At 41.8% G+C, this 71,535-nt stretch overlaps 5 protein-coding genes across 28 annotated transcripts; 1 reads left to right on the top strand and 4 right to left on the bottom strand.

The window, feature by feature from the left end:
- Positions 1-33,528: 33,528 nt before the first annotated feature.
- LOC141043033 (uncharacterized) lies at positions 33,529-34,699 on the bottom strand. The gene is made up of 2 exons (XM_073511950.1): positions 34,268-34,699; positions 33,529-33,930 (listed from the first exon to the last, which is right to left on the bottom strand). Exons 1-2 carry the CDS (start codon positions 34,697-34,699, stop codon positions 33,529-33,531), a joined length of 834 nt encoding a protein of 277 aa, XP_073368051.1.
- A 903-nt stretch (positions 34,700-35,602) lies between these two features.
- On the bottom strand, positions 35,603-36,607 carry LOC141043032 (uncharacterized). Its single transcript, XM_073511949.1, has 3 exons — positions 36,268-36,607; positions 36,027-36,155; positions 35,603-35,940 (listed from the first exon to the last, which is right to left on the bottom strand). The coding sequence occupies exons 1-3, from the start codon at positions 36,605-36,607 to the stop codon at positions 35,603-35,605; spliced, it is 807 nt and encodes a 268-aa protein (XP_073368050.1).
- A 1,381-nt stretch (positions 36,608-37,988) lies between these two features.
- Positions 37,989-53,857, bottom strand: LOC109786054 (SAC3 family protein A). 3 transcript variants are annotated; one of them, XM_073510860.1, is made up of 14 exons: positions 53,436-53,857; positions 44,150-44,962; positions 42,753-43,565; positions 42,289-42,387; positions 41,948-42,051; positions 41,066-41,243; positions 40,458-40,925; positions 40,183-40,323; positions 39,962-40,021; positions 39,374-39,504; positions 39,156-39,289; positions 38,826-39,055; positions 38,624-38,741; positions 37,989-38,531 (listed from the first exon to the last, which is right to left on the bottom strand). In XM_073510860.1, the coding sequence occupies exons 1-13, from the start codon at positions 53,487-53,489 to the stop codon at positions 38,643-38,645; spliced, it is 3,324 nt and encodes a 1,107-aa protein (XP_073366961.1). In that variant the 5' UTR covers positions 53,490-53,857; the 3' UTR covers positions 37,989-38,531; positions 38,624-38,642. The 3 variants fall into 3 exon arrangements, with proteins under 3 accessions (XP_073366961.1, XP_020200218.3, XP_073366962.1); XM_020344629.4 differs by having other exon boundaries at positions 37,989-38,741; XM_073510861.1 differs by having other exon boundaries at positions 37,989-38,741; positions 41,066-41,201.
- LOC109786055 (uncharacterized) lies at positions 48,633-51,655 on the top strand. 22 transcript variants are annotated; one of them, XR_012205331.1, is made up of 8 exons: positions 48,633-49,121; positions 49,243-49,359; positions 49,466-49,573; positions 50,221-50,303; positions 50,375-50,492; positions 50,715-50,773; positions 50,925-51,020; positions 51,157-51,655. XR_012205331.1 is itself a non-coding variant. In XM_073510863.1 (6 exons), the coding sequence occupies exons 1-5, from the start codon at positions 48,758-48,760 to the stop codon at positions 50,940-50,942; spliced, it is 723 nt and encodes a 240-aa protein (XP_073366964.1). In that variant the 5' UTR covers positions 48,633-48,757; the 3' UTR covers positions 50,943-51,020; positions 51,157-51,655. The 22 variants fall into 22 exon arrangements, 6 of the variants coding, with proteins under 6 accessions (XP_073366964.1, XP_040260347.1, XP_040260348.1 ...); XR_012205332.1 differs by lacking the exon at positions 50,221-50,303 and having other exon boundaries at positions 49,466-49,520; XR_012205330.1 differs by lacking the exon at positions 50,221-50,303.
- A 1,241-nt stretch (positions 53,858-55,098) lies between the features above and the next one.
- Positions 55,099-55,410, bottom strand: LOC109786056 (histone H4). Its single transcript, XM_040404412.3, has one exon. It carries the CDS (start codon positions 55,408-55,410, stop codon positions 55,099-55,101), a length of 312 nt encoding a protein of 103 aa, XP_040260346.1.
- Positions 55,411-71,535: the final 16,125 nt, after the last annotated feature.

Raw genomic sequence — 71,535 nt, 5'->3', positions numbered from 1 at the left:
AGCTGTCCTGCTGCAGATTAGAGCAACATGTCGTCCCAGGATTCGGAAGGAGAAAGTTATGTGGCTGATTACCTTGCAAATCCTAAGGTCTATGGAGATGTGGAGCATTGTGGTTGGACTACGGAAGAAGAAGAGGACTATGAACCCAAGAGAAAGGAGGAGACGAGCTCAGATGAAGATGAAGTCCCATTACCTCAACCTGGGGACATGCATGTGGAGTTCAAAAAGTCAAGCCTCCCTGATAGAGCAAAGAAACTTAAGATCGAGTTTATCCCTTTTCGTCTCTTGCAGGAAAACAAGCAGGAACTATGCAAAAAGATATTAAGCCTGGAGCAGGAGATTGATGACTTGAGGGATCAAAATTTTGTCCTCAAGCGCAAATTAAGGAAGAAGCCTACGCCATCAACTAATCCATCATCACCTCCACCTTGTTCACCAGCAAAGGAGACATAATCACATGGGTATGGGCACTCCCCTTGGCAACTGCCAAGCTTGGGGGAGGTGCCCCGGTATCGTATCACCACCACATCTCCTATCTTTACCGTTTTTCTTAGTTCGATCCTTTTAGTAGTATCTTGATCTAGTAGAATAAAGTTTTGGTATGATCTAGTTTTGAGTTTTGCTTTATGATCTCTCTATGTAATCGAGTCTGTAAGCTATATAATAAAGATTAGTGTTGAGTCAAGGGCTTGATTATCTTGCTATGATCTTGAGTGAATAAAAGAATAAAAAAAAGAAACAAAGAGATCATATTGATCTTATGGAAAGTAATGACTTCACATAGAAAGAGTATGATGATTAAAAATTGTTGAGAGTTGATAAACATAGCTTTGGTCATCGTTGCAATTAATAGGAAGTAATAAAGAAAGAGAGGTTTCACATATAAATATACTATCTTGGACATCTTTTATGATTGGGAGCACTCATTAAAATATGACATGCTAAAGAGTTGATGTTGGACAAGGAAGACAACGTAATGGCTTATGTTTTCTTATATTTGAGATAAAGTATATTGTCATGGATTATCCAACATGTTGAGCTTGCCTTTCCCCCTCATGCTAGCCAAATTCTTTGCACCAAGTAGAGATACTACTTGTGCTTCCAAAAACCCTTAAACCAGTTTTGCCATGAGAGTCCACCATACCTACCTATGGATTGAGTAAGATCCTTCAAGTAAGTTGTCATCGGTGCAAGCAATAAAAATTGCTCTCTAAATATGTATGATTGATTGGTGTGGAGGAAATAAGCTTTATACGATCTTGTGATGTGGAAGAAATAAAAGCAACGGACTGCATAATAAAGGTTCATATCACAAGTGGCAATATAAAGTGACATTCTTTCGCATTAAGATTTTTTGCATCCAACCCTGAAAGCGCATGGCAACCTCTGCTTCCCTCTGCGAATGGCCTATCTTTTATTATTATCCTCTACCTTATGCAAGAGTCATGGTGATCTTCACCTTTCCTTTTTATATTTTATCCTTTGGAAAGCACACTGTGTTGGAAAGATCCTGATAGATATATCTAATTGGATGTGGGTTAGCATGAACTATTATTGTTGACATTACCCTTGAGGTAAAAGGTTGGGAGGCGAAACTATACGCCCCTATCTTTCTCTGTGTCCGATTAAAACTCCGTAACCACAAGTATTGCATGAGTGTTAGCAATTATGAAAGACTAAATGATAGTTGAGTATGTGGACTTGCTAGAAAGCTCTGACATAGACTCTTTCTGATGTTATGATAAATTGCAATTGCTTCAATGACTGAGATTATAGTTTGCTAGTTCTCAATAAAGTTTTTGATTCATACTTTGCATTGTGAATAGATTATTACTTGAGCATAAGAAATCATATGACAATATCCATATATGTTGCTGTTATGAGAATAATCATGATGCCCTCATGTCCGTATTTTATTTTATCGACACCTCTACCTCTAAACATGTGGACATATTTATCGTTATCGGCTTCCGCTTGAGGAAAAGCGAGGTCTAAGCTTGGGGGAGTTGATACGTCCATTTTGCATCATGCTTTTATATCGATATTTATTGCATTATGGGATGTTATTACACATTATGTCACAATACTTATGCATATTCTCTCTTATTTTACAAGGTTTACATAAGGAGGGAGAATGCCGGCAGCTGGAATTCTGGGCTGGAAAAGGAGCAAATGTTAGAGACCTATTCTGCACAACTCCAAAAGTCCTGAAACTCCACGAAAGTTATTTTTGGAAATAATAAAAAATACTGGAAGAATAATCTACGTCAGGGGGGCCTCCACCTGTCCACGAGGGTGGGGGCGCGCCCTACCCCTCTGGGCGCGGCCCCCGCCTCGTGGGCCCCCTATTGGCCCTCCGGTGCCCATGTTCTGCTATATGAAGTCTTTCGTCCGAAGAAAAATCATAAGCAAGCTTTCGGGATGAGACTCCGCCGCCACGAGGCGGAACCTTGGCGGAACCAATCTAGGGCTTCGGCAGAGCTGTTCTACCGGGGACACTTCCCTCCGGGAGGGGGAAATCATCGCCATCGTCATCACCAACGCTCCTCTCATCGGGAGAGGGCAATCTCCATCAACATCTTCACCAGCACCATCTCCTCTCAAACCCTAGTTCATCTCTTGTATCCAATTCTTGTCTCTAAGTCTCGGATTGGTACCTGTAGGTTGCTAGTAGTGTTGATTACTCCTTGTAGTTGATGCTAGTTGGTTTATTTGGTGGAAGATCATATGTTCAGATCCTTTATGCATATTAATACTCCTCTGATTATGAACATGAATATGCTTTGTGAGTAGTTACGTTTGTTCCTGAGGACATGGGAGAAGTCTTGCTATTAGTAGTCATGTGAATTTGGTATTCGTTCGATATTTTGATGAGATGTATGTTGTCTATCCTCTAGTGGTGTTATGTGAACGTCGACTACATAACACTTCATCATTATTTGGGCCTAGAGGAAGGCATTGGGAAGTAATAAGTAGATGATGGGTTGCTAGAGTGACAGAAGCTTAAACCCTAGTTTATGTGTTGCTTCGTAAGGGGCTGATTTGGATCCACATGTTCCATGCTATGGTTAGGTTTACCTTAATACTTTTGTTGTAGTTGCGGATGCTTGCAATAGAGGTTAATCATAAGTGGGATGCTTGTCCAAGTAAGGGCAGCACTCAAGCACCGGTCCACCCACATATCAAATTATCAAAGTACCGAACGTGAATCATATGAACGTGATGAAAACTAGCTTGACGATAATTCCCATGTGTCCTCGGGGGCGTTTTTCTCTATAGAAGAGTTTGTCCAGGCTTGTCCTTTGCTACAAAAAGGATTGGGCCACCTTGCTGCACTTTATTGACTTTTGTTACTTGTTGCTCGTTACAAATTATCTTATCACAAAACTATCTGTTACCTATAATTTTAGTGCTTGCAGAGAATACCTTGCTGAAAACCGCTTATCATTTCCTTCTGCTCCTCGTTGGGTTCGACACTCTTACTTATCGAAAGGACTACGATAGATCCTCTATACTTATGGGTCATCAATGTATCAAGCATCCCTAAGCTTAATTCATGCTCGTCCTCGAGTATTTAAATGATAAAAACAGAATTTTTGATGTGGAATGCTACCTAGCATAATTTTTAATGTAATTTTCTTTATTGTGGCATGAATATTCAGATCCGAAAGATTCAAGACAAAAGTTTAATATTGATATAAAAATAATAATACTTCGAGCATACTAATAAAGCAATCATGTCTTCTCAAAATAACATGGCCAAAGAAAGTTATCCCTACAAAATCATATATCTGGCTATGCTCTATCTTCATCACACAAAATATTTAAATCATGCACAACCCCGATGACAAGCCAAGCAATTGTTTCATAATTTGATGTTCTCAAACCTTTTCAACTTTCACGCAATACATGAGCGTGAGCCATGGACATAGCAGTATATGTGGAATAGAATGGTGGTTGTGGAGAAGACAAAAAGGAGAAGATAGTCTCACATTAACTAGGTGTATCAACGGGCTATGCAGATGCCCATTAATAGATATCAATGTGAGTGAGTAGGGATTGCCATGCAACGGATGCACTAGAGCTATAAGTGTATGAAAGCTCAACAAAAGAAACTAAGTGGGTGTGCATCCAACTCGCTTGCTCACGAAGACCTAGGGCATTTTGAGGAAGCCCATCATTGGAATATACAATCCAAGTTCTATAATGTAAAATTCACACTAGTATATGAAAGTGACAACATAGGAGACTCTCTATCATGAGGATCATGGTGCTACTTTGAAGCACAAGTGTGGAAAAAGGATAGTAACATTGTCCCTTCTCTCTTTTTCTCTTATCATTTTTTTGTTGGGCTTCTTTGGCCTCTTTTATTTTTTGCCCGGAGTCTCATCCCGACTTATGGGGGAATCATAGTCTCCATCATCCTTTCCTCACATGGGACAATGCTCTAATAATGAAGATCATCACACTTTTATTTACTTACAACTCAAGAATTACAACTCGATACATAGAACAAATATGACTATATGTGAATGCCTCCGGCGGTGTACCGGGATATGCAATGAATCAAGAGTGACATGCATGAATGATGAACGGTGGCCTTGCCACAAATACAATGTCAACTACATGATCATGCTAAGCAATATGACAATGATGGGGCATGTCATAATAAACGGAACGGTGGAAAGTTGCATGGCAATATATCTCGGAATAGCTATGGAAATGCCATGATAGGTAGGTATGGTGGTTGTTTTGAGGAAGGTATATGGTGGGTGTATGATACCAGCGAAAGGTGCGCGGTATTAGAGAGGCTAGCAATGGTGGAAGGGTGAGAGTGCATATAATCCATGGACTCAACATTAGTCATAAAGAACTCGCATACTTATTGCAAAAATCTATTAGTTATCTAAATGAAGTACTACGCGCATGCTCCTAGGGGGATAGATTGGTAGGAAAAGACCATCGCTCGTCCCCGACCGCCACTCATAAGGAAGACAATCAATAAATAAATCATGATCTGACTTCATCACATAACGGTTCACCATACGTGCATGCTACGGGAATCACAAACTTTAACACAAGTATCTCTCAAATTCATAACTACTCAACTAGCATGACTCTAATATCACCATCTTCATATCTCAAAGCAATCATAAGGATCAAACTTCTCATAGTATTCAATGCACTTTATATGATAGTTTTTATTATACCCATTTTGGATGCTCATCATATTAGTACTAATTTTATAGCCAAAGAAAATTACCATGCTGTTCTAAAAGACTCTAAAAATAATATAAGTGAAGCATGAGAGATCAATAATTTCTATAAAATAAAACCACCACCGTGCTCTAAAAAGATATGAGTGAAGCACTAGAGCAAAATTATCTAGCTCAAAAGATATAAGTGCAGCACATAGAGTATTCTAATAAATTCCGATTCATGTGTGTGTCTCCAAAAGGTGTGTACAGCAAGGATGATTGTGGTAAACTAAAAAGCAAAGACTCAAATCATACAAGACGCTCCAAGCAAAACACATATCATGTGGTGAATAAAATATAGCCTCAAGTAAAGTTACCGATGGACGAAGACGAAAGAGGGGATGCCTTCTGTAACTCCAAAAATTCTGCAAAAATTGGACGACCTAGATAATTTGTTTATTGATCTACTTCAATTGGAACCAGTATTTTATCGCTCTCTGGTGATGTTTAACAATTGTTTTCATGAGCAGAAAGTTTCTGTCTTTTTCAGCAAGATCAAATAATTATCATCCAAGAAGATCCTATAGGTTTTACTTGGCACAAACACTAATTAAAACATAAAACCACATCTAACCAGAGGCTAGATGATTTATTTATTACTAAACAGGAACAAAAATAAAAGAACAAAAATAAAATTGGGTTGCCTCCCAACAAGCGCTATCGTTTAACACCCCTAGCTAGGCATAAAAACAAGAATAGATCTAGGTATTACCAGAATAATGATATGGCAAATCGCGAAAACTCATCTCATATTCCCTACGTTCAGCAGCAAGTTTTCTTTGTGGCAAGCAAAAGTAATCAAAAGGGCTAAATTTAATGGGACAAAAGTCCCCAAGATCAAGCTCGGGAGGTATGGGTTCCTCCTTTGGCCCCTCATATTGCACAACCAATTCATCATTATAAGCATTCTTTTGGCAAAAAGTCATGAGCCTTTGTTCAAGAGAAAAACCTAACCCATTGTTCTAAATAGCAAAATCATCATTAAGTTCAGAGATTCTATCAACTAGAACATCGTTAGGGACCTTCTTTCTAAGGTTTTCATTATAAGCAACATGATCTAAAGATCGTAAATGCATTATGTCTTCTTGATTAAAAAGGATAGCTTCTATGGGAGGACGACCAGCGTCCACCCTATAATGCGCAAAAATTTCATTGGCCTCTTTCATTATAAATCTGAACTCATGTGCCAAAAAGATAGTAGCTGCTCGCTTAACAGAAGAATGCTCAATGTTGGAAAATTCTAGAAAAATCCTTTGTATGCAAGGATGCATATGAATAAACTATCTTTCAAGTTCAACTACGAGCAAAGATATAGCATCCGCAAGACTACTAGTTCTATGAAGAATAGACCCACCCATAGTGGGCAAGGCACCGGCACAAGTAAAGAAATCTTGAATAACTCCTTTTCCAATAATATTACCACTACCAATCCAAAACTTTTTAGTAGGTTTTCCATGAGGATCATCAAAAGCATCAAAGTTTCCCCCGTTATTACTATTATCCTTATCAATGATAACCTCCCCAGTTTTAGATATGATGGCAACAAATCGCACAAAGAGCGAACACACAAAAGGCAAGCAAAAAGAAGCAACAGAAAAGGGCGAATAAAACGGCAAAGGTGAAGTGGGGGAGAGGAAAGCGAGAGGCAAATGGCAAATAATGTAATGCAAGGGAGAAGAGTTTGTGATGGGTACTTGGTATGTCTTGGCTTGAGCGTAGATCTCCTCGGCAACGGCGCCAGAAATCGGCAAGTTGACGGGAGATCAAATCTTGACTTGAGTTGGCGTAAATCTCCCCGGCAACGGCGCCAGAAATCCTTCTTACTACCTCTTGAGCTGCGTTGGTTTTCCCTTGAAGAGGAAAGGGTGATGCAGCAAAGTAGCGTAAGTATTTCCCTCAGTTTTTGAGAACCAAGGTATCAATCCAGTAGGATACTACACGCAAATCGCCTAGTACCTGCACAAACAATCAAGAACCTTGCAACCAACACGATAAAGGGGTTGTCAATCCCTTCACGGCCACTTGCAAAAGTGGGATCTGATAAAGATAATCAGATAAATATTTTTGGTATTTTTGTTGTATAGATTTGAAAATAAAGATTGCAAAATAAACGGTGACAGAAATAGCTAGTTGACGGGAAACTAATATGATGTAAATAGAACCGGGGGCCATAGGTTTCACTAGTGGCTTCTCTCATGATAGCATATATTACGGTGGGTGAACAAATTACTGCCGAGCAATTGATAGAAAAGCGCATAGTTATGAGAATACTTAGGCATGATCATGAACATAGGCATCACGTCCGAGACAAGTAGACCGAAATGATTCTGCATCTACTACTATTACTCCACACATCGACCGCTATCCAGCATGCATCTAGAGTATTAAGTTCATAAGAACAGAGTAACACATTAAGCAAGATGACATGATGTAGAGGGATAAAGTCAAGCAATATGATATAAACCCCATCTTTTTATCCTCGATGGCAACAATACAATACGTGCCTTGCTGCCCCTACTGTCACTGGGAAAGTACACCGCAAGATTGAACCCAAAGCTAAGCACTTCTCCCATTGCAAGAAAGATCAATCTAGTAGGCCAAACTAAACCGATAATTCGAAGAGACTTGCAATGATATCAAATCATGCATATAAGAATTCAGAGAAGAATCAAATATTGTTCATAGATAATCTTGATCATAAACCCACAATTCATCGGATCTCGGCAAACACACCGCAAAAAGTATTACATCTAATAGATCTCCAAGAACATCGAGGAGAACTTTGTATTGAGATCCAAAAAGAGAGAAGAAGCCATCTAGCTAATAACTATGGACCCGAAGGTCTGTGGTAAACTACTCACACATCATCGGAGAGGCTATGGTGTTGATGTAGAAGCCCTCCGTGATCAATTCTCCCTCCGGCGGAGCGCCGGAAAAGGCCCCAAGATGGGATCTCACGGGTACAGAAGGTTGCGGCGGTGGAAAAGTGGTTTCGTGGCTCTCTTGGATGTTTTCAGGGTATAAGAGTATATATATAGGCGAAAAAAATAGGTCGATGGAGCTCCGTGGGGCCCACGAGGGTGGGGGCGCACCTACCCCCGGGCGCGCCCTCCTGCCTCGTGGCCGCCTCGCGGTGCTCCAAACTTCAACTCCAAGTCTTCTGGATTGCGTTTGTTCCAAGAAAGATCCTCGCGAAGGTTTCATTCCGTTTGGATTCCGTTTGATATTCCTTTTCTGCGAAACACTGAAATAGGCAAAAAAACAGCAATTTGCACTGGTCCTTCGGTTAATAGGTTAGTCCCAAAAATAATATAAAATAGCATATTAAAGCCCATTAAACATCCAAAACAGATAATATAATAGCATGGAACAATCAAAAATTATAGATACGTTGGAGACGTATCAGTGAGACCGATCACATGAACTCGGTGAGACCGATTTCAGTAATAGGCAAACCGAGAGTTGGTCAGGCAAACTCGATGGGACCGATCGCTCATTTCGGTGAGACCGAAACGTTACGAAAAGGAAACAGAGAGTTTGCATTGCGAACTCAATGGGACCGATCGCTCATTTCGGTTAAATCGAAACGTTACGAAGGGAAACAGAGAGTTTGCAATCCCATCTCGGTGAGACTGAGATCCCTATCAGTGAGACCGAACTGATTAGGGTTTCTGACTATGGCTATGTCAAATGAACTTGGTGGCGCCGGATAGATCAAATTGGTGGGGCCGAGTTTGACTTTAGGTTTAGGACATATGTGGAATTGAGAAAGTGGTTGAGGGCTTTTGGAGCATATCACTAAGCATTTTGAGCAAGCAAGCCATTAAGCAACACCTCATCCCCTTTTAATAGTATTGTCTTTTCCTATGGACTCAATGTGATCTTGGATCACTAAAATGAAAATGTAGAGTCTTGAGCTTTTGCCAATATGTGTCCTTACATTTTGAGGGGTCCACATCTCTAGTCCATGTCATGCCAATCATTGAACTTTCTGAAATGATCATCTTGAAAGAGTATTAGTTCAATGAGCTATATGTTGTTAAGAATTATCAAAACCACCCGGGGATTAGTTGCACTTTCAATCTCCCCCTTTTTGGTAATTGATGACAACATATAGATCAAAGCTTCGACAAATGATAATAAGAATGAAATACATTGTTGCTTTGTGAAGTATGTGATAAGCAAGAGCTACCCCTAAATTTGTGCATCATTTAAAATTTGATTTTGAATGCAAATGCACAATCGCTTAGGATCATGGGTTACTCTTCCATGTCATGTACATCTTGGTGGAGCGCTCAAAATAATAGAATATGAAATATACGCTCATCACCAAGACAAAGTGAATGATCATACACGAGAGATAGAGAATATCATCATCCAAGCACAAACATTAAAGTATGATATGATAAAGCACATGACCATACAAGTATCTCTCACACACAACCATAGAGTATCATCCAAGAAAGCAAACAAATAAGTAGCAAAAGAGGCAAAAAAAAAAAGCAAAGCTCTCTCCCTCTCGAAGCCTATTATCTATACACTTTCTCCCCCTTTGGCAACAAGTTACCAAAAAGCTTGAAAATGCATAGTGCTATGCGGCTCTCTAAGCTTGAACTTCGGGAGCGCCGGAGTGCGAAGGTGGCGTGGAGAGGAGTCCTGCAATAAATGGATCTGAAGAGGTTGTAGGAGCAGGTGGAGTTGCAACTGGAGGGGCAATTGAAGATGTGACTCCAGGAGCTGAAGTTGTAGCTCTAGTGTCTGTCACTAGCACTGCTGCAGACCTCTGCCTTCTGGGCACCCTTTGATAAGCATCAGTGGTGGTCTTGTCACTCCTATCCTCAAGCTCTTCTTGGATCTTCTCCACAGAAGTCTGAATCTCTGTCACCTTGACATCCAAGTCATGAAGTTTTGTCTCAAAACTTCTCTCAAGGCTCTCTTGATTCTGAGTCAGGGTGGCCAATCCTTCTCAATCCTCAAAGTAGCTTGAATAAGATAGCCAAGTTGGTCTTGTTTAGACTTGAGAAAAACTTGGGATGCCTCTTCAACACTTGGCATCTTGGTTGCCTTCTCTGCTTTTGCTTTTGCTCTCTTCTCCTGAGCCTCTACTGAAGTAGGATCTGTAGCATCCATGACAACTATGTTGTCCTCAAAATCAGGCCTCAAGGGAAGGTGCTCTTTGTCCAACAAATATATGCCTTTTCCCATCTTGAAGTTGATGAGCATCTGAATGTGTGGAGCATACCCACATGATCTCTTTTGGTCTGCTGCAGTTCTCTTGATGGTTTCAACTATCAAGCTCGTCACCTTGATTTTTTGTGGCACATCAAACAGTTGAAGCAAGTTGATGGAATGGCCTCTGATCATCCTGTGATCTCCTGATTTGGGCAACAAGGTGTGCCTAAAAATTGTGTTTATGGTGGCCAGTCCAGAAAACAGATAGTACACTGAGCCTAGCTTGTGTGTCTCCAAGGCCTTGTCAGGTATCTCCTTGTACATGTTGGCCATGGAGTTGTGATCTTTCTTGCGCTTTGCATAGACATCGGTGTCATCATCATGCTCTTCAGGGGCATTAATAAGCTTGGCCCACTCAGCAACAGTTGACTGGTACCTTGTACTCTCAGACATCCAAACAATTCTTCCATCTGGGTAGAAGTGAGCTATTGAATAAAACTGCATGATAAGATCATCATTTCACTTGGTAAATTTTTGACCCACAAAGGTGTCAACTCCATTGAGTCTGAAGATCTCATGTACTCTAGGGAAGTGGTCTTCATTTTCATCAATGTATTCCTAGTCTATCCACTTCATGTCACACACAATAGGCTTGTTATCCAATAGAATTGTCTCATAGAAGTCCTGCTGTTCCTTGGTGTGAAATCTGTAGTCCACGGCAGTTCTTCTCCTTGCAACATAGGGGTCTGATTGTCTCCACAATCCGAGACCTGCATCCTTTCTTTCCTTCATGTTTTTAGCCACTGGATGATTATCATCATGATTAGGGATCTTTGGCTTCAACTTTCTGAGTACTTGGGCTTCCTCTTCTTCTTCCATTTCAGGCATTGGGGCCTTGTTATTTTCTACAGCAGGTATGTTTCTGGTGCTTCTCTTGGGTGCAGTCTTAGGAGCTTGAGCAGTTGCTTTGGGGGCAGTCTTGGGCTTTGATGGAGCAACCCCAGACTTGATGGCATCCCCCATCAGCTTCTGAGCTTTGGGTGCTGGTGCAGCATCCTCTTCTTCATCTTCTTCCTCATCCTCAACTGGGTCTCTCATCATAGAGGATCTGCCAATTACTCTGGCCATGGTCTTCTTGACCCTTTCCTTTCTCTTCTTGCCCTCACCAGCCTCCTTTGGTTCAAGAGTGAACTCAATGGTTTCCTGTGTTGAGGCTCTGGCTTTGGACATTGGCACTTTCTTGGCAGAGGCTTTCTTGTGCAAACCAGGCTTGGTTGAAGCTACAATGCCAAATTCTTTCTTGGCAACTTTCTTCTTTGAGCTGACGTCCTCCTCAACAGCAACATAATCTTCATCCTCAGAATCTGAGTTTCTCTTTCTCCTTGTCCTGGTAGCTACTTTGGGCAAGTTGCTTGGGGTGCTTCCGCTACCCTCATCATAGCTGCCAGAGGGACTAGTGCCCTCACTCATGTTAACTTGCTCCTCAGACTTGTTCTGGCTGTCACTTTGATCTGACATAGCTGACACTGCACACTGAAAGCTGACCATGTGAATAGATGTAGTTGAGATAGAGTGGATGAGCATCACAAAGTGCAGAGATTTTGCAAAACAATTGAGTCAAAAACTTAGTTTTAGTTTTCTACAGAAAGCATTTTGGATCTACCGATTTGTTAAACTAGGTGACACCGAAGCAACATAAGAGTCTAAACTAGGGGAATCAGTCAGACCGAGACACAGTTCGGTGACTCCGAGATTGCTAGGGTTTCACTGAGAGTTGAACTCGGTCACACCGATTTGTAAGTTTTCATCAGACCGAAAATTACAAGTGCAATGGCCTAGGCCAAATCGGTGAGACCGATTTCAACAACTCGGTCGGTCCGAGATGAGTTCGGCAGAAACCTAACCCTAAATTTTCGGATCAAAACTAATCTAAAGGAAGTTCTTGCTAGATAGAGTAATTTCATACGTGGTAAGAATCATGGCATTGACCTAAGTGCAGGAATCAGAGGTAAAGATTGCACATAGGGGTTGAGTTCATACCCTAACTCGGGGGTGAACTCGCTACGGCGACAACGACGGCTGAGATTCCCGTTGACAGTGGCGAAGACCAGCGGCAGGAGGTCGCTGGCGATGAGGAGAGGATCCGGAGACTCGAGTCATGATGACCCACAAGTATAGGGGATCAATTGTAGCTCTTTCCGATAAGTAAGAGTGTCGAACCCAACGAGGAGCAGAACAAAATGACAAGTAGTTTTCAGTAAGGTAATGTCTGCAAGTGCTGAAATTGTAAGTAGTAGAGTAGTTTGATAGCAAGATAATTTGTAACGAGCAAGTAACGATAGTAGTAACAAAAGTGCAGCAAGGTAGACCAATCCTTTTGAGGCAAAGGACAGGCCAAAACGGTCTCTTATGATAAGCAAAGCGTTCTTGAGGGTACACGGGAATTTCATCTAGTCACTTTCATCATGTTGGTTTAATTCGTGTTCGGTACTTTGATAATTTGATATGTGGGTGCACCGGTGCTTAGGTGTTGTTCTTACTTGAACAAACCTCCTACTTATGATTAACCCTCCCGCAAGCATCCGCAACTACGAGAAAAGTATTAAGAATAAATTCTAACCATAGCATTAAACGTTTGGGTCCAATCGGTACCTTACGGAATAGCGCATAAACTGGGGTTTAAGCTTCTGTCACTCTCACAACCCATCATCTAATTGCTACTACACAATGCATTCCCTTAGGCCCAAATATGGTGAAGTGTCATGTAGTCGACGTTCACATGACACCACTAAGGGAATCACAACATACTATCGAACACATATCAAGTTCACATGATTACTTGCAACATGATTTCTCCCGTGACCTCAAGAACAAAAGTAACTACTCACAAATGATAATCATGCTCATGATCAGAGGAGTATTAAATAGCATAATGGATCTGAACATATAATCTTCCACCAAATAAACCATATAGTAATCAACTACAAGATGTAATCAACACTACTAGTCACCCACAAGCACCAATCTATAGTTCCGGTAACAAGATTGAACACAAGAGATGAACTAGGGTTGAGATGAGATTGTGTTGTTGAAGATGTTGATGGAGATTGCCCTCCCCAAGATGGGAGAGTTGTTGGTGATGATGATGACGATGGTTTCCCCCTCCGGGAGGGAAGTTCCCCCGGCGGAATCGCTCCGCCGGAGGGCAAAAGTGCTCCTGCCCAAGTTCCACCTCGAGACGGCGACGCTCCATCCCGAAAATCTTCTCCTTATTTTTTCTAGGTAAAAATGACCTATATACAAGAAAATGGGCACCGGAGGTGGGCCTGGGTGAGCACAACCCACCAGGGCGCCTGGGCTCCCTGGCGCCCAGGTGGGTTGTGCCCACCTGGTGGGCCCCTTCTGGTAGTTATTTGCTCCAATATTCCTCAAATATTCCATAAAAATTCTCCATGAAGTTTCAGCTTGTTTGGAGTTGTGCAGAATAGGTAGCCTGGCGTAGCTTTTCCAGGTCCAGATTTCTAGCTGCCGGAATTCTCCCTCTTTGTGTATACCTTGCAAATTATGAGAGAAAAGGCATTAGAGTTACTCCAAAAAGCATTATTATGGACAAAAACATCATATATAATAGTAAGAAAACATGATGCAAAATGGACGTATCAACTCCCCCAAGCTTAGACCTCGCTTGCCCTCAAGCGAAAACCGAAATCGAAAAACATGTCCACATGCTTTGAGAGAGAGGTGTCGATAAAAACAAAATACGGACATAGAAGCATCATGTAGATTATTATAACAGCAACAAAATTAAACATAATACTTTTATCATAGAGCTTTTATCATATACTTCTCATGAATTAATAACAATTCATCACACAATCGAAGTATAAAGCAAAAAAAACTCTATTAGAAACCAACAAACTCTGTTCTCAGTCAACTTTGCAACTACAATTCATCATCTTTTCAGGAAGGGTCACGTATCGGAGCCTTTAGGCAAGTCCACATACTCAACCATCATATAGTCTTCTATGATTGCTAACACTCACCGCGTACACATGAGAAAAACGTTTCAACCGGACACATAGAAAGATAGGGGCTTATAGTTTCGCCTCCCAATGTGTTCACCACAAGGGTGATGTCAACAATAATAACTCATGCTATCTCTATTCAACTGGACATATGTGCCTAGATCTTTCCTCACCACATGATGCTTGCCAAAGGAGAAAATAAAAAGGGATAGAAGGAAAACTTTGACTCTTTGCATAAAAGTAAATACATAAAAGTAAAAGATAGGCCCTTCGCAGAGGGAAGCAGAGGTTGCCATGCGCTTATTTGTTTGTGTGCTCAACCCCTTAGTGCAAAATAACGTCACGTTGCATTGCCCCTTGTGATAGAGACCTTTATTATGCAATCTGTTGCTTTTATTCTTCACCATCACAAGTTCGTGCAACGCTCAATTTTCTCTTACACTAAATGATCTCACACATTTAGAAGCAATTTTTATTGCCCTTTTGCACGATGACAACTTACTTGAGGGATATTTCTCAATCCCTAGGTAGGAATGGTGGACACCTGAAAGTAAGATTTGGGTTTAAGGGTTTTTGGAAGCACAAGTAGTATCTCTACTTAGTGCGGAATTTTTGGCTGGCAAAGATAGGGGCAAGCACCACATGTTGAAGGATCTATGACAATATGACTTCTATGTGAATATAAACAAACATAAACCATTAAGTTGTCTTCCTTGTCCAACGTCAACAATTTTGGCATATAATATTTTGATGAGGGCTCACAATCACAAAAGATTTCTAGGATAGTATATTTATATGTGAATCTTCTCTTCCCTTATTAATTCTTTCATGAGTTGCATCATTGACTAATGTTATGTTTGTCAATCTCTAATAAAATTTTCTACTTATACTTTTCCTTATGTGGTGTCATCACCTACCATAGGATTAGTATATGATCTTCTTGATTTATTTCCTTTCTCTTTTTTTCTCTTCCTTATTTCTTTTCTTTATTTGCAACATGAAAGTAAAGAAAGCAAAAACTCAAACTAAACTTTATTATATAACTTGCACACGATTACAAGGATAGATTACTAAGCAAACTCTCAAATAAGAAAGGGTCGAACTAAACTTTTATTCATCTAAAGAAAAAGATCGAACTAAAATAAGTAAAGGCAAAAAGATAGTGGGATGATACAATACCGGGGCACCTCCCCCAAGCTTGGCGGAAGCCAAGGGGAGTGCCCATACCCGATACTGAATTCTCCTTTGGTGGTGAAGAAGGTGGTGGTGGTGGTGACAATTGTGCCTTCAACTTTTTCATATTGTAGTCGAGGAGAGCAATTTCCTCCTTTAAATCATCGACTTCCAACTCCAGCTTCAAGATCTTGTCACATAAATCCCCTTTGCTTTTCTGCCGAAAACGAGAAGGAATAGATTGATTTTTAGATCGGTTAACTCTTTTAGGGAGACTTGACCTCTTGACCTCCACGTGCATATCCCCAGGTTGAGGTAGAGGAACATCCTCCTCCTCCGAGCTTGAATCATCGATCCTCATCAAGTGAGCATCCTCCTCGTCATCCGTAGTTCGACCATAAGGAGATAGGTCCCCATAGGTCTTTGGGTCAACAATGATATGTGAGACATAGCTCTCTCCGTCGGAGTCTTGAGACAACATATTTTCAAAATTGCGCAGAAAACAGCAAGAAAAGAGAACAGAGGATTTCTTCGCGATACGGTGGTTAACAGGTTCGGGAAGTATATATAGATTTTTTTATCTTGGAGGACTTGCAAGCTGTAGAAAATGGGAGTCCAGAAGGTGCCCCAGGTGGGCACAAGCCACCTGGGCGCTCCAGGCAGCCTGGCGCGCCCTGGTGTCTTGTGCCCACCAGGGTACGCTTCCTGGAAGTTTCTTTATTTCCTAAAAAATTTAATATTCCAAAACTGATAAAAAATATTTTTGCGGATTTTTCGGAGTCCGTTTACTTACCATATCACTTACCTCCTTATTTTCATGATTCTGGGGTGTTCCGAAAGGACTCTTTTATGTGTTCTTCCGGTGTCAAAGTTTGGATAATATTACTTTCAACATTAATGGGCGTACCTGAGATATAATATTTTATTCATTGTCCATTGACAACCTTCGGGTAACCTTTGGAATTATTTATTTTGATGGCTCCAGACCGATAAACCTCCTCGATAACATAGGGGCCTTCCCATTTTGAGAGGAGTTTTCCTGCAAAGAATCTAAAATGAGAGTTGTACAAAAGAACTTATTCTCCAACTTTAAACTCACGCTTTTGGATTCTTTTGTCATGCCATCTTTTTAACTTATTCTTTGAATAATTTTGCATTTTCATAAGCTTGGGTTCTCCATTCATCTAATGATCTAATATCAAATAACCTCTTTTCACCAGCAAGCTTGAAATCATAGTTGAGTTCTTTGACTGCCCAATATGCTTTATGTTCTAACTCAAGAGGCAAATGACAAGTTTTTCCATAAACCATTTTATAAGGAGACATACCCATAGGATTTTTCTATGTTGTTCTATAAGCCCAAAGTGCATCATCTAATTTCTTAGACCAATTCTTCCTGGACCTATTAATAGTCTTTTGCAAAATTAATTTTATTTCTCTATTGCTAAGCTCAGCTTGACCACTAGACTGAGGATGATAAGGTGATGCAATTCTATGGTTAACATCATACTTGGCAAGCATTTTACAGAAAGCACCATGAATAAAGTGTGAACCACCATCAATCATTAAATATCTAGGGACTCCAAACCTTGGGAAAATAACTTCCTTAAGCATTTTAATAGAGGTGTTGTGATCAGCACTACTGGTTGGAATAGCTTGTACCCATTTAGTAACATAATCAACAGCAACCAAAATATGTGTATACCCATTAGAGGAAGGAAAAGATCCCATGTAATCAAATCCCCAAACATCAACTGGTTCAACAGCAAGTGAATAATTCATAGGCATTTCTTGACGCTTACCGATTTTACCTATTCTTTGACATTCATCACAAGATAAGACGAACTTACGGGCATCCTTGAAGAGAGTAGGCCAATAAAATCCAGACTGCAATACCTTGTGAGCAGTTCTATCTCCAGCATGATGCCCTCCATAAGCTTTGGAGTGACATTTCCATAGGATTTGTCCCTGTTCATGCTCAGGTACACAACGTCTAATAATACCATATACTCCTTCTTTATAAAGATGTGGGTCATCCCAAAAGTAATGTCTTAAATCATAGAAGAATTTTTTATTTTGTTGGTAAGTAAAGCTAGGTGGTAAATATTTAGCAACAATGTAATTAGCATAATCAGCATACCAAGGGGTGCTGTGAGCAACACTTATTGCAGCTAATTGCTCATCGGGAAAACTATCATCAATAGGTAGTGGGTCATCACGCACATTTTCAAGCCTAGATAAATTATCAGCTACGGGGTTCTCAGCTCATTTTCTATCAGTGATATGTAAAATCAAATTCTTGTAACAAGAGAACCCATCGAATAAGTCTAGGTTTAGCATCTTTCTTTTCCATAAGATATTTAATAGCAGCATAGTCTGTGTGAATAGTTACTTTGGAATCAACAATATAAGGTCTAAATTTATCACAAGCAAACACCACTGCTAAGAATTCTTTTTCAATAGTAGCATAATTTCTTTGAGCACTATCTAGAGTTTTACTAGCATAATGAATAACATTCAATTTCTTATCAACTCTTTGTCCTAGAAAAGCACCAACAACATAATCACTAGAATCACACATAATTTTAAAAGGCAGGTTCCAATCAGGTGGTTGAAAAATAGGTGCAGAAATTAAGGATTTCTTGAGAGTTTCAAAGGATTCTAAACAATCATCATAAAAAACAAAAGGAATATCCTTTTGCAAAAGACTGGTAAGAGGCCTAGAAATTTTAGAAAAGTCTTCGATAAATCTCCTACAGAAACCAGCATGACCTAAGAAACTACGAATACCTTTTATATCTTTAGGACATGGCATTTTCTCAATTGCATCAACCTTAGCTTTGTCCATACAATACCTCTTTCAGAAATTTTATGACCCAAGACCATGCCTTCATTAACCATAAAGTGGCACTTCTCCCAATTCAAGACAAGATTTGTTTGTTCACATCTCTGCAAAACTCGATCAAGATTGCTTAAACAATCATCAAAAGACTTCCCATTAGCAGAGAAATCGTCCATGAAAACCTCAACAATCTTTTCACAAAAGTCAGAGAATATAGCAGTCATACATCTTTGAAAGGTAGCAGATGCATTACATAAACCGAAAGGCATACGTCTATAAGCATAGGTTCCAAACGGACAAGTAAAAGTGGTCTTTTCTTGATCAAGTTGAGAAACATGTATTTGTGAAAAAACAAAATATCCATCAAGGAAGCAAAGGTGTGTGTGCTTAGATAATCTTCAAGCATTTGATCAATAAAAGGCAAAGGGTAATGATCTTTTCTAGTTGCTTTATTTAATTTTCTAAAATCAATTACCATTCTATAGCCTGTAACAATTCTTTGTGGAATAAGTGCATTCTTATCATTAGGAACAACAGTTATACCTCCTTTCTTAGGGGCACAATGAACATGACTCACCCATCTACTATCAGCTATAGGATAGATTATACCTGCTTCCAGAAGTTTTAATATTTCCGTTCTTACCACTTCCTTCATTTTCGGATTTAACCGACGTTGGTGATCAACAACGGGTTTAGCATCAGGTTCCATATTAATTTTGTGCTGACATAGAGTGGGACTAATGCCCTTTAAATCATCAAGAGTATATCCAATAGCAGCCCGTTGCTTCCTTAGAACTTTCAATAATCTTTCTTCTTCATGTTCTGAAAGGTTAGCACTAATAATAACAGGATATATCTTCTTTTCATCAAGATAAGCATATTTCAAAGTGTCTGGCAATTGTTTTAATTCAAACACAGGATCACCTTTAGGTGGAGGTGGACCTCCTAGAGTTTCAATAGGCAAATTTTGTTTAAGCAGAGGACGTTGTTCAAAGAAAATCTTATCTATTTCATTTCTTTCATGCATATGAAAATAATTTTCATGGTCTAGCAAATATTGTTCCAAAGGATCAGTAGGTGGTACAGCAATAGAAGCAAGACCAATTAATTCATCCTTACTAGGCAATTCTTTTTCATGAAGCTTTCTACTAAACTTGGAAAATTTAAACTCATGAGGCTCATCACCAAAACTAACACCAACAAGTTGTTTCTCACAATCTATTCTAGCATTAACGGTGTTTAAGAAAGGTCTACCAAAAATAATGGGACAAAAATCATCTTATGGGGAACCAAGAACAAGAAAATCAGTAGGGTATTTTATTTTCCCACACAAGACTTCAACATCTCTAACAATCCCAATTGATGATATAGTGTCTCTATTAGCAAGTTTAATAGTAAGATCTATGTCTTCTATTTCTGCGGGTGCTATGTCATTCATAATTTCTTGGTATAAGGAATAAGGAATAGCACTCACACTAGCACCTATGTCACATAAACCATGATAACAGTGATCTCCTATTTTAACTGAGATGACAGGCATGCCAACAACAGGTCTATGCTTATCATTTTTATCAGGTTTGGCAATTCTAGCAACTTCTTCACAGAAGTAAATAACATGCCCATCCATATCTTCTTCCAAGAGATCTTTAACCATAGCAATACTAGGTTCTACTTTGATTTGTTCATCAGGTTTAGTTGTTCTAATATAGCTTTTGATAACCATAGTTGAAACTTTAGCATGTTCCTTTATCCTAACAGGAAAAGATGGTTTCTCAATATAAGCAGAAGGAACAAATGGATCAACATTATAAAGTATAGTTTCTTCTTTAACTGGTACCGGTTTAATTTCTTCTTTAATAGGTGGGTGATATTTAAACAACTTCTCTTTAGGGAGTTCAACATGAGTAGCAAATGATTCACAAAAGGAGGCTACTATCTCAGAGTCAAGTCCATATTTAGTGCTAAACTTTTGAAAAGCATCGGTATTCATAAAAGATTTAACACAATCATACTTAAGCTTAATACCTGACTCTTTACCTTCATCGAGTTCCCAATCTTCAGATTTTTGTTTAATTCTTTCCAAAAGATCCCACCGGAACTCAATAGTCTTCTTCATAAAAGAACCAGCACAAGAAGTATCAAGCATGGTTTGATCATTACGAGAAAGCCGAGCATAAAAGTTCTGGATAATAATTTCTCTTGAGAGCTCATGATTGGGGCATGAATATAACATTGACTTAAGCCTTCCCCAAGCTAGAGCGATACTTTCTCCTTCACGATGCCAAAATTATATATATACATAATTCCGATCACGATGAACTAGAAGCATATGATAAAATTTTTGATGGAACTCCAATTTCAACCAATTCCAATTCCATGATCCAATATCATCGCATAGCCTATACCATGCCAATGCTTTTCCCTTCAAAGATAAAGGGAAAACCTTTTTCATAACTTCATCTCTGGGTAAACCTGCAAGCTTAAACAATCCACAAATTTGTTCCACATATAACAAGTGCATATCAGGATGTTCGGTTCCATCTCCTGCATAAGGATTAGCTAGCAGTTGTTCTATCATACCCGAAGGAATTTCATATTAAATATTTTCAGTAGGTGCGGTAGGTTGAGGGGTAGCTAATTGTGGTTCCGGACGAGGTGAAGATACCCCGAACAAACCCCTCAAAGGATTGTTTTCCATAGTAACAAGTGACAATAAATTTCAGCACACTATATAAATGTTTCCTTACCAAAGGCGCTTCACTCCCCGGCAACGGCCCCAGAAAATAGCCTTGATGACCCACAAGTATAGGGGATCAATTGTAGCTCTTTTCGATAAGTAAGAGTGTCGAACCCAACGAGGAGCAGAACGAAATGACAAGTAGTTTCAGTAAGGTAATGTCTGCAAGTGCTGAAATTGTAAGTAGCAGAGTAGTTTGATAGCAAGATAATTTGTAACGAGCAAGTAGCAATAGTAGTAACAAAAGTGCAGCAAGGTAGCCCAATCCTTTTGAGGCAAAGGACAGGCCAAAATGGTCTCTTATGATAAGCAAAGCGTTCTTGAGGGTACACGGGAATTTCATCTTGTCACTTTCATCATGTTGGTTTAATTCGTGTTCGGTACTTTGATAATTTGATATGTGGGTGGACCGGTGCTTAGGTGTTGTTCTTACTTGAAAAAACCTCCTACTTATGATTAACCCTCCCGCAAGCATCTGCAACTACGAGAAAAGTATTAAGAATAAATTCTAACCATAGCATTAAACTTTTGGGTCCAATCGGTCCCTTACAGAATAGCGCATAAACTGGGGTTTAAGCTTCTGTCACGCTTGCAACCCATCATCTAATTGCTACTCCACAATGCATTCCCTTAGGCCCAAATATGGTGAAGTGTCATGTAGTCGACGTTCACATGACACCACTAAGGGAATCACAACATACTATCGAACACATATCAAGTTCACATGATTACTTGCAACATGATTTCTCCCGTGACCTCAAGAACAAAAGTAACTACTCACAAATGATAATCATGCTCATGATCAAAGTAGTATTAAATAGCATAATGGATCTGAACATATAATCTTCCACCAAATAAACCATATAGTAATCAACTACAAGATGTAATCAACACTACTAGTCACCCACAAGCACCAATCTATAGTTCCGGTAACAAGATTGAACACAAGAGATGAACTAGGGTTTGAGATGAGATGGTGTTGTTGAAGATTTTGATGGAGATTGCCCTCCCCAAGATGGGAGAGTTGTTGGTGATGATGATGACGATGATTTCCCCCTCCGGGAGGGAAGTTCCCCCGGCGAAATCACTCCGCCGGAGGGCAAAAGTGCTCCTGCCCAAGTTCCGCCTCGATACGGCGGCGCTCTGTCCCGAAAATCTTCTCCTTATTTTTTCTAGGTCAAAATGACCTATATACCAGAAGATGGGCACCGGAGGTGGGCCTGGGTGAGCACAACCCACCAAGGCGCGCCTGGGCTCCCTAGCGCGCCCAGGTTGGTTGTGCCCACCTGGTGGGCCCCCTTTGGTAGTTATTTGCTCCAATATTCCTCAAATATTCCATAAAATATCTCTGTGAAGTTTCATCTTGTTTGGAGTTGTGCAGAATAGGTAGCCTGACGTAGCTTTTCCAGGTCCATATTTCCAGCTGCCGGAATTCTCCCTCTTTGTGTGTACCTTGCAAATTATGAGAGAAAAGGCATTAGAATTACTCCAAAAAGCATTATTATGGATAAAAACATCATAAATAACAGTAAGAAAACATGATGCAAAATGGGCGTATCAAGTCGGCAGAGCAGGATACGCGTGGGCGAAGGGTTTTGGAGGAATTTCCAAAATTCGACCTGTGGGTATATATATCCTGACCCTGTCGGTGTGATCGAGTGGGACGACTCGGTGGCACCGAGATGAAGAATCGCAAGCTGTTACTGCAACTCGGTGTGACCGAATTGTTCAAATTGGTTGCACCGAGATTGAAAACCTAGATCAACTCAAAGTAATTAATCGGTCAGACCGAAATACACAGAGAGGTTTTGGAAGTTTAAGTCTATGACGAATCGGTGGCTCCGAGTGCTCCTCGCGTAGAGGGTTCGAATCTGACTTGATCAAACTTTGTGATGTAGCATGAATAGAGTTTGAGACGAGAAAAGCATAGATAGCTAGAGGAAGTTCTTAGGCATTCTTGTCCATCCATTTGGCAAAAGAAAAAGGATCCAAACAAGCATAGCAACAAATGGATGTCCTCGGATGGGAAAAATATGCAATCAACATGCTCACACAATAAGATGGCAAATGAAATATGTTGCAAAGCATGCACAAACACTCTAGCATCTATCAAGCAATTGGCGATGACTAGGTTATCTATATATGAGTATATTGACTAAGAGTCAAATGAGAACATTTGACCGTAGGTTAGACTCGTCGTTTAAGCACAAGTGGGGTTACCACTTTTACCTAAAGCATTGTTGTGTTCACACCATTAGAGTTGCTTCAGCTTAATTTTTGAGTAAAGCTCCCCCTAGATGTGATATCCCCCCTAAGAGGGATGAACTAACCTTGGGTTTTGTCGATGATGACTTCATGTAGATGTTGAAGATGTGGATGCTCAATGTTGATGTAGATTGTTTGGAGCAATCCGTTGGAGTGAGTTGCACTTTCAATACCTACATGGGTTAGTCCCACAAGGAACAAACAAGGATATCCATAGACATAGAGTGAAGTACATACAAGATGATGTCCATGAAAGCATTAGGTTACCTTGTCCCTTGTCTTACCAACAAGAGGGTTTGTGACTCCTTGAACTAGTGCAAGATGTGGAAGTTGTTTGCACTTGTTCTTGCCAAAATGATATGAGTGAAGTATGTTGGCGGAGTCACCCTCAAGAACTCTCTAGTTCTTCTTCTTCAGGATCCACATCAACTTGATGGGAATCCTTGGAATTGTTGTCGTACTTGATGAAGTAGAACTTGATGTAGTCCTGGGAACCCACTTGACCAAGGCCTTAGGAGCTTCTTCAAATGCATCAATCTCCTCTTGAAGCTTGTCCTTGCCTTTTTGCTTGTACTCTTGTGGTGGAAGATCATTTTGAGCTTGTGTCCCCTTGAAGGAAGTAGGATCATACTTCTCTTGTTGAGGAACAAACTTCGTCTTGGGGTATTGATCTTCTTCCCACTCAACTCCATTGGCATTGAACTTTCGTTCAAAACCAACACCTTGATTCTTCCGGTGCCTTCCTTTCTTGCGTAGAATTTTCTCAAATTGCTTACTTCCAGCAAGGTTCTTGTAAACACCTTTCTCTATAATTCCCTTCAATAAGCTATTTTCTTGCTCAAGTGTAACTTGGCTAAGAGAATCATTGGTGGAATCAAGAGAAATACTAGAAGCAACAATATTGGATTTAGCATGATTATTGTTACTACTAGATGAAGAATCTTTCTTATTCTTGTTGCTAGATTTTACTTGTGGCATGTAAGTAGACAAGAGTAAACACTTGGCAATGTAAGAAGAACTTTTATTACGAACATCATCATTGATTGCTTTTAAGAACCCATGCTCTTGCTCTAGGTTGAGCTTTTCAAAGCGTAGCTTCTCATGAGTCTTTAAAAGCTCTCGATGATCTTCTAAGGTAATTTCATGAGCTAACTTAAGAGTGTTTAGTTCTCTAGTTAGACGCTCAATCTCCTTCTTATCATCGTCATTCGTTTTATCTTGATTAGCATGATTAATAGCAAGTTCATCATAGTTTTCATCACTAGAGTTGTCAACAAGTAAATCATCTTCATCACTATTGAAATCAACATACTCAGGGTGTGATACCTTTGGGCCTTTAGCCATGAAGCATCTTCCAATTCCTTAATTTGGTGAATCAAAAATGTCATAGGAGTTGGTTGACACAAGTGCTAGACCGGCAAAACCTTCATCTTGAGTATATTCAAAGTCGGAGTGATAACTTCTCTCGGAGTGGTTGTCGGAGTCGGAACCGGATACCCATTCACCAACATGAGCTTTATGTCTTTGTTTTGTATAGATCCTTGATGACTTGTCCTTCCTTTCCGAATCCTTGCTTTTGCGAGAGGTTCTTCGTTCATAATGATCATCTCTACTCCTTCTCTCCCTTGGATGTGATTCTTCTCTTTTGCTTCTCCTTTTAGGTGAGTCTTCTCTTCTTTTGTAGGGAGCCGTACACTCATTGGAGTAGTGTCCGAGTCTTCCACAATTGTAGCAATTATGCTCACGGCTAGAAGATCTTTTGTCATTGTAGGACCTTGACTTGGAACTTCTTTCTTTGCTTCTACTCTTGTAGAACTTGTTGAAGTTCATCACCATTAGGCTCAATTCTTCATTGAAGGCTTGTTTCTCACTTGATGATGTAGGAGCATCACATGAGGCTTTGTAAGCACCGCCAGACTTGTTGTGAAGCCCTTCTTTATCCTTGAGTGACATCTCATGAGAAACAATTCTTCCAATGACTTCGGTTGGCTTGAGATCTTTGTAATTGGGCATCATTTGGATCAAAGTGCACATGGTATCATATTTTCCATCCAAGGCTCTTAGGATCTTCTTGATGATGAATCTGTCGGTCATCTCTTCACTTCCTAAGCCGGCAATCTCATTTGTGAAGAGAGCAAGCCTAGAGTACATTTCAGCGACACCTTCACCATCCTTCATTTTGAACTTGTCAAGCTGACTTTGAAGAACATCCAATTTGGATTCCTTGACGGAGTCGGTACCTTCGTGCATATCAATCAAAGTATCCCAAATTTCCTTTGCATTCTCAAGACGGCTGATTTTGTTGAATTCTTCGGGGCACAATCCGTTGAAGAGGATGTCGCAAGCTTGAGCATTGCATTGCAACATCTTCAATTCTTCCGCGATAGCTTCACTATTCGGTTCTCTCCCATCGAAGAATTCACCTTGCAAGCCAATACATACAATAGCCCAAACGGCGGGGTTATGTCCAAGAATATGCATTTTCATCTTATGCTTCCAACTAGCAAAATTAGTACCATCAAAGTAAGGACCTCTACGGTGGTAATTTCCCTCGCTAGACGCCATACTCTCCTAGGTTGTGAAACCAAGGTTATGATCACCAAAGCTATGGAAATCAAGGAAAATGGAGACCAAAGTTCTGATACCACTTGTAAGATCGAAACTATGTCTAGAGGGGGGTGATTAGACTACTTGACCAAATAAAAATCTAGCCTTTTCCCAATTTTAAGTCTTGGCAGATTTTAGCAACTTAGCACAAGTCAAGCAATCAACCTACACATGCAATTCTAAGAGTATAGCAGCGGAATGTAAATCATTGCATATGAAGGTAAAGGGGAGGAGTTTGGAGGGAGCAAACGCAATGTAGGCACGGAGATTTTTGGCGTGGTTCCGATAGGTGGTGCTATCATACATCCACGTTGATGGAGACTTCAACCCACGAAGGGTAACGGTTGCACGAGTCCACGGAGGGCTCCACCCACGAAGGGTCCACGAAGAAGCAACCTTGTATCCAACCATGGCCATCGCCCACGAAGGACTTGCCTCACTTGGGTAGATCTTCACGAAGTAGGCGATCTCCTTACCCTTACAAACTCCTTGGTTCAACTCCACAATCTTGACGGAGGCTCCCAAGTGACACCTAACCAATCTAGGAGACACCACTCCAAAAGGTAATAGATGGTGTGTTGATGATGAACTCCTTGCTCTTGTGCTTCAAATGATAGTCTCCCCAACACTCAACTCTCTCACACAGATTTGCATATGGTGGAAAGATGATTTGAGTGGAAAGCAACTTGGGGAAGGCTAGAGATCAAGATTCTTGTGATTGGATTGGAATGTCTTGGTCTCAACACATGAGTAGGTGGTTCTCTTTCAAAAAATGAATGCTGGAAGTGTAGGCATGTTCTGATGGCTCTCTCCACGAATGGAGGATGGGTGGAGGGGTATATATAGCCTCCACACAAAATCTAACTGTTACACACAATTTACCAAACTCGGTGGGACCGAATAGTGAAACTCGGTCAGACCGATTCAGTTTAAAATGTGAACATTAGGATTTTCGGTGGGACCGACATGATCAACTTGGTCGGACCGATGTGCTAGGGTTAGGGCATAACTTGGTCTCGGTGAGACCGATTTCAGTAATAGGCAAACAGAGAGTTGGTCAGGCAAACTCAGTGGGACAGATCGCTCATTTCGGTGAGACCGAAACGTTACGAAAAGGAAACAAAGAGTTTGCATTGCGAACTCGGTGGGACCGATCGCTCATTTCGGTTAGACCGAAATGTTACGAAGGGAAACAGAGAGTTTGCAATCCCATCTCGGTGAGACTGAGATCTCTATCGGTGAGACCGAACTGATTAGGGTTTCTGGCTATGGCTATGTCAAATGAACTCGGTGGCGCCGGATAGATCAAATCGGTGGGGCCGAGTTTGACTTTAGGTTTAGGACATATGTGGAATTGAGAAAGTGGTTGAGGGCTTTTGGAGCATATCACTAAGCATTTTGAGCAAGCAAGCCATTAAGCAATACCTCATCCCCTTTTAATAGTATTGGCTTTTCCTATGGACTCCATGTGATCTTGGATCACTAAAATGAAAATGTAGAGTCTTGAGCTTTTGCCAATATGTGTCCTTAGCATTTTGAGGGGTCCACACCTCTAGTCATGCCATGCCAATCATTGAACTTTCTGAAATGATCATCTTGAAAGAGTATTAGTTCAATGAGCTATATGTTGTTAAGAATTACCAAAACCACCCAGGGATTAGTTGCACTTTCAGCGATTCATTTTCTCTCCCTCTTGGTATTTATTTCCCACCCCATGTGCATCACTCCCATTCCTAGATAATTTCCTGGCCTTCTAAGTATTACAGGCGGTAATCTTCACAAGGACGAAGAAGCAATGAGGAGACCAAGGAGATAACTAATCTGAGACTGATTTGACCGGTGAGTTCCATTTTTAGCACGGTGGTCTGATCTGGGTGCCAAGGTAATCAGCAGTCGCTAGCTTTTCAGCACGGCGGGGCCCAGATCCCTGCTCATTCCTTCTTCATTTTCTTTAACAGAATAGAGAAAGTACTATCTATTTCCTCTAAAAATGAATTTCTTCTTTTGTTCCTATTATTTGCCCTCATGTTGTGGATTTCTATTCCGTCGTTACGAGATTTAGTCCGTTGTGGAATCGTGAGCATTGGCATATGATAAGGTGAGGGATTCTATTATTTCTTTTTTCTGTAGATGTGTTCCGTTCAAAAATTTCGCCATGATATTTTGAACTTGCCCTCGTGGTTGGAAGAAACCAAGTAATCAAAACAAAGTAATCTGAGCTTAGTTACCTGGTTCATATATAATAGCGATGACCTACACAAAAGATAATTGGACTAGAAGGGTTCTGATTTGTTATCCCTTCACTGTTATTTCAAAGGATGTGGTCAGACCTTCATTGTTATTTCAGAGGATGTGGGCAGGAAACAATATCGATAACAACTTTCCCCAAGACAAGAATCCAGTAAAATTCTCATTTGGATGCTATATACTTGATATACAAAAATAATTGGTTTACACATCAGCCCATCGTAGTATGATTCAGTATGATGTGCACACCTACAGTTTACCAAGATGATGCTAAAAGGGAGATTATGAATGGTCAGCTAACTTATTTACTTCTATTTTCTTCGATGAAGGCATAAACCAATTTTACTATAGATTTTGATCAACAGTATTCAGTTTGCTTTAGGATCCATTTTGTGTGTCCTTGACATTTTTCTTTGCAGGTCAGTTAACTTATTTACTTCGACAAAGGCATAGAACTATTTTCGTATAGAGTTTGATCAACAATATTCAGTTTGCTTTAGCATCCTTTTTGTGTATCCTCCAATTTTCCATTGAAGTGTTCATGTATCAGAGAGTTTCCTCTATTATTCCTCCGGGTAGTTGGTATCCCACATTTGAATACAGATATCTCATAATTTCCATACACGCTAATGAATGTCAAAAGGTGCAGAAAAGATGCAGACATGTCTTGATTTGCCATACACGCTCAGATGGAGAATACTTTGGCCATCTCTACTCTACATACACATATACTCCAGTGAATAAGTGCTACGGCACATGAACTAAAATTATTAATAGTAAAACCAAATTATGGTATATGTAAGGTTCTCACATGAATATAGTTCAGAATAGCAGTGCTAGCTACAATAAGGCAGTTATGACACTATAAAGTATCACCTTGGACGCGCTTCGATCATCAAGCAGGATCCATGCTTTCACTTTTTCATTGTCATGTTGTGATTTTCTGGACATCCTTATGGTAAAACAAGTGATTTGTTACACGGATCATATATAGATTGTAAACCTAGAGAAATATGATATCGGGTGATATGGTTATACAACTCTGATGTCAAGAGTTTATTTTGTATCCAATACCATCATCCAGTACTGTTCAACTTAATAGTTTTGCACTTATTTTCTTAACATCATGTGCTACAAAATTCCCGCGGTAACGTGCGGGACATCATCTAGTTTATATAACAACTCACTCGATTAAGCCCACACACACTAATCTTTTATTACACATAGCAAAATTAACAACATAATATTAATTTGAAGATAATAATTTTATTGATATACATTTATAAAATATATATATATATATATCACTATAAACATAGGTGAATTGAACTTCCTCCCTATTGTTTTGCGATGAACGTTTTACATGTTTATTTTCTGAGACATTAGTTCTTAAGAAACCTTTATTAAACCATGTTCGCTTGTGTATGTATACATGTGGGTCTTGTCTATTTGATACCCCTAAATATCTCAACAGATAATATATTTATTCATGTATATAATGCATGGTTCTTTGTCTTAGATATGAGCAAGTAGAAGAATCTAGAATATGTAAGTATGTATACTGTGGGACTAGGCCTCAAACTATTGGTATGTTTTCCATCATAATGCACAAAGGGCGCGAGCATGTCTATATATATAATCATTTTTTGTTTGAACTCATGAGTGTTGAATTAGTCTTACGATGACAACTTACTGAAAAGTGTTCATTTTTGCTTCAAAGCAGACAAAGTTGGCACTCAATTATTAAGTTCTTTCAAATGTTGGAAAAAATGCAACGGTTTAGATGATGTGGCTGCGCGCAAGGCATCACAGGCTAGCAATTCAGAAGAAGAATAAGTAAAGAAACAATAAAAAATCAAAATTTGTGAGGAAATGGGCAAAGTTACAGAAGTTTTCAAAAAAGGTAACAACAATAATGTCAATTGGAGTTTCACCAAAAAAATTATCCTATGCATCTAGTTCATCGTGATCGGAATTATATATATAATTTTCGGCCTCATGAAGGAGAAAGTATCGCTCTAGCTTGGGGGAGGCTTCAGTCAACGCTATATTCATGCCCCAATCATGAGCTCTCAAGAGAAATTATTATTCAGAACTTTTATGCTCGGCTTTCTCGTAATGATCAAACCATGCTGGATACTTCTTGTGCTGGTTCTTTTATGAAGAAAACTATTGAATTCCGGTGGGATCTTTTGGAAAGAATTAAATGCAACTCTGAAGATTGGGAACTCGATGAAGGTAAAGAGTCAGGTATAAAACTTAAGTATGATTGTATTAAATCTTTTATGAATACCGATGCTTTTCAAAAGTTTAGCACTAAATATGGACTTGACTCTGAGATAGTAGCCTCCTTTTATGAATCATTTGCTACTCATGTTGAACTCCCTAAAGAGAAGTGGTTCAAACTTTTCCCAAAATTGTTAATTAAAAATTCTAGGGGTTTTTTATGTAGAAAATTCAAAACAAATACCAAAGTAAACTTGCAAACGTATTGTAGTGAGACATGGAATCCATGACATCGAAGGAGACTATAAGCATTCATGAAATATCATAGTATATGTAATACACGGTTAATAAGCAAAAGTACCATTGATGTGATTCTACTAATATATATTCTAAATGATTATTATTATGCATTTGTAATGTTCTCATGTATTTTTGCAGTGCTTTCTGAAATATGGATATATTTTAAAAATATAATCTTCATGTGATCTATTTTCATTTGTCTTTTCCTTGTTTTTCCTATTTTTATAATATTTTCCAAATATATCCATATATTTTATACTTTTCCCTTCTTTCATCTTCTAAATCTTATGAATTTTTTTCTTTTGACAGGCTCGCACGCAGGAAACTACCACAAATTATCCAAACTATGTATACATGACCACGATTTTCCTGTATACAACTTGGACCATTACTTCCTCCATTCCAAACTAGTTGAAGTTCTAAATTTTTCAAAAGTCAAACTTCTTTTTAAGTTTGTTTGGAGAAAATATTAATATCTACAATATCAACAATATATCATATGAAAAAGAATCTTATGGTGGAACGAATAAAAGTAATTTTGTGTGGTAGATGGTAATAAATTTTTGTAAGTGATTGTTCAAATTAAAAGAAGTTTGACTTAGAACAAAACTATAACTGCAAATTATTTAGAACGGAGGGAGTATTATAGTACAAAGGAAAATCAGATTTATCATAGTAGTACTATGGGATGTAGATGCCACAACAGTGTTTTCCTGCAGTAAAAGTTTAAAAAGTAGGGCAATGCTAGTAAAACTATGTCACCATTAAGAAGTGTTAAATTGTGCCTCCTTCCCTAAGAAAAGTCTAGGGTTTCTCTGCCTCCCACCGGCGTCTATCGTCGGTCCGCCTCGTCTCCGGTGGCCTTAGGGCCATGGCGGCACGGTGGATCTCGGCCCTTGCCGGTGGGAGGGCTCTGTTTTTTGTTGTTCCTTCGATTTTTGTTAGGGTTTGTGTCCTGCTCAGGAAGACTAGACGGCGGCGGCTCTCTAAAGATGGAATAAGGTTCTCTCTTCCTATGGGGTCTTAGCCCGATGACTTTCCGACTGTCTACTACAACAAGTTTTGCCCGGCTCCGGCGAGGGAGGATGATGACGGTGGCGCGCCTTCGGCTCGCTTCAGTGCTTGTAGTCGTCGCTACGTGGTCTACACATCTGGATGTAATTTTATTATTTCTGGTGTTCGTTGTACTGCGATTATTGAAAATGAATAGTTTGAAAGTGTTTTTTCATATAAAAAAAACTTTGTCAGCATTGGAGGTGGCGTTGTTGAAGGAAATTTGACAAACTAAAGTTCAGAATAGGCGAACCTATAACTAAACCTTGTGTTGTGTTGTGGGTCTAGCGAGCTGAGCATGCAGCTTTGCATACGGTTCATTGCCACCCATGAGGCCATGACGCAAGGATATGCCATGCTGATAAGCCTACGGTAAAGCCTAGATAAACGTTTCCCCTCCTCCCTAGGGGAAAACCGAAAGCCACTGATAACGGCCGGCAGCACATGTCTCTCCGGCGAACTGGCTATAACCGGAGCATCGAATCGGAAAACCTCAAAGAAAACAATACGTAACAGAGGGTCGCGTCCCATAAATGCTCACGCGTCCTCCTGCCGGCGTCGGCTCGCGGATGGCAACCGCGCTTCTGAAAAGGGTTGGCCTCCATCCACGCCCGCTGGTTTAATTCCGCTTGGTCGGCCCCGTTGCCGCGGCCCGCGGGCGGAGGGTGGCGGTGCTCGCTGCCCTTTCTCTCGCCCGATCAATCAGCGGCCATGCTTCACGCCGCGGCTTTAATTACCAGGGGCACTCACGGGGCCAAGTTGCGTGCCACCAGCTCACCGTACCGCGCCGTAGCACTCGCTGGTACACCAGCCCGACCGCGCGTCCCACTCGAGCCGGCGCGTAGACCGAGCTGCCCCGCCGGCCGCGGCTGAGCTCGTACCGACAAAACGGGACGAGCCAGGTGAAACGGGTGGCGCCCCCGGCACGACCACACCTGGGGTGTGCCGTGCCGTCCCGTCCGCGCCGGGGGAAGGAAACGTCATGGGCCACGCCCGCGCGTGCGGCGACGGAGGAGAGGACGGGCTCCCCTGTCAACTAGGAAGCCGGGGTGTGGTGTGTCAACGAGATCCGTTGCCCACACCCGGCCGCGTCATCGTGCTCTTACCATTACGTACGGCATTTACACGGGCATCCAAGCACGCGCCGATTCGCTGCTGCCCGGATCATGATGCCAGTGGGATTCGTGTGTTAGGCCAACACCACCGCGCGACCCCAAACGGGCGTCTGCTTTGCCCGGATTTGGTCCGTTTGGGTAGGCAATGGGGTCGTGTCCGGACCTGTCCTGCGATGCAGTGGCCGTGCGCCCAGCGCGCGGCCGCATTCTTTGGCCCCACCAGTCCGCCACGGCCAAAAATGCCCATATATTCGTATCAAAACAAGTTTGCACGTTCAAATATTAATTGTCTAAAAATAAAAATAGTTTTACAACCAAATCGAAATTATCTCTAATAAAATAGTTTTTACAACCAAATCAAAATTGTCTAGAAAATGAACCAATACATATATTGGTTGCCAATGTGACTCCACGCGTGCTCAACCAAGTCATTTTGAAGATCCAAATGAGTGTGCCAATCACGCAGCTCACGATGGAATTGGACAAACTGTTCAAACGTGGCCGATTCTTAGTGCAGGGGCTCAACATTTTCACCTTGATAATCAAATCCTTGGTCGAAGATGTTGTCATCACGCTCGTCCTCGACGATCATGTTGTGCATGATCACACAAGCAGTCATCACCTTCCAAAGCTTCCCTTCATCCCAAGACAGTGCAGGGTTTCGAACGATACCCCATCGGGATTGAAGCACACCAAAAGCACGTTCCACGTCCTTTCTAGCACTCTCTTGCATTTGGGCAAATCTCGTTCTCTTCTCACCTTGGAGGCTCGAGATTGTCTTCACAAAAGTTGACCACTGAGAATATATACCATCAGCTAGATAGTACCCCTTGTTGTACTGGTGGCCGTTGATCTCAAAGTTGACAGGTGGGGAGTGGCCTTCTGCAAGCCTTGCGAAGACTGGAGAACGCTACAGCACGTTGATATCATTGTGAGAACCTGACATGTCGAAAGAAAGAATGTCATATCCAAAGATCCTGCAAAGCCACCGCTTCTAATATGACAGTGCACGGTTTGACATGCCCCTTGTACTGGCCCTGCCAAGCAAATGGACAGTTCTTCCACTCCGAGTGCATACAATCTATGCTGCCCAGCATGCCTGGAAAGCCTCTAGCTGCGTTGGTCGCCAACAATCTCTCTGTATCAGCGGCAGTTGGCTGCCTCAAGTACTCAGGGCCAAACACTGCCACCACGGCCTGGCAGAACTTGTACAGTGACATCAGACATGTGGTCTCACTCATACGCACATACTCATCCACTAGATCGCCTGGAATTCCATATGCAAGCATGCGGATGGCCGCGGTGCATTTCTGGTAAGAAGAGAATCCAAGCTTGCCAAGGGCATCTGTTTTGCACTCGAAGTATGGGTCATGAGCAACCACTCCCTCTCGGATACGGTTGAACACATGCCTTGCCATACGAAAACGGCGACGGAATTTATCCGGCTTGAAGAGCGGGGTGTTCGCAAAGTAATCGGCATAGAGCAGGGCGTGGCCTCTCTCCCTGTTGCGGTTCAGGTTGGGAGCATGGCCAGGGAGTGACCCCCTGTACCGAGGAAGCTGTCGTTGAATGTGGTCGTGAACGACCAGTGCAGCCACCACAAGATCTTCATCATCCGACGACGAATCGTCCGATGAACAAATGAAGTGGTGGAAGAAAAATTCATCTCCACTGTCCATACCTTTGTGGGCAAAGTGTCGAACACCTTGCGGTCGTGGTGGCAAAGAGGCCGCGATGATCACCTCGATGCAGCAGGGGTGGTTGGCGGCCGGCTACTGGCCGCTCTGGAGCACTCGTCTGAACCTGCGGTGGCCGCCGTGGTACGTCGCCGGCGGTCATATCCCCTCTTCCACCGGCTACGACGGCGACGGCCAAACCTCCTCCGATCGACAGCCAAAACTACGGCGAAAGCGCGGGCGTGGTGGCGGCCATGTCAAGACGTGGTTTGGTATGGACGGCCAGGGGCTGCGCAGTGAGGAGGCGGCTGGAGAATAGCGGTGACGCCGGTGGCGGGGCGGGGCGGGAAGAGGGGGTGGAGGCATTGGAAGCGAAGGGACTGCTAGTGTCCCCGACAGGCGGGCCACGGGGGGACAAGGGCGTGCGGCGAGCCCGTCCGTGTGATGTCCGTTTCACCCCAAACTCGGCGCAAGTTTGGGCCGGGGATGGGTCGAAAACGGACGGAATCCGGACATTTGTCCGTTTGGGCCACGCGTTGGGCCGCGCTATTCGTCCGTTCTACCCCAAACGTACGCACCCGGACAAGATGGGGTCGCGCGGTGGAGTTGGCCTTAGGCCAGCACCAGCACACGACCCCAAACGGACGTCTGTTTTGCCCGGATTCTGTCCGTCTGGATAGGGCAATGGGGTCGTGTCCGGGCCTTTTCTGGATGCGGTGGCCGTGTGCCCAACGCGCGGACGCATCCTTTGGCCCCATCCTACCCGCCACGGCCAATATGCCCATATATTCATATTTCAATGTTTAATAAAACAAGTTTGCACGTCCAAATATTAATTGTCTCAAATAAAAATAGTTTTACAACCAAATCGAAATTGTCTTGAATAAACATAATGAACCAATACATCTATTGGTTGCCAATGTGATTCCACATGTGCTCAACCAAGTCATTTTGAAGATCCAAATGAGTGTGCCAATCACGCAGTTCACGATGGAATTGGGTAAACTGTTCAAACGTGGCCGGTTCTTGGTGCAGGGGCTCAACATTTTCACCTTGAAAATCAAATCTTTGGTCGAAGATGTTGTTATCACGCTCGTCCTCCACGGTCATGTTGTGCATGATCACACAAGCAGTCATCACCTCCCAAAACTTCCCTTCATCCCATGTCAGTGCAGGGTTTCGAACGATACCCCATCGGGATTGAAGCACACCAAAAGCACGCTCCACATCCTTTCTAGCACTCTCTTGCATTTGGGAAAATCTCGGTCTGTTCTCACCTTGAGGGTTCGAGATTGTCTTCACAAAAGTTGACCACTAAGGATATATATACCATCAGTTAGGTAGTATCCCTTGTTGTAGTGGTGGCCACTGATCTCAAAGTTGACTGGTGGGGAGTAGCCTTCTGCAAGCCTTGCGAAGACTGGAGAACGTTGCAGCATATTGATATCATTGTGAGAACCTGCCATGCCAAAGAAAGAATGCCATATCTAATATCACAGTGCACGCTTTAACATGCCCCTTGTACTGGCCCTGCCAAGCAAATGGACAGTTCTTCCACTCCCAGTGCATACAATCTATGCTGCCAAGCATGCCTGGAAAGCCTCTATCAGCATTGATCGCCAACAGCCTTTTTGTATCAGCGGCATTTGGCTGCCTCAAGTACTCAGGGCCAAACACTGCCACCACGGCCTTGCAGAAGTTGTACAGTGACAGCAGACATGTGGTCTCACTCATGCGCACGTACTCATCCACTAGATCGCCTGGAATTCTATATGCAAGCATGCGGACGGCCGCGGTGCATTTCTGGTAGGAGGAGAATCCAAGCTTGCCAAGGGCATCCGTTTTGCACTCGAAGAATGGGTCATGAGCAACCACTCCCTCTCGGATACGATTGAACACATGCCTTGCCATACGAAAACGGCGACGGAATTTATCCGGTTTGAAGAGCGGGGTCTTCGCAAAGTAATCGGCATAGAGCAGGCGTGGCCTCTCTCTTTGTTGCGGTTCAGGTTGGGAGCAGGGCCAGGGACTGACCCCCTGTACCGAGGCCGCTGCCGTTCAATGTGGTCATGAACGACCGGTGCAGCCACCACGAGATCTTCATCATCTGAGGACGAATCGTCCGATGAATAAATGAAGTGGTTGAAGAAAAATTCATCTCCACTATCCATACCTTTGTGGGCAAAGTGTCAAACACCTTGTGGTCACGGTGGCAAAGAGGCCGCAATGATCACCTCGATGCAGCAGGGGCGTTTGGCGGCCGGCTACAGGCCGCTCTGGAGCACCCGACGGAAGATGCAGTGGTCCATAGCCGTCGCCGGCAGTCGTATCCCCTCTGGCACCGGCTACGACGGTGATGGCCAAAACTCCTACGAAAGCGCGGGCATGGTGGCGACCATGTCGAGACGTGGTTTGGTATGGACGGCCGGGGGATGAGCAGTGAGGAGGCAACCAGAGAATAGTGGCGGCGCCGGCGGCGGGGTGGGGCGGGGGAGGGCGGATGGAGGCGTTGGAGGTGAATGGAGCGCTAGTGCCCCGACACGCGGGCCACGGGGAGGACAAGGGCGTGCGTTCAGCCCGTCAGCGCGATGTCTGTTTCACCCCAAACGCGGTGCATGTTTGGGCCAGGAATGGATCGAAAACGGGCGAAAAACGGACATTTGTCCGTTTAGGGCCGCGCATTGGGCCGCGCTATTCATCCGTTCTACCCCAAACGGACTAGGACAGATGGGATGGGGTCGCGCACTAGAGTTGGCCTTATTTAAGTGCCCAAAGGAAGAAGTACAACCCGGCCGTGACATGAGCGTGTAAAGTGTACGCACGAGAGCTGGAAATGAAACCAAGTACGTATGCGTGGTCGCTACGGTCAGTGTAACGCTAACCAGAACCACTGGTGTTACAATTAATTGGGTTACATCGAAAGAAGAATGGCAAGCCAGCAACACTTCTTCATTTCATGTGATGTCCACGGGGATTCTTGTGACGAAAGATTATCAGAACCACATGCAGCCACTGCAGAGACCACAAGCACGAGCTAGCGTCCACTCATTTTTCTCTCAGTACGAGCATTTGGAGAGGCAAACGAATATTGAAGGCACGAGTTTACGAGAAACAACACCACAAATCACAGAGCTATTGTTAGTAGTGCAGGCCATCGTTCGGCATAAATACACAAAATAGTTCTGCCATGTATCGATAACGACTGGGGCACTTTTTGTTCAGTAGATATACAGGTAGTATATGATGCAGCTCCCACAAAAAAAATAGTATATGATGCAGAATCATCCAACTCTGAACGAGACAACAAAAACACTTGCATATCATATCCATTGTTCTGCAGTTTACAACGGTCCACAACATGGTAACAGAAAATAAAACATTAGTCACACTTACCACTTGTTCTAACCATGAGAAACATGACTTCTCCTGAGAAAATGAGGGAACAAAATTTTCTAACATCAGTATTGTCGAATTTGACGAAAACTGACATCGAGCAACACCTATGTGAACAAAAATTGTACAGTACACTGAACTGGGTCGACCATATTCTCACCAACATATGCTTATGCCTAGCAGACAGTACAAAAGCAATGCTCGGACCAATATATAACTTTTACCAGGTGATTGGTATCTGTTAGTGCTGCCCATACTTCTGATTATGATACGGGAGTCACAGAGCCAGAGATTTATCGCTTATCAGAACTTGCCAATGGATCCAACGGCATTAGAGCACAATGTGAGGCTACCAAAACGTCGCCTACTCACGTGCTGCATCTGTTTGTGAAGCCAATTAGTTGCAATACCCTTCATCCGCGGTCCATTTCATGTGCATGTCCTGCATTAATATAGTATTCCTCTACTGGCATTGGCAATATGTAATATCGCAGTGCATCAAAGCTCAGTGCCAAAAGGGTAAAAGGTGCTCACCCAATCACCATGACATTCTTTATGATGCTCGCGCCAAAAAATCATCTACGGCAAGAGATGCATCACCATGTGAAACAGCATTATCAGGCTCCGGCATGTATAGAGAAGCGGAAGAAACCTGTCAAGCATAAAGAAATAGCATAATGTTTCAAAGACCATAAGATACCACAAACACACTACATAAACCGGGCGCAAGGTTTACCTTTGTGTCTATCTGTAATTCTCCGCTATTTTCATCTACTGTAAGAACGGCACCATGTGCTTTTAACCATTCCTCACATTCTTCCAAACCATCAGCTACGTTAGCCTCACAAAGTACGTCAACTCTTGTGAATCCCAAAACTCGTGTAACATATCTCACAGGTACAGTTGGCCGATAAGATTTTGACATGCATTTTATTGCCTCAAAACGCATCCGCTCAACATAGAGGTCTGCAAAGCAAATAGCGTAAGTAGACAAGCATCATCTTAACGGAAAAGTTAATATCAAAATTGACAAAAGAATGTCAAGTAAAAGAAATATCATCTTTACCCATAAGACATGAGTTCAAGCCAGGTGCCTTCTTGTATAATTTAAAGAACATGACATAGTTTCCAGATGAAACAGCAGAATGAACTGCAAGTGCATGCTTGACTGTTTCGTCTAGCCTGGCCTCCTTTGACAAGCTGAGGATAACAGATGCATCAAATATGGCTAGTGTAGCAACGGAATAACCATTTTGTATATGCACTTTTATTCAATATATATACCTTGCCATGGATGAAAGCAAGTCTCTTTTGTTATTAGAGTGCAACATGACACACAACAAGTTGTAAGCGGAGAACTCAAGATGACAGCCAGCGATTCCTTCACCGTATAACCTCGTCAGCTGTGATTGGCACTGCCAAGTGTTGCAAAAAATAATAATTAAAGAAACTAGGCTGTTGATTTCATTCTCTTTCAGGCAACTGGATCATCAATACAAATTACTATCAAGTAAGAATACAGCTACTAGTTTCAGAAGACAGTAAAGACAATATCCTACATTACTATAACAATTGCAAATAAGGCTATATGTTTTTGTAAAAGAACTCGCATCGGCTTAACTGGAAGCTAACGACGAGGGGTGGATTCCAAAGGAAATTTGCGCAAGGATTCCAAAGGAAATTTGCGCAAGGATTCCAAAGGATGTTCCACCAGGGAGGAGACTTAAGGTCCTCCCAGCCTCGTGCTGCTATTAAAAATATCACCATCAGTGACCCATTTTTTCTTCTTTATTCTATTCGGAAACTAGAACACGAAATAAGATTGCTTTACTTGTTTCAGCACTATGATGAATCAGAACAAGTTAAGCGAACCTGATTATATTCGGACAAATCTCCAGCTTGAAGTGCGAAGCGTGCATGAGTTTCATAAACCTGAAACAAGAATGAAACAATCAATACAGAAGTTATACAGAAGGAAAAATTAAATAGTTTTGGACAAAGCAGACTGATGCCCCCATGAAAAACAGTGTGATACATCTGAATATTGATATTAAAATGCAGTATACCACAATGAGAGGTTGTTATCAAGATACCTTGACAGTCAGCTCGTTCTGAATCCTCTGAACAGTAAGGTCTTGCCTAATAGATTTCAATTGATCACATTTATAGAGGTAATTCTTTTCAGATGTTTCAACCATGTGAAGAGCTTTCTCTAAGACATCTTCTGGCCTTACCTGCAAAAGATGTGATAAGGAAGCTAAAGGAAGAAAACAGCAACAAGGCATAATTGATCTCTAAATCTAATTTTTGTATCAACGATATATATTCAAGCCTACAGTTTATAGAACAATTAGCAAAGCATCCTCACAGTGGCTGGATCAGGAGCGGATGTAAGGCGTAGATATCGTTTCTCGATTTCCTGACACGTTCCCTTAATTGTAAGTGCGTCCCAGTCGATGTCCTCCACTGCCAAGCTAGCACCATCTCCATTACTTCTATTATTAAGCATTGAAATGGCTCCCCTTGTGTATACATTGGCTGCTCCATTCTTATGTGGTATGGAACTCATAGATTTTGATGATGCACCCTGACTACGTTCAAATCGCTTAGATCTATGCTCCCGTCGCTTCTTCTCCTCGGGTGAATTTGTTAGTGCAATTGAACTGGCATAATATTTCGTAAGATCCTGCTCCTTATCACTGTCACTTGAAGCATTCCCGTTTTTTGTTAGATTCGTATTACCACCAATCCGCTGCTTTTTGGAGGGCCTCTGATTCCATTGGCTTGGAGGAGCCTGACGCGACTGGACAAAGTTTCCAAGATTCCAAGTGTTACCCTGTGACATATAAAACCAAGTATTTTCCCCAAGAAGGGAATTTGAGTAAACAAACAAACCTAGGGTTGATGGTCGTATTCAAATTAAAAAATTCCAGAATGAAAGGCATGTAAGTAATGTTAACCCATCTGAGGGCTTACCGTTCTTCTAGTATTTTCCCAAGTAGTGCAGGCATTACTTTTTGCTGGCTCTTTCGAAACAACTTCCATGTTGTTAGTTACTTTTTCCTCTGCAACAGGCTCCCACCTACTTTTCGTACGTCTACTCGGGCTCCTCCTAGATGTTGAAAAGGAGAACGGACTTGAATCCTTTGCGTTGCTGCCAAAGGATTAAAAAAAAAGACTAGTTAACCGATTGGCCCTCTTAAGGGAGAGCTTCAGCTTTACTACCATAATCTTAAGCCCTCCCTACGCTCGGGGCATTTCTCAGGGAAGCACTAGTGTCTTTTATACTGTAAGCTGAAACCGTCCCCAGAATCTTTTTCCGTATGCCAGTTCCAGGAAGAAGTTAAACTCTCCCAAGAACAATATAACAGACTATAAAGAATCCACTGAACCAGCCCCGAAAAGTGTCAATGCTTTTCTTTGGGTACACAATTATGCACCTGAGCTGCTTAAGATGCCAAATGGCCCGTACACTCTGTTATCACGCTGAATTTGCAATCCAAAGTCATGTAAGTTATCTTGTGTCTACTTATATTTGCGATAGTCCCTAGGGAAAAGAAATTGCTTTTGGTAACTACTGCCCGTGATGCTGGTAGAGTTATTTTTGTTGTTGAATTTTCACCAAACTTTTAGGTTTAAATGTTAAGGAAAGATGTGAAATCCCATTCATGCCAAACAAAGAGCTGGTTTTCACCAAGTTTTTAGTTGAGTGTTGAGGGAAAATGTGGAATTCAAATTCAAACTCCATTCATGCTGGACAAAGCAAAGCACCTTACAATTTTTACATAGAAAAGAATGATGGTCATTCGTATACGATTGCTGGTTAGTGCAGTATCATCCCATATAAGAAAAGGTTACCTTGTCATAAATGTGCCTTTGGCATTTTCTGGCAAAGCTAATAACGGCTCAATGTCCCAGTTCTTAGTATGAAGGGTCCCATCAGCAGTTGCCTTGGTGATTATCTGATATTATAGGAAGAGAAAAACGTGGAAGTTAACAACCTCTTATTAAACTCACCATTCACCGCGATATTGAAGGAAAATACAATTTAATAAGGAACAACCAAAATAAACTGAAGGTTTTATTTTGTAAATTTTATTAAACAACCCATGAACCAAGGATCATGCTCTATAAAAAATACTCAGGAAAGCAGAAGCAAAGACAATGATAAAAAGAAGAACAAAAATGGATTACTGAACCTCCTTCATGATGCTTTGGGTGGCAGATCTCTGGGCATCATCCTTGCAACGGGAAAGATTCCGCTCGACATAAGTACAAAGTGAAACAGGGAATGATCCCTGGAGAGCACAAAAATAATATAAAATAGAATGATGGTTAGTGCAAAGTTGTAAAGATTGGTATGAAAACCGATACATGATGCTACAAACATAAGGTGTGTAACAGGATTATTTATCGAAGTCTTAACTTGAAATGTTTGAAACTAGGCACTTCTATTTGAGTCTGGGCTCTGGACTGTAGTGTACAAATCCTACTTCAATAATTGTAATGGTCCACACTAGCATTTCAGTTTTAGAATGTTCACATTTCCATAGGGTTGGTTCATGTGCCTGGAGGACTCCATTGGCTTAGCTGTATAATTATATCATCATCGGACATCGGTGCTCAACAAAAAGAATGGAGTAACTAGAATATATAGTCTCACCTGAATTGCAGCTCCATGACCATCTTGAGCTGCATTCACATCATTCTTGGGCATGTTAACACCAACATAAGCAGGTTTTAGCGATGAATCAACTTCTAATTTCTTCCCAGTTTGGGGCATTGACATTGGGAAACCTGGAGCTATTCGAGGGTTTGTCGGGATGTGTACTTTATTTACACTGGCAACTGTTCTCGTAAAACCCTGCAAAGTTGGTTGAGAGTTTTCATTAACATGATTGACTGAATAAACATTTGAGCTTTGACCTTGCGCATGCAAAGCTTTCTGTTCATCTCGTTGGTTACTTAATGGTAACTGGCCATGACTTGTAGAGTTTTGTTGGTAAGCTGGCGCCTGGTTGGCATAATGGTTCTGAAACCCTGAGACAGCAGCTGTCTTATTAGCATAGGGGTTTTGAAACCCTGGAGTGTCTGGTGACGGGTTGACGTGGTGGCTTTGAAACCCTGGTGTGACTGGTGCCAGATTGACATGCTGGCTTTGAAACCCTGGAGTGTCTGGTGACGGGTTGACGTGCTGGCTTTGAAACCCTGGGGCGCCTGGTGCCGGGTTGACGTGCTGGCTTTGAAACCCTGGGGCGCCTGGTGCCTGGTTGACATGCTGGCTTTGAAACCCTGGGGCGCCTGGTGCCTGGTTGGCATGCTGGCCTTGAAACCCTGGGGTACCTGGTGCCTGGTTGACGTGCTGGCTTTGAAAACCTGGGGCGCCTGGTGCCTGGTTGACGTGCTGGCTTTGAAAACCTGGGGCGCCTGGTGCCTGGTTGACGTGCTGGCTTCGAAACCCTGTGATTCCCGCTGCCTGTCCACACAAAAATGTTAGTCAAAACATGGTAGCAACATGCTATTGCATAAGAAATACTGTCCTTCCAAAAGAAATTTATGATCATTGATGCAGATAAAATTTAACACATGCAACAAAACCGTCAAATGAAAGAAGTATCACAGGTTCCGGTAATCTTTTATGAGCATATTAGAAGTTAAATGCTGCATCATTTGTCACCCAATGCAAGGTTTCAAGTAACACAAGTAACACAAATAACACATATTACGTTGGTCCTACAAGTAACACAAGTAGCTAGAAAGCAGCATGTAGCTTCACTGTTAGATACTCTCTCCATTCCAAATTAACTGAAGCTCTAGCTTTGTCCTAAGTCAAACTTCTCTATGTTAGAAAAATATGCTGATATCTACAAAATGAAATATATATATAGTATGAAAATATATCAACCATACTTCCATAGGCAGTTGCACAAAGCTATGTTTAGAAAAAACAAAAACCATAACAAGCTACATGGACAATCCAGAGTTGCACACAAAAATAATGCAAAATGTGATCAAATACATAAATTCTTCAAAAAAAGAGAGCAGAACTGATAATAATACCTGGGGAGGTGCAGTAGGTGCAACAGCATCATTTTTCCGTTGGGTAGTACCTGGTGGAGGTGGCTGGGTACTGGGATATGCATAACCAGAACCGACACTAGCAGATTTTGTATCAGAAGCACTGCTGCCAGCAACTGCGAAGCCACCGGAGTTTGGTGCAGGCTGGTCATAATAATTAGACCACTGGTTGTACTGTTGAGGATAGTGGAAAGAAGTGGTGGGCAGAGAACAAGAACTTTGGGCAGCATTAGTATCTGATGGAGTGTAAGTCTGATATGTCTGGGCGTGAACATCTCCAGAACTTCCTCCAGACCAGGCATTGTTTTGATAATAATAGTTGTTGGTAGCATATGCTTGCGCAGTCTGATCAGCACCAGCATTATAATATGTGTTACTTGTAGGACCAACGTAAGATCCTGAATTTGGAAATGAAGTAAGAGGCTGATATGCAGCACCTGAACTTTGATCTACTCCTTGGTGAACAGAAGAATCGGTTGCTGGTTGTGGATAATTATAGTAATAGTTTGGATAATGTGCAGCATTGTAGCCAGGTTGAACAGAATTTGAGTAAGGTGCATAAGTATTGGTTGCATTAGCTGTGCCAACAGCCGGTTGAGTCACATGAGGTGCACCACTTGTCACATTTTGAGTAGCTCCTGAAACTGAGACATCCCTTTGTGGATCGTAGTAAACTGCATTTTGGTTTGAATTATCCACTGGATAGTTCCAGGAAGCCCCACTTGAAGACCACGCATGATGACCAGATGCTGAAGGTTGGTACTGAGATGAGCTTGGCTGCTCTTCGCTCCAGCCCTGTTATTTAGTGAGACCAAACATATTGTCAGCTCATAATTATGGATCATGAGCAAAGCAGTATCATCAACCTACAATCACTGTTCTAGAAGGTGACAGTCACACACTACAGCAGCGATTTGAAAAAGAACAGAAGAAGCTAGTAAGGAACCTGTGCATTGCTAAGAACTAAAAAAATTGCTATGAGTACTACAAGTTTACAAGATTAATTATTTAATTGAATCGAGATGTTGCTTGGTGTGTCCATGACATTCAAGGAAGAACGGGGTGTTTTTGCAACAGAGATTTCAGTGGCCAGTGAGCAATATAAGTTCAACCTCAGCCATCAATAGCAGATCGGACAGTTGGCACATGATACCAAGGTGAGCGGACCATTACTGCCAAGTGGTTTCTTTACAGGGGTGAAGATATTAAATCCAGTGGTAGAAATCCGGAAGGAACCATAAAGGCAATAGCCATTTGCCAGCGTACCAAGTGATCCTCATCAAAAATGCATGACCACGGCCCAATGTATTTATAGGATGCATCTTTTTTCCTATCTAAGGCAGAATTCCCTGCTGATGTGGCAAATTTCTATGAAAAAATATGCACAGAGAGAGAGAGAGAGATCTAAATGGCTAATGTAACAAATAAATGAGCAATTCCTCGCAAAAAAGTGAGTAATGGCGTCAATGAGACACTCCACATCAATTAATTAGTATACACAAATAACGAAACAATAGCATTAACTGGCTGCAAACTGCAGTTTGAGCAACACTGCTTAACAACTAAACACAAGTGTTAAGTGATTTTGCTAAGCTCAACTTTTTTTTCTCGAGTCCATTTTGTGACAATTGTGTATGCATGGAGACTGATGTGATATTAAGCATATGACTGGATGCTGATCCAATGGATTATGCTTAAGAAAAATTCAGTTGTTTTACAAATGGACAGCCCAAATGTTAAATCTTCACAGTATGGCCAAAGCCATGAACTCATGCCATAGAAAATACATGCCTTGACAACACAAACCAATACCAGACAGCAATTGGCGCCCACCGTGCATTGCTGAGAACAAATCACCCAATGAACTTGCCATATATAATTGGGGCATTACTTCAAAAGTTTATCCTATAATCCAAGTCTATGTGGTCGCCTATGCTGCCTTGATACTTCATCAAGTTGGCGTACGGGTATCAGATGCAGTACTTAATACTGATGGAGTAAGTGACTAGAGTACATGGCAAATAGGGAAGGTGGAGGCTGTGCAAGCGGGTGGGAGAGGGTAATTTTCTTTGCTGCATTCCATATACCGCCACATACTGCGCTCATTGTGTATGTGTTGTAGACAGATATAGAGAAGGGAGTTTGTCAGAAGAGTTTGTGTCAAAACGAGGAGTTTTATCTTAGTTATATCCAACCTAGCATTAGGTACTCCCTCTGTCCCTAATGTTGAGGTTCACGTATATTGAGGTTCGACTTTGACCATCAATTTGACTCACAAAACGTGTGGTATGTGTCACAAAAGTTATACCATCCCATTCATATTAAAGAGTGGTTTCAAAAGATATAATTTTTTTACATGTAATCAATATATTGTTAGTGAAAATGCTGGTCAAAGTGTGATAACGAGAACAAGGGCACCATGTAAATAGGGACAGAGGGAATATATTATTAGGAGTCTTTGCCTTGGGAATCAAGTTATGCTGAGGCAGGGACGAGGATCCAGCCATCACAAGCTGGAATTACTGTTCAGTGAACAGTAATCATCCACGAATGTCTATATAAGGGATGTATCTGGTATCCCTATTGTGAGGAGTCAAGCAAGAACATCAATCTGTTCTCTAGTTATTCTCTCTTCTCAATCTATGTCTACCCAATCCCTAGCAGCCCCGCAGAACTTTTTTGTTTCGGTATCTCTGGAATATGAGTCAAGGATCTTACTCTCAAGAGTGCTTCGATAGGCTCCACTCTATCCCCTGAATAAGTCAGGCTCCGTTAGCTTGGCTGAGATGGGGATAACGAGTCGACATTAAAGCCCCCAACGTTCTGCCAGACACTGGACAGGGTACACTCTGTAAATGTGCAGAGCCAAGTGTAGTTTCGAAAAGCAGTAGGCACTTCTAGGCCCCTTCCCAGCTACTGGATCACTCCAGTGCTTCTGGGCCATCTGGCTATCTTCAGAATGGTAATTATCCCGCTGTAAATCTAGGTTCACATGGGGGGAGTCCCCGTCCTCGTCACTAATTGGAGAATAGGACCCCATTGTCATCCCTACTCCCTCCCTCTCAATACCACTTCTTGGAGTCTGGACGCCAATTCGTTCTCAGTCTATTGCGGTCTCCATTTCTTCTATATTTTCAAATATATATACCAGTGTACCATTGTTTCATCATATCCTGGTTGTGGGAAATTTTTGAATCACCATATCCGAAGCACCATCCATATCAGGGCAAGTAGATGGTCACAGCACAGTGTTTTCATCAATAGATCGTTGATCTTAGCTATCAATACCAGTTAGCAAGTTACAGATACTCAACCTAGGTAATAACAACACAGGCTCTCAGATAACTATAGCATATCGATAGGGCCACGGATCAGGGGTTTCATCCTTGCTCTTTGAGCCTATCTTCCGGCGTTATGTGGATACATGTAAGTGTTGAGGGTCTGCGGAAAAAATCTAGGAATTGCGGCAAGGTACGAGGAAGGCAAACCTGCTTCGAAGATTCAAGGCAGGTTTTCAGATTAGGAAAGATCCAGCTTGAGTAGTATTCCTATTGGGAAGGGGGAGGGGGGTGTTACTACATAACGGTGTAGTTTGAGTCCTAATATGAATCCTAATCTTTTGAGTTTTGAGTCTAGCATCTGTATCCGTAAGGCAGACCATCTACATAAAGAAGCAGACACGCGGCATCAATCAAATCAACGAAATGGAAGAAATTCATCTTCTATTCGTTCCAGAATGACCTAGCCCTCCTCCAGTCCTCCCAGCACCTAGGGCTTCCAGCCCTATCCCTAGCGTGTGCCCCATGGCACCCGAGTGCCAAGTTCCTGACCCTAGCCTAATCCTGCTCCACAGCCTCCGCTCCAAGAGCTCAAGCACTAGCATCCAGGTAATGCCCATTTACAAGCTACCGCTATTGTCGGATAACACCAGTTCCAAAAAAAACTGGTCACCAAACATTGCCCAGACAGATGAAGCTAGTATAAGACAGCGTACATCGAAAACATCACATCCACCATTACAGCTCCAGTTAGACATATTCACTTATCATGCAAGAACACAAACAATTCTAGGTAATCCGTCAAACATGAGCACCCAAGTTGGGAGCCAACATTAAGCTTCCCAAAGGATGACACCCTGAGTACTTCACAACTTTACTTACATAAAACTATCACATTAACTAACTACTATGTATACACCCAAGTTGGGCTAAATCACTAGGATGGTATATCATGTATCTACACTACTATTAAAAGAGCAAACATGAATTCCTCTAAAACCACACTACGAAGTGTACACAGAAGTACCAGAGACGTTTGATCAATCCCACTAAATCACATTCAACGTTCTATATTACATCGAAGGTCTACCACACAAATCAACGCTCTTGATTAAATGTTCTGCCAGGGCAGACTACCCCGCCCACGTCCTGCTTCTCCCACGATCTATACCTCACGCAAGCAAATCGCCGCACAACGCGCCGCTAGACGCAACTGAGCCCCTATTCATCAGGTTGACCTTCCCTGCCTTGACTGCGCCCCCGCCTCCCTCCCCACCCCGCCGTGCTCCCTCTCCCTCCCCTCTATGGTCGTATGACGCCCGCTGCCGGCGCAACCTCCCTTCACCCCCGCTCGACGTCGCCCTGCCCATCTGCCTCTCCCATGGCGCACGGCACCTGCCGCCGGACCCGCCCTTCCGCCATCTCCTGTATCGTCGGCGCAACCTCCCTTCGCACCGCTCGCCGTCGGGTTGTCCGGCCCATGCGCCTCTCCTACGACGCCAGCCTCCAGCCCCGCCATCTCCTGTGGTGCACGACGCCCGCCGCTGGCCCCGCCCTTCCGCATCTCCTATGGCGCGCGCGCCTGTCCGTCGGCCACGCCCGTCCGCCTCTCCTGTGGCACACGACTGTTGCTGTGTACGTCTGGAACAACGCCACAGGGTGGCCCTCCCTCATCGGTAAATTTTGCGTCGAGCTTATTTTGTTTGATTTCATATGCTGTGTGCCAAATTCTAAATTCTGAAGGCTGTGGCTGGAATTGCCGTTCCATTCTCATGTTGAACTAATGTGTGATACTAGGTCTTTGCATCTTCAATGATTCATCCCGGGAGCCATATGATCTGTCAGATGATGACACTAATTTGCAGAAGAAGTTCACACGTCTAAGGGATCATGCAGCTGCACTGCGAAACTACTGTATAATCCTGACCTTTCTTTCTTTTGTCTTCACAAGGTTGAAAGCGCTCTTGGTTCTGCTGAAAAGCTTGTGAGAGCATCACCTGATGAGCTGTTCCACTACTAGGGTGATCTTGTTCAAGCACTGGTACATGTTCGTTGTTCTGATGTCGTGATAGAAGGTGAGGAAGATTTTGCGGAAGAAAAGCGACAGAAGGCATTAGTCGCCTTGCTGGTAACCAGCCCATTTGAATCATTTTTGCTTTGCATTTTCTTCAGGATTTGGTACATGTGTATTTTCACATAATTTTTAACAAACCAATTCATAGATTCGTTGTATATGAATAACCGACCAAACAAAGACCGGTGATAATCAGCGTCATCCCGGACCTAACGAACATTTTAGTCTGAATTTATCTAACACTATGGGAATAGGGTAAATGATAACCAAAAGTTAGAAATCTGACATTATGATTGATCATACTATCTGTAATCCATACTCTTCTGCTTTATGGGAGTTAGTCTGTCGATCATCATGACCAACTGAAAATAATTAAACCGGTAGATCCCGACCTCAAATGGCGCGAGTGCTCTATGAAAGCTTGGGATTTACCCCGCTAATGTACTTGTATTAGGACGTTCTCTACACGTTCGGAATAGATTATCAAGAAAATTTATCTAAAGTCTGATCAAATTCATTTAGATTCAGTTTAATTATAGTGTCTGTTCATTTTTTACATTGATTTTATCATATTATAAAATTGTCATACCGTATAGTTCTTAAAACTGCATATGTTTTCCTGCTGCAAGTGCCACTGTTGTCACAATGCTGCAAAGAGACGGTGCATGGATGCATTTTTTAACTCTCATGAGTGCTTGTAGAAGAAGAATTGTACAATGCGGAAAGATGTTATTTGCATCTGCAAAGAGGGATCATATTTGTAGATTGATTCCATAAGAATCAGGTCACTCCTTGACTAATTCGATCTTGAATTATTTGCATTTTTTTAACATGGTTGGAGATGTCGTGTAGCAGGAGCAGGAGCTAATGGACAGTCAGTGAGCCCCAAGGGCGGTGGCCCCTGCAACATGAAGAAGACCATCCAGACAAAGGGGAGGTACACGGATAGCCAAGGATGCAAGGAGACGTGCAGGTCTGCGTTTCAGAGTTATCTCTTTCAGCACCAGCGATTAAATGGTCCGTAGCTGGTCAGGCGTGCTTGCATAAAATGTACTTTGTTAGTTGCTAGAGCCATGCTAGCTTTGTATGTTGTTCTTGCAGCCTCAACTAGCTAATTCTATTTAAAGCTAATGTTGTTCTATCCTTCCAATTACTGTTGTTATTCAGATTTTTTTCTTTTTTTGTTGTCATTCAGAGTACAAATGTTATGAGAATTTCAGGATTTTTGTCATATCTCCCAGTTACCTTAATTTTGTAAGTTGTGTTCTAATTCAATTTTGATTTCCTTTCACAATAGCCTACTTTAAAGCTGTGTGAATCCATTATTTTCCTTTTGAGTTTGCTGTAGAGCAGTGGAGGCGAGTTGGGAACCTTTTTTTTTAACTTGGTGGATGTACTGTTGTAGCGATGGAGATTTGCCTGAATGTTGCTTTCCTCCGCGTGAAGTGCCTAGAATTCTCGAAGGCGTCAACAAGACCCGAAGGAGATTGACAAAGTGTAGGCAAGAACGTTGATCTCAAGTTCATTGTTGTCTTTTTCTATCTGAACATTTTCTTATTTGGAGTTGCAGTCAATTTATGGTGTATTGTAGTTTGTTTGGTTGCATCAATCAAGAGGGCTAATATGATGTATTGCAGATTGACAAGGTTTGGTTGCATCAACGAATTGATTTAAGACAAGATAGCAATGGGAACCATTGTCCTAAAGTCAGCTGGATCATCAAAGTTCTCTGTGCAGCAAAGCCTGATAGGCGTGTTGGATGTTGCTGCATGTCTCAGCCAACAGAGTGATGATACTGCTGTTGGATCTCCAGCAACATGCTACCATAGCTCTTCGGGAAGCAAAAAGCTGAGAATTGGCAGATGACCGATCTCATGTTGTGATGTGCTTTAGGTGTGTTGCTCACCGTTCTGGCTGTTTTGTTGTTTCAAACATCTCAATTTAGTTTGGTCATTCGAGAACTATAGCGTGGTCAAGTGTATTGACTTTGTCGTTCAGCTCTCCGCTTGAGATTATTTTAGTTCTGATTTACTTTCATTTACTTTGTTTTGCAAGTAGCATGTCCTTAGCGTGCCACCGTGTCAGTACAATGCCAGTTTTTGTGTTTCATATAATGCTTAATTACAGTTGATTGTACCTTTATTTCTAAACAAACAAAATCAACTGTAATTTTGTAACTCAATGCAGATTGAATTATCATACATTCTGTATAAATGTAATGCCTATTATATATTTCTGAAGTGTATTAATAACTGGAGAATACTATTATGGGGCTAATCAGAATATGGAAATCCATGACATGTTCCGATGCACACTTATACTGATGTTAGCAAGAGATAGAATCAATACATTGATGTAGCATATCTGCACTGTTCATGTACACTGAAAGTGACTAACTCTATTGTTTTTTCCCCTCGCCAACTTAATACAGTATAGTTCCCATTTAATCTAAATTGAGTCAGTGATTAACTGGTTATTTCTTCTGCAATTGCTGCATCAAATCATGCGACATGCTTTCCCGTGAGCTAGCTTCTTCAATACATGCTTCTCTGAATTTCTACAAGCTAAATTAGTACATGCTTCTCTGAATGTTGGCCTGCCAATTGGTATTGGATTTTTATATGTTATAATTTGCCCTATCTCCTCTTCCTACACCCAAGAAAAATAATTAGAAAGCATGAAAGATGCCAATCAATATTTTCTGCTGGATATGTCAATTGTTGTAGCTATTCCTACATCCATCGATAGGCCAAGATTTGTTTTTACAAAGCATGAAAGATGCCAAATATGCTGGATTGAATCCAAGCAAGATTTGAGGAGATTGTATGTAGGGCATTTATGCCAATGGATTACTGCATTTTTTTTAGTTTCTAGACCATTTGAATGGAAGAACTGTGCAGAATCTCTTTGACAATCTATGGAAAATGCACCTAAAATTCAGTACATGCTTCTCTGAATATCTTGAATAAAGTAAGCAAGATTTGTTCGTATACGTTGTCTGCCAATCGTTATTGGTACCATGCATGCATATGTTTCAGATTCTTAATCCAAGTGCCACTTCTATACGTGATAAGGTGAACTTTTGATTCTCTTTGTGCATGTTCATTATATTTGTAGCAGTAATTGACAGTGGTGAAGATCAGTCAATTTTGCAGCCAACTCATATTTCTAGACGAATATTCATGGTGTTGTTGTGGCTGCATTTGTATACTGCTGTTTTCCAACATGTTTGTGTGACAAGAAAATAATTAAACATCAGTCACGGTCGTCAATTCATCATTTTCCACATTTTTTGGTGACTACAGTATATAAATCACATCCCGACCACCACGGCCGCAACAGAGATCACAAGGAACATGAGAGAAGATAGCAAGATCCATAACCCCCTCCTACTCATTTATCGTCATACACAGTTTTTTTGCTTGTATTTGTTCAAGAATAAAAACATTGTGTATTCGTTTAATTCCTATGAAGTTCTCTTAGTCATATTTCAGACGTGCATTGCACGTGCAAGCTTACTAGTACGTTAAAGCAGGTGAATGAGCAAAGTAACAGTGACAAAATACACTACATCAACTACTTCAGTTGTACGCTGGTCAAAATTCCTACACTTGTGAGGCAGTAAATTAGCAAAATCGGATGTCAAATCCAATCTCCAGCAGCCAGAAGAAGCTATCCACGTGCCCCAGGTGACCTAAGTATCCCACAGCAAAGCGAAGAAGCAGACGCTATATAATAATAATGCGAATCAACTAGCAACCTAGCCGTCTGCGCGACCAATCTGCATCTCACAGTTCTCAAGCCATAACCGGAACTCAACGAATCGCGCGCAAGCCCAGGAAAGGTTAAAACAGGGCGGAAGCAAAGGCCTGCCAAGCTCGGGATTCCTGAGTGACGAGGAGCGGCGCAAGCATACCTCGTTGGGCTTGGGGTCGGATCCGGCAGCCACCTCGCCTCCCTGGGCCGCCATCCCCCCGCGCCCCGGAGCTCGGGAGCTCGGGCGGAAACCCTAGCCGCTCGCCGCAGAGAGCAGAGGCGCCCGACTTCGCCGCTGGTACGGACGGATAGAGCCGGATCGAAAGGACGCGCGCGCCAAGCGAAAATGAGGCACGCGGGGAATCGGAGGCGTGTGGGGGGCGAGGGGCGATTGGCCGAGGAGACACGGAGGGGGGTTCTTCTGGCCCGGCGGTGGCTTGGTGGAGAGGAGTGTGGGAGGCGGCGGAGTGGATTGGTGTCTGTAAGCGGGCGAGTGCTGCGGGAGGGGGGAGAGGAGGGGGGTCGGCGATGAATCGGGAGGGGGAAGCGCCGACGACGACGAGGGGCAGCGAAGAAACTTGTGGGTGGGTGGGCTTCCGCGCTCGGCTTTATTAGGGGCCGTGGGTCGTGGGTTGGTGTGGGTGGTAAGGGAGCAATGAATATGGGACTGGACACTTGGGGGGCTGATGGGCCTAGACCGTCAGACGGCCCGCGAAACAGAATATTTTTTCTTTTTTCCCTATTTTTGCATGGCGAAACAGAATATATGGATAGCCATATATACGAACTATTTCTTTTAAAATACTTCCACTCAAAAAAATCTTTAAAAATACTGAACGTTTAAATTCTTGTACATTTTTAAAAATTAAGAACATTTTCATGGATATTTCAAAAAACAGGTAGACACCTTTTTCATTTGTTTTTTAAAATAGCGATAGGCATTTTCCAACTAAAGAAATTATGAATCCCACGGGAACATCAAACTTATCGCTAGGAACCTCAAACTGAAAGGCTTCCAAAGCGCCCCACTACTTCTGCCGTTCCTTTGAGTTGGAAGCGCGTCTCCGGAGTCCAAACAAATTAAACGCTAGAGCAGCACGATGGCAAGGTCGATTGCCAATCAGTAGTGGAGCGAGCACAAGTAGGCTGTTCGATAAGGGCAGAAAATTCAGCGAGACTGACTTTGGCAGGGACTGTGCCAAGCAAGATTTACCGTACGAAAAACAAATCCAAACGAATTGACACCCATCTGCAAAGTTCTGGCCATATTACACCGACAAATTAAGATCTGCAGAGACGCGGGAAGGATTCTGCAATGCATCCCAAACGGGATATCAGAAAAAAGCAAGGGAAATTACAACGCACGAAGAGAACCTATCGGCTCAGCGCTATCATCTTGACACAGCAAGGTTTGCAGCAAATAATCATTCAATTAGTTGCGGGATCTGCAGAAGACAGCCGCGGATCCACAGCCAACACAGCGGAAGAAAAGAAATACATACAGGACAGCAAGAAAACAATTGCATCACCAGATTCGCAACAGGCTAAATGCGGCACCACAAAGAGTCATAAAGCAGAACAGCATCGTCATTAGCATAATTCATAACTGGAGAACAGTTTTGTTAACTCTCGAACCATATAACTCGGCAAACACAGTATTTGCCCATCAGGTTCAGAACACGGAAGCAAACTACTAAGCATAGGATACTACTACTAAGCATAGAAGGCACAGAACCCAGATCAACTACAGATTTCTCCTCTTCTCCACTTTCTTGACCGCGAGCCATGGCTGGTGCGCCAGGGCCAGCCAGCGCCGCGGCTCTTCAGCCGCCGAAGCCGTACAGGGTGCGGCCCTGGCGCTTGAGCGCGTAGACGACGTCCATGGCGGTGACGGTCTTGCGGCGGGCGTGCTCGGTGTAGGTGACGGCGTCGCGGATGACGTTCTCGAGGAAGATCTTGAGCACGCCGCGGGTCTCCTCGTAGATGAGCCCCGAGATGCGCTTCACGCCGCCCCTCCGGGCCAGCCTCCGGATCGCCGGCTTGGTGATGCCCTGGATGTTGTCGCGCAGGACCTTGCGGTGGCGCTTCGCGCCGCCCTTGCCGAGCCCCTTGCCGCCCTTGCCCCGCCCCGACATGGCTGCCTGCTCCGAGTAGCTTGAGAGAAAAGGGGATTTGGGGGTTTTTGAGCGGGGATTGGTGGGTGGAAGAGATGGGTGAGGTGAGACGGGGGAAGGGGTAGTATATAAGGGTGAGGGGAGGTTGTGGAGGCGGCTGGAGCCGTCCGATGGAGAGGAAATGGACGGCTGAGGCAGCTTTTGCCGGAGATGCCGCGGATCGTGCCGTGGACTGGATGCGGATCGGTGACGTGGCAGCGGATCCCAAATTTTGCGATTTTTGCGCCCCCGGTTTGCATCGTGGGCCGAAAAGTAAACGGGGATTGTGGAGTGATGCTGCCTGGCTGGTGGGGACATAGGAAAAAATATGGCGGGAGCACCAATTTAGTTTCATACTCCCTTCATCCAAAATAAATGTCCTGAGCTTAGTACAAATTTGTATTAGAGCTAGTACAAAAAATATTTTTTTCGGATAGAACACTTATTTTGAGACGGAGGAAATATTAAGTTACAAAAATCTGAATTTAGTGCCTACACTGCGACATCTCTTCTCGATACCGTTGGTTACTGTACCGTTCAACACTAATTATCATTTTGAATACACTACACAAACGTTCATACAAACACATATACACTCACCCCTATGAACCTACGCGTACTCTATCCCTAACGTTGGTTACTGTACCGTTCAACATATTCTAACATGTTTATAAAGCTTTTTTGTCAATTAGTAAAATAAGAAATTACATTTTTTAATAGTGTACTATAGTTTCTAAAAATTGAGTAGAACTTACAAATATTGTAATTGTGCTTGACTATATCAAGCTGCTAACATGTTGTTTCAAATATGCAATTCTGTTTGAAACTCTGGGATGTGTAGTCTTCAATTATATTTTTGAACCCTATAATTCTTAAGAAAACATGGATTGTTGCGCACGAGAGAGGGGCACAAAAGCCAACTACCATAGAGAAACCCTAGCTGTTGCGGGTGAATGGTGAACAATTTCATGTGTCTTCGTCAACCAATTTGAGAGTGTGTGCTCTGGGTGGGCAAGACCCATCCAAAGTTTCTAAGGGCACGTTTGGTAACCTGCATCAAGCCCAGCCAGGCCCGTGCCGGCAGTTTTTGGCCTTTTTGGTTGTTCGGGTAGTATCAAAAAGTTGGCTCGCACAGAACTTAAAGCATCTCTGAGCCTGCATCCAGAGGAACGGCCGAATCGGCCGTTTTTCAGAGCCAGGCCCGAGCGATGCAACTCGAGGCACGTGGGTGTGGGCAGTTGCACACATCGATGCAGTCTCGAGAAGCCGCCTTGTTTCCCAAAGTCGCGTCATAAATTACCCTCACCGCTCTCTCTTCTCTCTTCTCCACTCACACCGGCAGTGGCGAGCACCGGAGCGACTGCATGACGATCCTAGACAGCGACGAGCATCGGAGTGACCGGCACATTGATACGTCTCTGACATATCTATATTTTTTTATTTATCTCATGCTACCTTATTATCAATTTTATATGTTTTTATATTATTTATGGGAACTAATCTATTAACCCAGTGCCTAGTGCCAGTTGTTGTTTTTGCATGTTTTTGGTTTTACAAAAAATCCCTACCAAACGGAGTCCAAACACGACGAAACATTTTGACAATTTTTTCTGGACCAGGAGGGGCCCTAGAAGCTTTGGGGAAGGACCAGAAGCCAGACGAGGAGATGGCAAGACAACGGGGCGCACCCTGATGTCTTGTGGGCCCCTCGTGGCTCCGTCTGACCTAATTCGAACTCCATAAATTACCAAATATTTTGAAACCCTAGAACGAGACCAAAAACAATTATTTTGCCGCCGTAAGCCTCTATTCTTCCGCTATCCCGTCTGGAGGCCTCCGCCAGTACTCTGCCGGAGGGGGAATCGATCACGAAGGGATAAAATCAACCTTGCTGCACCTCTGATGATGTTTGATTAGCTCCCCATAAGACCTATGGGTCCATAGCAGTAGCTAGATCTCTCTCTCTCTCTCTGAACTTCAATACAATGTTCTCTTCGGAGATCGATTCACCGTAATCTTTTATGTGGTGCGTTTGTTGGGATCCGATGAATTGTGGGTTTATGATCAGACTATTCATTGAAAGTAATTGAGTTATTTCTGAACTTTATTATGTGTGATTGTTATAGCTATGTACTACTTTTCGATCTATGAGTTATGGCCAAGTTGATGATTAGGTCTTCAGTGGAAGTGGTGCATACTAGTAGCTTCAATTGCGGTGTCCTCACCTCTTGACAGAAAGGGTAGCGAGGCACATATTTGTATTGTTGCTACTAAAGATAAAACGATGGGGTTTGATCATATTGATTAGTTTTATTCTGTCTGCATCATGTCATCATGCTTGAAGCATTGCTCTGTTTGTCATGAACTTAATACCTAGAGAGGCAAGCATAGAAGTGCTCTCGAAGTGGAGTAATAGTAGTCGATGCAAAATCGTTTTGGTCTACCTGTCACGGATGTAACGCCTATGTACTGATCATGCCATGAGTAACGTCATAACTATGCGCTATTTTATTAGTTGCCCAACAGTAATTTGTGTACCCACCGTTTGACATGTTTTTTAGAGAGACGCCTCTAGTGAAAGCTATGGCCCCCGGTTCCAATTAAACCATATTACTAAAATCCTAAATACCTTGCTGCAATTTATTTACTTTTATTTTATTTTGTAATTTATTTTATTTTATTTTGCTATGGCCCTCGGGTCCAATTAAAGTCGCACATTGGAAGCCAGATCAAGACTACCCCCACCGAAGACTTGACGTATACTCCAAGACTTCTCCTACCGCCTCCATGCCATGCTGTCAACCTTGTAACCCTAGGTGCCCTACCTGGCGTGTATACAAACCAAAAGGTTTAGCCCGTAGAGGAGAGAGGACACAATCGCATTCATCTAGCCTTAGAGTTAGAACCCATCTCACGATCTCGAGGTAGATCAACTCTGTACTTGATACATCTTTTGTAATATAAACAAGAGTAGGACGTAGGGTTTTACCTCCATCAAGAGGGCTCAAACCTGGTTAAACATCGTCTCCCTTGTTCCCGTTACCATCTGTCTGAGATCCACAACTCGGCCCCCCTGATGTCTACTACACAACTTGTTTTTGTAGACTCATGTCGGGCCTCCAAGCGTAGAGTTTTGTAGGACAGTAGCAAATTTCCCTCAAGTGGATGACCTAAGGTTTATCAATCAGTGGGAGGTGTAGGATGAAGATGGTCTCTCTCAAACAACCCTGCAACCAAATAATAAAAAGTCTCTTGTGTCCCCAACACACCAAATACAATGGTAAATTGTATAGGTGTAGTAGTTCGGCGAAGAGATGGTGATACAAGTGTAATATGGATAGTAGATATTGATTTTTGTAATGGTAACAATAAAAAAACAGCAAGTAACAAGTAACAAAAGTGAGCACAAACAGTATTGCAATGCTTGAAAATGAGGCCCGGGGTCAGTACTTTCGCTAGTGCAATATCTCAACAATGCTAATATAATTGGATCATATAACCATCCCTTGGCGTGTGATGAAGAATCACTACAAAGTTCTTATCTAGCGGAGAACATAAGAAGAAATTGTTTGTAGGGTACGAAACCACCTTAAAGTTATTCTTTCCATTCGATCTATTCAAGAGTTCGTACTAAAATAACGCAAAGTTATTCTTCCCGATCAATCTAACCAAGAGTTCGTACTAAAAAGAACACCATATGATACGCATCAACCAACTCTAATGTCACCTACATACTCCAATGTCACCACAAGTATCCATGAGTTAATTATACGATACGCATCAAACAATTTCTGATTCATAATACTCGATCCAACACAAAGAACCTCAAAGAGTGCCCCAAGATTTCTACCGGAGAAACAAGGACGAAGACGTGCATCAACCCCTATGCATAGATTACCCCAATGTCACCCCGGGAATCCGCGGGTTGAGTGCCAAAACATATCAAGTGAATCAATATAGTACCCCATTATCACCATGGATATTCATATGCAAGACATATATCAAGTGCTCTCAAATCCATAAAAATATTCAATCCGATAAAATGAAATCTCAAAGGGAAAACTCAATTCATCACAACAAGATAGAGAGGGAGAAACACCATATGATCCAACTATATTAACAAAGCCCGCGATACATCAAGATCATGACATCTCAAGAACACGAGAGAGAGAGGGAGAGAGAGAGAGAGATAGAGAGAGATTAAACACATAGCTACTAGTACAAACCCTCAGCCCCGAGGGTGGACTACTCCCTCCTCATCATGGAGACCATAGGGATGATGAAGATGGCCTCCGGTGATGATTACTCCCTCCGGTGGAGTGTCGGAACACGGTCTAGATTGATTTTTCGTATCTACAGAGGCTTGCGACGGCGGAACTTCTGATCTCTCGACTCCCTTAGGGGTTTTGGAATATTTGGGAATTTATGGGGCGAAGAGGCGGTGCGGGAGGCCACCGAGGTGGGCACAACCCACCAAGGCGCGCCCAGGTGGGTTGTGCCCCCCTCGGGGCACCCCTCTGGTACTTCTTTGGCCCAAGTTGTGTCTTCTGGTCCATAAAAATTCTCCAAAAAGTTTCGTTGCGTTTGGACTCTGTTTGGTATTGATTTTCTGCGATGTAAAAGACAAGCAAAAAACAGCAACTGGCACTGGGCACTATGTCAACAGGTTAGCCCCAAAAAATGATATAAAGTTGCTATAAAATGATTGTAAAACATCCAAGAATGATAAAATAACAGCATGCAACAAGCAAAAATTATAGATATGTTGGAGATGTATCAGCATCCCCAAGCTTAATTCCTACTCGTCCTCAAGTAGGTAGAATGATAAAAACGGAATTTTTGATGTGGAATGCTGCCTAACATGTTTATCACATATTCTTTACTTTTGTAGCATGGACATTTGGACTTTTATATGGTTCAAAGCAATAGTCTAATTTTGACATGAAGATTTCAATACTAAAGCATATCAACAAGCAACCACGTCTTTCAAAATATCAACACTAAAAAAAGTTATCCCTAGCCCATCATGCTCAATCATTGATCCATTCATGAAACACACTCGCATATTAGCTACATCCAAGGCTCAAGTACGATCATAGTGCCCCTTAGTTGGTGCTTAATAAGAGAATATGGAGACTCAAATAAAAATAAAGATTGCATAAAGTAAATAGATAGGCCCTTCGTAGAGGGAAGTAAGGATTTGTAGAGGTGCCAGAGCTCAAAGCAAAAAAAAAGAGAGAAAATATTTTGGGTGGCATGCTTTTCCCGTCAACGAAAACAATCGAGTAGTTCCCTATACTTTCCATGCTAGATACATCATAGGCGGTTCCCAAACATAAAATAAAGTTTATTCCTTTTCCACCATTCTTTCACATTCCACGGCTAGTCGTATGCACAGGTACCGTCCATACCAACACTTTCCAAGGAATTTATTATTTGATAACATAAAGTAAAATTATTTTCATTTCGGGACTGGGCATCCCTAATACCTTTGCCATACACGCGTGCAATGACAAGTGAATGAACACTCATCTTGAGAATAACACATCTAGCATGGAAAAATATCGGCCACCCCCTACCATTTCATGAGTGGTACGAACACACAAAAATGAAATTTATTCTGAAAATTAGAGATGGCACATACAAATTTGCTTAGAACAGCATTGAAATACTGCATATAGGTAGGTACGGTGGACTCATATGGCAAAACTGGGTTTAAGGTTTTTGGATGCACAAGTAGTATCTCTACTAGTACAAGTGGAGGCTAGCAAATAGATTGAGAAGCAACCAACCAAGAAACAAAAAACCACATAAGCGAGCATTAAGCATAACTAACACCGAATAATGCACCATAAGTAGGATGTAATTTCATTGCATAACTATTGACTTACGTGCTTGCATAGGGAATCACAAACCTTAACACCAATATTCTTAATAAGGCATAATTACTCACCAACATGACACATATCACTATCATCATATCTCAAAACTGTTACAAAGAATCAAGTTTATTTTGTCCAATGATCTTCATGAAAGTTTTTATTGTATCCCTCTTGAATATCTATCGCTTTGGGACTAGTTTCATATATTGCAATTGCTTTTGACAAGCTCAAATAAATTTAAGTGAAGAACATGAGCATAAAGGTTTTCATCTCTCAAAAACATATAAGTGAAGCATGAGAGAATTTCTTCAAAAATTTACTAACTCTCAAATAAACCTAAGTGAAGCATGAGAGTTTTTCTTCAAAAATTCTAAAGCACACCGTGCTCAAAAAGATATAAGTGAAGATCAAGCGAGTAGTTAAGTAAATGGGTAGCCATTTGAGGACTCTCTCTTATTTAAAAAAACTTCAGATCTAAGTATTTTATTAGAACAACAAGCAAAACAAAATAAAATGACATTCCAAGAATAGCACACATCATGTGAAGAAGCAAAAACTTAGGCTCAACCGAGGCTAACCGATAATTGTTGATGAAGAAAGGTGGGATGCCTACCAGGGCATCCCCAAGCTTAGATGCTTGAGACTTCTTAAAATATTGTCTTGAGATGCCTAGGGCATCCCCAAGCTTGAGCTTTTGTGTCTCTTCCTTTATATCATGGTTTCCCTAAATCTTAAAAACTTCATCCACACAAAACTCAACAAGAACTCGTGAGATAAGTTAGTATAAATCAACACAAAAACCTTATCATTCTCTACTGTAGCAAATCACTAAAATTATTATTTAACATTGCATACTAAATGCCTCTGCATATTTAATACTCCTATCCTCAAATAGAATCATTAAACAAGCAAACATAACAACAATCTGTCAAAACAGTACAGTCTGTAAAGAATGCAAGAATATTCATACTTCTGTAACTCAAAATTTCGGATAATTTACCACACTGTAGAAAATTTATCATAGCTTATTGTGCAAAAAAAATCAAAATTTTATCATATTCTAACTTTTCTCAGGAATTTTTGCAACATTGATAATTTTTTTGTTTTGAAACAGCAACTCATATACTTGCAAAATAAGCATGGTAAAGGCTATCCTTGACATTTTTATTAAAACGAAAGATGCAAAACATTATTATAAATAACAACAAGCAAATCCTAACAAAAGAAAATGACGCCTCCAAGCAAAACACATATCATGTGACGAATAAAAATGTAGCTCCAAGTGAGGTTACCGATAATGTTGGAGACGAAAGAGGGGATGCCTTCCGGGGCATCCCCAAGCTTAGTTGCTTGGATCTTCCTTGAATATTACCTTGGGGGTGCCTTGGACATCCCCAAGCTTAGGGTATTGTCACTCCTTATTCTCCTCATATCGATATCTCACCCAAATCTTGAAAACTTCAATCACTCAAAACTTAACAGAACTTCGTGAGATAGGTTAGTATGATTAAGAGCAAACCATTCACTTTTGGTACATCAAAGACAAGATTCATAATTGTTCTCACACAATGCCTACTGTACCACATCATTTCCACAATTTATATTGAGCAATATAAGCCATAGAAACTAGAAATCAAGCAAACTATGCATAGAAACCATAATCTGTCAAAAACAGAACAGTGTGTAATGATCTGGACAACTACCATATTTCTACTACTCCAAAAATTATGAAAAATTAGGACAACATAGAAATTTGTATATAAATCATATGTAAAAAATTCAGAATTTTATCACGTTATAGTGAATTTAAAAAATTCTGTTACTGGAAGCAAAAATTTCTGTTTTTGCACAGAATCAAGTGAACTATCATCCACACTATCCCAAAGGATTTACTTGGCACTTTATTGAAACAAAAGCTATAAAACATGATTACTACAGTAGCTTAATCATAATTTCAATGATGCTCACGTAAAAGATAAGAATTGAGACATGATGGGAGCATCATGAAACACATGGCAAACACATTTAAGTATAACCCACTTCCTATGCATAGGGATTTCATGAGCAAACAATTTATGGGAACAAGAATTAACTAGCATAGGAAGGCAAAACAAGTGCAACTTCAAAACTTTCATCACATAGAGAGGAAACTTGATATTATTGAGATATGTATGAGCATATCTTCCCCTCTCATAATAATTTTCAGTAGCATCATGAATGAATTCAACAATATAGCTATCACATAAAAGCATTCTTTTCATGATACATACGCATAGAAATTTTATTACTCTCCACATAAGAAAATTTATTCTCATGAATAATGGTGAGAGCAAACTCAACAAAATAACTATCATGGGATTGAAAATTAAAATCATGATGACAAGTTTCATGGTTATCATTATTCTTTATAGCATAAATGTCATCACCATAATCATCATAGATAGCAACTTTGTTATCATAGTCAACTGAAACCTCTTCCAAAATAGTGGATTCATCATTAAATAAAGTCATGACCTCTCCAAATCCACTTTCATAAATATAGTCATCATAAATAGGAGGCATGCTATCATCATAATAATTTTCCTCATCAAAACTTGGGAGACTAAAAATATCATCTTCATCAAATATAGCATCCCCAAGCTCATGGCTTTGCATATCATTAGCATTATGGATATTCAAAGAATTCATACTAATAACATTGCAATCATTCTCATCATTCAAGTAATTTATGCCAAACATTTTATAGTATTCTTTTTATATCAATTGAGCACATTTTTCCTTTCCATCATTTTCACAAAAGACATTATAGAGATGAATAATATGAGGCCACCTCAATTCCATTTTTTAGTTTTCTTTTATAAACCAAACTAGTGATGAAACAAGAAACTAAAAGATTCAATTGCAAGATATAAAGATATACCTTCAAGCACTTACCTCCCCGTCAACGGCGCCAGAAAAGAGCTGGATGTCTACTACACAACTTGTTCTTGTAGACTTGTGTTGGGCCTCCAAGCGGAGAGTTTTGTAGGGCAGTAGCAAATTTCCCTCAAGTGGATGACCTAAGATTTATCAATCCGTGGGAGTGTAGGATGAAGATGGTCTCTCTTAAACAACCCTGCAACCAAATAATAAAAAGTCTCTTGTCTCCCGAACACACCAAATACAATGGTAAATTGTATAGGTGCACTAGTTCGGCGAAGAGATGGTGATACAAGTGTAATATGGATAGTAGATATTGATTTTTGTAATAGTAACAATAAAAACCAGCAAGGTAACAAGTAACAAAAGTGAGCACAAACAGTATCGCAATGCTTGAAAATGAGGCCCAGGGTCCGTACTTTCGCTAGTGCAATCTCTCAACAATGCTAATATAATTGGATCATATAACCATCCCTCAACGTGTGATGAAGAATCACTCCAAAGTTCTTATCTAGCGGTGAACATAGGAAGAAATTGTTTGTAGGGTACAAAACCACCTTAAAGTTATTCTTTCGTTCGATCTATTCAAGAGTTCGTACTAAAATAACGCAAAGTTATTCTTTCCAACCGATCTAACCAAGAGTTCGTACTAAAATAACAACATATGATACGCATCAACCAACTCTAATGTCACCTAGATACTCTAATGTCACCACAAGTATCCATGAGTTAATTATACGATACACATCAAACAATTTCAGATTCATAATACTTGACCAAACACAAAGAACCTCAAAGAGTGCCCCAAGATTTCTACCAGAGAAACAAGGACGAAAACGTGCATCAACCCTTATGCATAGATTACCCCAATGTCACATTGGGAATCCGCGAGTTGAGTGCAAAAACATATATCAAGTGAATCAATATAATACCCCATTGTCACCATGGGTATTCATATGCAAGACATATATCAAATGCTCTCAAATCCATAAAAATATTCAATCCGATAAAATGAAATGTCCAAGGGAAAACTCAATTAATCATGATACGTCTCCGTCGTATCTACTTTTCCTCTTGTTTTGGATTCTAATTTGCATGATTTGAATTAAACTAACCCGGACTGATGTTGTTTTCAGTAGAACTACCATGGTGTTGTTTTTGTGCAGAAATAATAGTTCTCGGATTGGAATGAAATTTTTTGGAGAATTTTTGTGGAATAAAAGAAAAATACTAGAGCCAAGAACCACCGGAGGGGCCTGGGTGAGCACAACCCACCAGGGCGCACCCCTCCTGGCGCGCCCAGGTGGGTTGTGCCCACCTGGTGGCCCCGTAGACCTTGATTCCAAATCTATAAAATCCTATTTTTGGAGAAAAATTAGGGAGAAAGAATTATCGCGTTTCATGAGATGGAGCCGTCGCCACCTCCTGTTCTTCATCGGGAGGCCAAATCTGGAGTATGTTTGGGGCTCCGGAGACGGGGATCTTCGATCTTCATCATCACCAACCCTTCGCCATCGCCAATTCCATGATGCTCCCCATCGGGAGTGAGTAATTCCTTCGTAGGCTCGCTGGTCAGCGAGGGAGTTGGATGAGATTCATCATGCAATCGAGTTAGTTTTGTTAGGGCTTGATCCCTAGTATCCATTATGTTCTGAGATTGATGTTGCTATGACTTTGCCATGCTTAATGCTTGTCACTTTGGGCCCGGGTGCCTTGATTTTAGATCTGAACCGTTTATGTTATCACCATTATATCTATGTTCTAGATCCGATCTTGCAAGTTATATTCACCTATTACGTGTTATGATCGGCAAACCCCGGAGTGACAGTATTCGGGATACTTTTTGGCGATAACCGCAATTTAAGGAGTTCATGTATTCACTATGTGTTAATGCTTTATTCCGGTTCTCTATTAAAAGGAGGCCTTAATATCCCTTAGTTTCCTTATGGACCCCCTGCCACGGGAGGGTAGGACAAAAGATGTCATGCAAGTTCTTTCCATAAGCACGTATGCTATTTACGAAATACATGCCTACATTATATTTATGAACTGGAGCTAGTTTTGTATCTCCCTAGGTTATGACTGTTATATGATGAATATCATCCAACGAATTCACCAATCCAATTCCTACGAGTTTTTCACATATTGTTCTTGCTAAGTTACTATTGCTATTGATACTGTTACAACTGCTACAAACTCATTGCTGTCATTGTTACCATTACTATTACTATTACTGCTACCATCAAAATTATCATACTATCGTATTACTGCAGATAATTAATCTCCAGGTGTGGTTGAATTGACAACTCAGCTGCTAATACTTACAAATTTTCTTTGGCTCCCCTTGTGTTGAATCTATAAATTTGGGTTGAATACTCTACCCTCGAAAACTGTTGCGATCCCCTATACTTGTGGGTTATCAAGACCTTTTTCTGTCGCCGTTGCCGGCGAGCATAGCTATATTTGTTGAGTCACTTGGGATTATTATCAATTTATCACCATGAAGAATCTGAAAGATACCAAGACTAATATTTTTCCCTCAAGACAAGGGGAGGTAAGGAACTGCCATCTAGCTCTGCACTTGATTCACCTTCTATTATGAGTAAACTTGCAACACCACCGCATGTTATTAATCCCGATATGTCGCAAGTTATTGACGATGCTACTTCTATGAATGCTACCCATGATGATGCTAGTACCTTGCTTGATGATGATGCGCCATTAGGTGAATTTCTTGATGAACAAATTGCTAGAATTAGAGAGAGAGAAATTATTGAAACTAATGAGATCACTGAAACTGATGAAGTACTTGAAACTAAATTTTTTGAAACATCTGTTAGACCTAGCTCTCCTAGATCTGAACTGCCTAAGATACCGAGGGTTATGTTATGGATGGAGAGGTAACTAGAGATATTCTTGTTTGTAAGGATAGAGATGGTCTGAATAAATTGTTATGCAAGTATAAAGAAAAGACTTCGAATGCTAAAATGAAATGTGATCTGATGTCTACTACGCAACTTTATCCTGGTAGACGTTGTTGAAAGTGCGTTATATCGACTAAAGGGGGGGTGAATAGGCAATTTTTATGAATTCTTCATTGAGGAATTTGCGGGTGAGGAAATTCCTTAGCGAAGAACTACTAGCAGCGGAATAAGTACTCAAAAGTAAACATAACAGAACACAAGCATGGTCATCATGATGAAATGAAGACAAGCACAGAGTACAGAAAGTGTAAACACAGGATGGCACAGAATGAAGACAAACAGACTAAAGAAATTGAACTGAGGAAATTGAGAAAGTCTTCAGTCAAAGTCTTCAAACAGACATGAACAAGTGCACAACACAGTTATGAGGAAATGAAAGAGTTGAGGAAATAGAACCAGTAAGCTTGGTGAAGACAATGATTTGGTAGACCAGTTCCAACTACTGTCTCAGTTGTACATCTGGTTGGAGCGGCTAGGTATTTAAACCTGAGGACACACAGTCCTCACCGTATTCTCCTTGAGCTAAGGTCACACAGACCTCGCCCAATCACTCGTGGTAAGTCTTCAGGTGACTTCCAAACCTTCACAGACTAGGTCACTCGGCGATCCACAATTCCTCTTGGATGCTCTAGACCATGACGCCTAACCGTCTGGAAGAAGCACAGTCTTCAAAGGTAACAAGCGTCGGATCCACGCAGGATCAATCTCTTCAGTGATGCTCAATCACTTTGGGTTTGTAGGTGTTTGAGTTTGGGTTTTCCTCAGTCGATGATTTTCGCTCAAAGTCCTCGGAGGATGGGATGCTCTCAAATGACAAGTGTCAATTTCTCTCGGAGCAGCCAACCAGCTAGTGGTTGTAGGGGCGGCTATTTATAGCCTAGGGAGCAGCCCGACATGATAATACATAAATGCCCTTCAATAATATGACCGTTAGGTGGGTAGATATTTTGGGACAGCTGGCGCGTAGCACGGCAACGGTCGAATATTTGAGGCTCAAATTCCTCAGGGCTATCATGTTCCTCACTGTGTAGGCAATCCGCACTGGCGAATTCCTAACTCCTCAGTCAGAACAAATTCCTCAGAGACCAGAAGAACTTCGTCTCTGTCATTGAAGAATATGACTAAACTGTATGAGATTTCCAATGGCTTCACTCGAAGGGATTGGTAGGTGTAGGATTTTGAGTTGAGCATCACATGGAAAATTTTCCTTAGTATTTCCTCGACCCCCTTTAACAGTACGGTGTTTCCTATGACTCAAGAAAGAGAAAATGAAACTACGAAAACAAAAGTCTTCACGCTTCATGTTCCTCGAATGGATACCTAGTCTTCAAGGTCACACCAATTTCTTCACTTTCAAAGTCTTCAGAAAGTCTTCAGAAATCCAAAGTCTTAAGTCGAAGAACTTCGTTTTTAGGGGTCGACTTTCTCTGTAAATATCAAACTCCTCATAGACTTATAGACCTGTGTTCACTCACAAACGCATCAGTCCCTTAACTTATAAGTCTTCAATACACCAAAATCACTTAGGGGCACTAGATGCACTTACAATGTCCCCCTTTTTGGTGATTGATGACAATATAGGTTAAGTTTTCAACAGGGATAAAATCATATGAAGTGTAAATACTGATGTTGAGGAATTTGATTGCAAGATATAGAAGAACTCCCCCTGAAGATGTGCATAGTGAGGAATTTGCTTTTGAAGCAATGCACACTTGAAGAGTAGAATCATGGAGATCTCCCCCTATATCTTGTAATTCATACACGCATTTGACATATAATATGAAGAATTTGAAATGCATGATGAAATATGGTGACTGATGTAATTCAGCATGCGTGCATTAACATTAACGAGGAATAAGCATGCAGAAAAACACAGCAAAAGTATCAGGCCACCATAGAGTTTAAGTTTACAACTCGATCCAACAAAGTCATCATAAGAACGAGAGTTGTAACTTAGAAGAAAACGCCCATATAAGATAGACCCGCTTGAAGACTAACTCAAATTTCTCCCCCTTTGTCATCGAATGACCAAAAGGGTTGAAAATGAGGACTAACGCCCCTGAAGAATATCAAGTTGATGAAGGAGCGCCAACGTTGTTGGGGTTGTTTGTCGTAGTAGGGCCTGCCGCAGTGTCGTCCAAGTCTTCATGCTCGTCGGTGTCGCGCGATGAAGAATAGGAGCTGGCCACCAAGGAAGGAACCTTGACCTTCTTGTATTTCTTCGGTGGAGGAGTAGACCAGTCAAAATCTTCCTTGAGACCCATTTTCTTCAGATCTTCTTCGCTATAAATGTGAGACAGAACAGCCCGGGTACGGTTGAAGGTTTCATGGAGGTAGTAATGGTTTTTCCTCACTGCATTGTGGGTAGCAGTCATGTTGTGAAGAATTGAACCAAACTGACGCTTGACCCATTTGTGATTGCGATCAACCTTCTGATGAAGACTGGGGAGAAGCTCATGATCAGTCATCACCCTGGGAGCTGTGCCTTGAGGATTTGGCTTGGTTGCGTTGGCGGCAGAGTCATGAGTGTCAGAGTCGTCATTGGTGGAGTAGGATGCAGCCTTGCTAAATTGACCATCCAATGGACGAATGCCTTCATCTATAACAACAGTAGCCTTGCCCTTGTCATCAGCTGAGGAAAATGTCCGTTTGAGGACTTCAATCGGGGGCAAGTAGCTGAGGTGATTCTGAAAATCAGCCTTGTAGTTGAGTGAAGACCTTGTTCTGATGAATCTCATAATCCACGGAGCATAAGGCTTCAACTCAAATGGTGACGTAGCGACATTGGCTAGAGTCCTCGTGAAGAAATCATGGACGTGGACGGGAACGCCATGCATGATATTGAAAAGCAGATTCTTCATGATGCCAACGACTTCTTCTTCTTCATTTGAGTTGTGGCCCTTGATTGGACTCAATGTCTTCGTCAGAATGTGATAGACAGTCAGAGGCACATATAACAATTCCTTCACGAGGAATTTGGTCCTTGGGGCCTGATCTGGCTTCAATGGCTTCATCAGCACTTGCATATAGTGGTCTGTAAGCTCAGGCTCTTGGTACATGCAACGAGCAGCTTCAAAGGGAGGACTGAGAGGTAAAGCATGAAGCAATTCAGTAGCTGGTGCCTTGTAGTGAGTGTTTTCAGTCATCCAGTCCAACACCCATGAATTCACATCTTCAGAGTCTCCGGTGATGTGCAGCGTTGCATAAAATTGAAGAATGAGTTCTTCATTCCAATTACAGATATCAGTGCAGAAATTTAACAGTCCAGCGTCGTGAAGAACACTGAGGACTGGTGCGAAGCATGGCAGAGATTCCATATCCACGTGAGGAATGTGCTCATGATCGAAGACTTTGTCTTTGTTAAACAACACCGAGGAATAGAAATTTGCCTGGCTGGCAGTCCAGAAATGCCTCTTCCTAATGCGAGCAGAGTCATATGGGTTGTAGTCTGTGAAGAATACGTGCTCGCCGAAGAAATCATCAGTATTGAATTTTTGCTTCCTTGAGAATGGATCCTTTGGCTTGGGTTGAGGAGTGTCAGTCAGTTGCATCACAACCTCAGGAATCGCAATCTCAGGTTCTTTAGGCTGAGGAATTTCTGGTTCCTCTTCAGTGGCAGTCTGTGTCTTCAATGATTCAGCAGCAACAGTTTCTTCAGCACTAGTGGCTGGAATTTCTTCATGTACAGACGGAGTGGGGTGAGTTTCTTCAGAGCCCAATGGAACAGTATGTGCTGGGGACTAAGGGATTTGCTGCAATGGCGTGAACAGAGGAGAGTTGGGATGCTGACTGTCCCAAAAATCATCATTCATCAATGGAGTAGTACTCCCAATGTCCACGTCAGAATTTTGTTCATCCAATTCCTCAACGCCGGCCTCTTCAGCAGTGAACTGAGGCATGGGCGACGAGACAATTGGAGTTGAAGGGATTGCGTCCGCTTCAATTTCTTCATCCATCTGCTCCGAGGAAGTAGCAGAGGGAATGTCTTCATCGGATCCGCTAGGGATCACATATTCTTCATCAAAAGGGACAAGTTCCTTTGATGGCATACTGGAAACAGGAACATCATCAATTGGATTTTCAAATGAGCCGGTCAATTTCTTCATCTTCTTCGGAGCTGAAGAATCTGATGAAGCTGATGCTTTCCTTTTCCTCACTGCTACCTCTTCAGCACTGCGTTGGTTTTCCCTTGAAGAGGAAAGGGTGATGCAGCAAAGTAGCGTAAGTATTTCCCTCAGTTTTTGAGAACCAAGGTATCAATCCAGTAGGAGGCTACGCGCGAGTCCCTCGCACATACACAAAACAAATAAATCCTCGCAACC

This window comes from Aegilops tauschii, chromosome 3, assembly GCF_002575655.3.
Source record: "Aegilops tauschii subsp. strangulata cultivar AL8/78 chromosome 3, Aet v6.0, whole genome shotgun sequence".
Classification (NCBI taxonomy): Eukaryota; Viridiplantae; Streptophyta; class Magnoliopsida; order Poales; family Poaceae; genus Aegilops; species Aegilops tauschii.
This window is presented reverse-complemented; position numbering and strand designations above follow the sequence as displayed.

Excerpts from the sequence above, each read along its gene's own strand:
- LOC141043033 (XM_073511950.1), bottom strand. The coding sequence starts at position 34,699 with ATGGACAGTGGAGATGAATTTTTCTTCCACCACTTCATTTGTTCATCG. Across the intron at positions 33,931-34,267 it reads GCGATCTAGTGGATGAGTAT|CGTTCTCCAGTCTTCGCAAG; the intron begins GTGCGTATGAGT and ends AACGTGCTGTAG.
- LOC109786056 (XM_040404412.3), bottom strand. The coding sequence starts at position 55,410 with ATGTCGGGGCGGGGCAAGGGCGGCAAGGGGCTCGGCAAGGGCGGCGCG.
- LOC109786055 (XM_040404413.3), top strand. The coding sequence starts at position 48,758 with ATGACGCCCGCTGCCGGCGCAACCTCCCTTCACCCCCGCTCGACGTCG. Across the intron at positions 49,360-50,371 it reads AGCTGCACTGCGAAACTACT|CAGGAGCAGGAGCTAATGGA; the intron begins GTATAATCCTGA and ends GATGTCGTGTAG. Across the intron at positions 50,493-50,924 it reads GGATGCAAGGAGACGTGCAG|CGATGGAGATTTGCCTGAAT; the intron begins GTCTGCGTTTCA and ends GTACTGTTGTAG.
- LOC141043032 (XM_073511949.1), bottom strand. The coding sequence starts at position 36,607 with ATGGCAAGGCATGTGTTCAATCGTATCCGAGAGGGAGTGGTTGCTCAT. Across the intron at positions 36,156-36,267 it reads CATGCTTGGCAGCATAGATT|GTTCTCACAATGATATCAAT; the intron begins GTATGCACTGGG and ends TTGGCATGGCAG. Across the intron at positions 35,941-36,026 it reads GGGATACTACCTAACTGATG|AGAGTGCTAGAAAGGATGTG; the intron begins GTATATATATCC and ends CCCAAATGCAAG.
- LOC109786054 (XM_020344629.4), bottom strand. The coding sequence starts at position 53,489 with ATGGCGGCCCAGGGAGGCGAGGTGGCTGCCGGATCCGACCCCAAGCCC. Across the intron at positions 41,244-41,947 it reads AAAGGCACATTTATGACAAG|CAACGCAAAGGATTCAAGTC; the intron begins GTAACCTTTTCT and ends ATCCTTTGGCAG. Across the intron at positions 40,022-40,182 it reads AGAACGAGCTGACTGTCAAG|GTTTATGAAACTCATGCACG; the intron begins GTATCTTGATAA and ends TTCTTGTTTCAG.